We start from the raw sequence: 72089 nt of genomic DNA on the forward strand, positions 1-72089 counted from the left end.
AAAAGACCACCAAACTGAATTTTTTGAAAAAATTCAACTACCCATAACATTTTTTTTTACTTTTATCATCATATTGTACATGCATTCTAGTTAAAATTCCTGAAGTTGCAATAGAATAGACAATTGAATAAAAAAAGTTTCAGAATTTTTATTAGTAAAACTTTATTTGAAAAAAGAAAGCATCACTTTATCTTAAAAGACTTTCTAAAATATATAATCAAAAGAAATTATAGTTTTTTATGCTTCAGAATGGTATCTGGGATATAAATGATTAGATCTAAACCTTGTTTGAGTTCCTTCTCTTGTATATGTGGAAAAAAATTGGCTTTTTGATTGTTATTTTACATTATTTTTTCAATTCTGGTTTGAAAAGTTTTAATATTTAAGAAATATGAAACAATAAAATTCCCCCCAAATCATTTTTTGGCTGCAAGTCAATTCTCTAAATTTAAGCCAAAAGAGAATTTTAACATACACGTTTTCTTATAAAAATACTAGATTTTGAAGTGACCCTATGCTACATTATTGTGTTGCACTCCTGACATCTGATATATGTATTTTATTTAACATTGTTTTAAAAATTATAACACACAACAACCCATTCTTAGTTTGTAAACCAGTTTGTCGTTTTGATACTTTTTATCATTTACGGCAAGTTTTTCATATTTTCAAGACTTCAAAACATTATTATTTGCAATGTGAAATATATATACATTGTATTTGAAAATATGTGTTAAGTGATGAAAACTATTCTCTGATTTGACTGTAAAATGTCTGTAATCAGGGATGGGGTCAATTACATAGGAAAGTAATTAATTAAATTACAATTACTTGTCCAAAACCTTCAATTAAATTACCATTACCATTACAGGGATTTGGAAATGTAACTAATTAAATTACAATTACTTTGCAAATGTAATTAATTAAATTACAAATTACATTTAGAAACTTATTAAAAATATGGTCATGAACTTTCCTTTATATCCATATCAGATTCAGTTACTTTTTTTTTTTACAATGACATTGTTTAAATGTTAATGAAATTCTTAAATATTATGTTCCCTAACCTACATCTATCGGGTTTAAAGATTTTCCTGCCACAATGAAAATATTTTCCACTGGGGCATTTGTGATAGGAATGTATAGATACTAATAGCAAGTTAACTCATGTTTTACCTTAAATTATGTGCTACATTTCTAAGCTTTCTGATATATTTATGCAAAACAATGAATTCATTTTGTCTTAATGTTTCTTTTTTCATCATCCTAAACAATATCTCAAAATTTTGGTATTTGACATATTGTGTGTCAAACTACCATAAATTTAAAGTCAACATGCGTATAAAACTCCCAATAAGTAAAGTCAAAATGGTGTAAAATATCTATTTAGGTTCAGTGTCAATATGTACATGACCTTAGGGCACTAATTAGCACCTTTTAATCACTTCCAACGCAAGCTGTAGATATGGCAAACAAAGGATTAGAAGCCATTGGTATTTTAAGTGTCAATTCATATAAACAACTTAATCAAAATTATTAACTTTATTTGTACATTATACATAGATTAATTTGATTCAAAAGTTTAAAAGAAAATGCAGAAGAGGAAACATCAGTTCACTAAAAATGGGAAATATGTGAATTCCTTTTAAAAAATTATTAAATATTTTGTTCAAAAAGAAAAGTTAACCTTTCTTGAATAATATACTTTAATTCTTTATTAAATAACTTTAAGCCATACGGCCCACTAGTATACACAAAATAAACATAATTATGAATGCATGGCGAGAGTCGGTGAGGGTGGGGTGGGGTGGGTGGACCCCCTAGTGTCCATGTGTATAAGATTGGGAGGGAGGGGGTATTTTTCATTTATTAAATATCAATGTAATTGAATGTTATTGAAAAGAAATTGTGAATTACATGTCTTTTCTTGAAAGTAATTAATTAAATTACAATTTAAATTTGGCCAATTACACATTACTATCAATTACATCAAAATTTGTAATTAATTACTATCAATTATCATTACACATTACCATTACCCCATCCCTGTCTGTAATTAGTTGATAGACTTAATGTTTTAAACATCAAATAGTATCAAGCATTTTTTATCAATTTATTTTTTAGTAAAAATACATGAAGATCATTGATAATTATAAAACAGTTTTGTTGCACTCCTGACTTCAGTAAAATTGAAAATTTAAACCACACAACACACACAAAAAAATTTCATAAAGTGTTGGCAACATCAAGTGGTAACGAAATAGTGCAATACTGATAGTCCAATACTTTACAATTAAAACACATGAAAGTCTTTTCAAATTTTGCTTTATATCTTGAATTATTCCCTATTTATGTAAAAAAAAAAACAAAAAAAAAAAAACAAAACTAGCTAAAATATATATTGAGCAGATAAAATACATTTCATAGTATAGTTTCCTTCACGGGACAAACACTGTAAGCAACTGAGGTCAACCAGAAACATTCTACTCATCAATTTTTTCTTTATATTTATTCATATTTAATCAGCAATAATTCTGACATATTTGTTGCACTCCTGACCAAGAGCATGGGAGTCTTAAAAGTAGAACTGTGAAGCGAAAATTACAAACAGAATTTGTTCTTCTGTTTCAGTGAAGTTGAGGTGGAGCTACCTGAACTTTATAACAACTTTTCGGTGTGTTTATTTTTCACATTCTTAAAAAAATCGAAGAAAAGATAAAATCACATCTGATCATTAATTAGATCACTATTAATTAAAGAACATTTCTTAGCATGAGTAGAAGTCTTTTCATCATACAACTTGAATCTTTAAAAAAAATGTGTTGCACTCCTGACCAGAGAAATATAGATTTGAAACACAGACAAACCCTGTAATTGATAAGTCTATTCGGTAAAAATGTTCTGTATGTCTTTATTTTCCAAAATAAAAATCAGAAAATCATATACTGATAAAAAAAATTTCATGCTGGGGAACAAAACATCAAATGTTGCACTCCTGACATTATTGGGTATGCACAGATACTTGACTCTCATTCATGCTGCTTTTGATTTATATAACATTTCTAAGTTTTTAAAATTTTATATTATGTATTGTTTTACATGTTGAAAATTCTTTTTTGACTTAATTGTCTTTCAGATTTTTAAAATCGATGTTTTTTTGACAACACTACATTTTTTCTGTTGCACTCCTAACATGGTATAACATTTTTTTCAACATCAGCCATGACCACAACTTGGTCAAACAAAAGTTGCTAGTCTACATTTAAAGCTCAATACTTTGAATATTATCAGGAAAGTCTTTATTTCCAACATAAACTAGTATTATTTATTTCACAGATCTTCAAAAAAATATTGAATTTTCTAAATGTCACAAAAAGGTGTTGCGTTCCTGACATTTTTAGCATCATTTTTGGATATAACTTTTTGTGAATTGAGATATCAATGAGATATTTGGCAGGTATTTAGACACTATCTAAAGACATATGCTGAGACATAGAAATTTATTCCCATTGCCTGTACTTTCAGTGCAGGTTGAAGAATATGTGTTTGGTCTTTTTTTAAATTCACCCTTATGTGTTTATAAAAAATACGTCATACCGTCTTTATTGGAAAATTGGATATTACTTAATGTAAATCTATGGTAAATCATGTAAGAATATACATAAAGATAATGAAGACATGATGCTAAAATTGAACAATTTTTTTTTTTTGGGGGGGGGGGGGCGTTTCAAGGGTGTCAATTTTGAAAATTCGGAAATAAACTAAACTGAAGGCTATCGAATCGAGCTGAATTTATCTTGTACGATTTAATTTTTCTTTATGTAAAGAAAAATTCGGATGAAGTGAGTGATATATTTTTTTATAGTGATATATGTAAAGTGTTTTACCTGGTCTTGACGGACAGTAATAACCATTACATGGCCATTCCTCGTGACCATGGTACGGGCATACGGGTATTTCTTGGAATCCTATCCGACATCCTCTATACCTGATATGGACACCAGGACCACAGGCAGAAGAGCAGCCACTCCAAGGCGACCAGAGATGCATTTGGTACAAAGAATCTACAGAAGAATTGAAACGGAGAAGACAAAGGTTTGGACAGTTTGCATAATGAAAAAGATCCGTTTTATTTGAAATGAGTTGAAAATATGAAGTAATCAATTTGTGTAATTTTTATTTAAATATACGATATATTTAGCAGAAATCTTTTTAAAAGCTTTCGAAAGATAAATAGACAAGATGTGTTTGTGAAACACAGATGCCCCCGTATGACAACTTATAGTAAAGGTTAAACTTTCTCAAATGCAAATCAAATATGTTGGTACCCAAAGTAAGGTCTTGTTTCGAGGAATATACCTGTGAAATATGAAAGTCCTAGCAGCAACCATTGAATGGAATGGATATGGAAAAGGTTAAAGTTTTTCAAAAGTAAGTCAAACATCAAGGTCAAGGTCAAAATTAATGATGCCCAAGGAAAGGCCTTCTCAGAAGAAATATAAATGTGAAATATGAAAGCCGTAGCACCAATCGTTCAAAATTTATGGCCAAGATTAATGTTTCTAAAAAGTAGGTCAGACTCCAAGGTCAAGGGATTACAATTGTTGGTATCCAAAAGAAGGTCTTGTCACAAGGAATAGACATGTTAGATTCGAAATGCCTAGCAGCTACTGTTCAAAAGTTAGGTCCAAGGTTAAAGGTTTTTTTTAAAGTAGGTCAAACTCCAAGGTCAAGGTCAGAGGTCAAAGTTGTTTGTATCCAAAGGAAGGTCTTGTCACAAGGATTACATTTGTAAAGTACTATGCTACAGGAAATCAGTAGAACGAAGTATTTGAAGCAGACTATTGCTGGAACTCTTCGGCGTTGGAGGTTTTAACGAATATGTCAGTGCTATGAAAAAATATATGAAAAACTTGATTTTGGTTGGATTTAAACCTTTAAAAGGTAAGAAAAAAAAGTTTATAATGATAGAGAGTTAAAAGGATGTCTAAAGCAAAAAGTTGAAGCGGGCAAGGAATTCATTTCAGCCCGTACTGATCGAAACAAGCGGTCGAAGTCCGGGCAAGATTTTCCCGAGTCACTTTGTGTGACACTAGGCCTAGTCTGAGATTCGTAAGAGACGTCTGTCCAAAATTTTTAGTCTCGATGAATCTCGCTGAGATTACAGTAAACATAACAGAGAGAAAAAACCGTTAAACACACGTTAAATACACTATATTTAATATCATTACATCACCTTTTTAAGAGAATCCAATATTGCAAGACTTATTATAATGCTTATTTACTAGCGATAATAAGTTCGTTCAATTGTGTAAATCGTGCGCTTCATTTCTTTTGTTTCAAATTTACAAAAACAGACAGTTTAAGAAATTACATTCCGTTAAAAACTTACAAAACGAAATTTGCACGTTTCTTACCGCACGATCACGCACGATTAAAACCGCAAACGATTGAGCCTGATACAAGCACGATCTCTCACGTTACACAAACGATCACGCACCTTACACGAACGATTCTACACGATTAGTTTTTCAACATTAACGTTGCAGCCACTGTAGGTCAAACTCCAAGGTCAAAGTTGTTGGTATCCAAGGGAAGGTGTTGTCACAAGGATGGTATATGTGAAGCATGGAAGCCCTAGCACCAACCGTTCAAAAGTTATGTATGGCCAAGGTTAATGTTTTTCAAAAGTAGGTCAAACTCCAAGGTCAAGGTCAATAGATTTCTATTTCTGTTATCCAGCTGAAGGTTTTGTCACAAGGAATAGACATGTTAAATCGGAAAGCCCTAGAACCTACTGTTCAAAATTTATGTCCAGGGTTAAAGTTTTCCAAAAGCAGGTCAAACTCAAAGAACAAGGTCAGAGGGTCAAAGTTGTTGGTATCCAAAGGAAGGTCTTGTCACAAGAATTACATATGTGAAATGTGAAAGCCCTAGCATCAAATGTTCAAAAGTCATGACCAAGATTAAAGTTTTTCAAAAGTAGGTCAAGATACAAGGGTCAATGTTGTTAGGATTTAAAGAAAGGTCTTGTTGGAAGGATTACACATGTGAGGTATGAAAGCCCTAGCACCAACCTTTCAAAAGTTATGGCCAAGGTTAAAGTTCAGTAATATTTTGCAAAACAGGGTCAAACTCCAAGGTAAAGGTCAAATATGATGGTACCCAAAGAAAGGTCTTGTCACAAGGAATAAACATGTGAAATATGAAAACCATAGCTCCAACCAATCAAAAGTTATGGGGAATATTAAAAGTTTTTGCGGACAAACAGACAGACAGACGGACGGGGCAAAAACTATATGCCCCCGAATCTTCGATACGGGGGCATAAAAATATGGAAACTAAAAGTTGCTTACAAAACCGCTTGTGAAATACATCGCCGGCAATCACTAAAATAAGATTTTTAAGAAATGATAGTAAAAGATACTACAATTATAATTTATACTAGCCACAACGATCTCATTAAGATAAATGTACAGTGTATCTCATCGAGTGTGATATAACAATCATGTAGTTAATATAAGATTATTAAGATATTTTGATAAAAATAATCTAGAAATTTATCATGTTGTAGTAATTTTCATCAATAGTACGTTTTTATTTATATTTGAACCTTTCTCATGTCTTAAGTAATGCAGTAAAAAAGCGTAAAGATCTCAATACTAGTTTTAAAAATTCATCTTGCCATGTGTGACTTTTTTTACTACTTCAATAATTTTTTGGTCTTTATTTGCTTTTGGTAATAAATATGCTTTATGTGCCTTTACATTTCTCAGTATACATCTAGGGGCCTCCAGATTATGAATTGAAATGACTTTTTAAAAAAAATTAATAAGATCTTACCAAAAATTTGAAGAAACAGAAAATAAATCAAAATCGAGTAGGCCGCCATGTCATTAACGTGCCTTATCTACAAAACACAGAAGGGCGTTCATGATTATGTTACATTAAGTCATCATTATTTCAGTCATCTTTATTTTTATAGGTCATTTGTGTCGAATTTTCATAATACAGAAACTAATTGCGTTTTGAAATTATGAAGTTTTGATTATAGTCTGTTCCACGACATTCCAAACGATATCGAATAATTTTTGATTTGTTTGCAAAGAAAACATCAGACATGAAAGTTTCATCAATTTTCAAGCCAATTTGAGTTAAGTTGGATAAACAACTTGAAACAATAAGTATGACAGGATTTTTGAAAGTTTATGGAAATTTCGGCCATTACTGTCAATCACTCAGGGAAGCTGATATTTCTAGAGCTTTTCCAAGTGTACTCAATTAATTGATTCCGAACGTGTATTACAATATAACAAAAGAAAATCTGGAATGATAGTTCTAATTCCTAAGTGGCGGTCACATGGGTAAGGTTTGTAATGTTTCAGACTTTGAATTAATATATCAGTTGTACTCGAGGATCATTTCAAAGCAGGAAAATTAAATAAAATGCACATCCCAGTTGGTCGATGACAAGAAATTCCTGAAATAAGTTGGTTGAACTATGCAGGAAAAAAGATTTTATGACTTACAAATAAATCGTAACTGGCGCTATCAAAGTTTACTTCACCTCACATAGTAAGCTATTTAGTAAACAATGAAGTGCATTAATATGCAATGAAGTGCAATGAATGCATTAATATTTGAATGGATATCATCTGTGGTTTTTGTTGGATACTCTAATGTATGTTTATATTAAAGGTCAGGCCTACTTCTTTCTCGGCATAAGGTTGGTTTAAAATTTAAAGTGGAGAGCAAACAAATAGAAGGGCTGAATTAATTATTGCACAATTATATATAACTATATAACTATATGTAGTTAATAATATTAGAAAAAAAAATCACCTATATCTTTCAATCATTGCTTAAAATAAATTGATTTGTTTTGTATGTTCTCATTTTATGTGCGGATCTAGAGAGGGTCAGGGGTGTCTGGACCTCTTCTACTCCCACCAGAATTTTCGGAGATTTTTAATTAACATAAAAAGGAAACCCAAAAATGACCTTGAATCCCTCTAAGAACAAGAAATGTTTGTGAAACACTGATGCCCCCGTATGGCAACTTATAGCAAAGGTTAAACTTTCTCAAATGCAAATCAAATATGTTGGTACCCAAAGTAAGGTCTTATTTCGAGGAATAAACCTGTGAAATATGTAAGCCCTAGCAGCAACCATAGAATAGATATGGAAAAGGTTATTTTTTTCAAAAGTATGTCAAACATCAATGTCAAAGTCAAATGGTCAAAAATTAATGGTGCCCAAGGAAAAGCCTTCTCCCAAGAAATACACAGGTGAAATATGAAAGCCGAAACACCAATCGTTCAAAAGTTATGACCAAGGTTAAAGTTTGTCAAAAGTAGGTCAAACTCAAAGATCAAGGTAAAAGGTTCAAATTTGTTGGTATCCAAAGAAAGGTCTTGTCACAAGGATTACATATGTGAAGTTTGAAAGCCCCAGCACCAATTGTTCAAAAGTTATGGCGAAGGTTAAAGTTTTCTAAAAGTAGGTCAAATCCCAAGTTCAAGGTCAAAGGGTCAAAGTTGTTGGTATCCAAAGGAAGGTCTTGTCACAAGGATTACACATGTGAAATATGAAAGCCCTAGCACCAATTGTTCAAAAGTTATGACGAAGGTTAAAGTTTTTCAAAAGTAGGTCAAACTCCAAGATCAAGTTAAAGGGTCAAAGTTGTTGGTATCCAAAGGAAGGTCTTGTCACAAGGATTACATATGTGAAAAAATGAAAGCCCTAGCACCAACTGTTTAAAAGTTATGGCCAAGGTTAAAGTTGGGTAAAATTTTGTAAAACTGGGTCAAACTCCAAGGTCAAATGTGATGGTACTTGTCACAAACAATACTGTGAAATATTTGTGTTTTGAGACCCCCCCCCCTTTTTCTACATATGTGTACATTTAGTTTGTAATCATTATTTGTACATGCATTCTCTTACAGCAATTATATTTGAACTGTAAACATTACCAAGTGTACTATATAAAACAGTGTTTGGTAATTCCTACTGTTTTATATTTGGTAAGTGACCAAGTTTACCACGGTGTCAAATAAGGACAGCAGATTCATGGATACTTAAAAATATGGACTCATATGATTATACCAGCATTTATTATGTATGTTGATTACATTTAACTTGCAATTCATTGTCTAAATTGATCGTAAATACCGTTTTTCATGTGTGTCTGCCGACCACATTGTTTTCCTTTTTGATCATGTTGATACGGAAGATTCTAATTTAAAAGGGGGGGGGGGGGTTAAGGTTATTGTACTTCGTCCTCGAATGTCATTATTTTATAGCTGTTAATTTATACACAAAATGTATTGTACATTTGTAAGTAATTTACCTTTATTGTTTATTATTCTGTATTTGTTTTACGGTTCGGCGTCACATATTTCGTATTTTTGATGTTGTTAGTATTGTCTGCCATTTTGGTTTATACTTTCGCTTTTGGTTAGGTTAGGTGCACTGCGCATGTCCGGTAGTTTACCTTATATAAACGTCGCCACGGACGCTGGAGTTTCTCTGCAGAGCGCCTGCTAAGTATCTTTAATAGAACTAGTACGTAACCACTGATATTTTTGGTGAATTTACTCCAAATTATTAACGTCTAAGGAGTTTTACTATAACTTTCACTGACCAAATTTTAGTAAGGCTTTCAACAGTTACTATTATACCATATAATATTGTGACGTCCGACCTGACCAACTGTACTATACCTCACCATTGTTTGATTACCTTGCTATCCAGCCATCAATATTACCGGCATATTTATTCCGTTATTAAATTATTGTTGAAACTTAAAATATCTTATGTTGTGCTCTTATTTGCCTCTACAATGAAGTATAATTTACCAACACAGAGATTTACAAGAATTTACTATCATTACAAGGATTTACTATCATTACAAGGATTTACCAAATTACCAGGATATACCATATATTGGTCACACTGAAATATATCTCCTTCGTTGGAGATTTGATCATGCAATTTAGAAGCCTCCTACCCCGTACACATAACAAATACACATGTGAAATATGAAAGCCATAGCTCCAACCAATCAAAAGTTATGGGCAAGGTTAATGTTTTTGCAGACAAACAGACAGGTAGACAGACGGACGGACAAGGCAAAAACTATATACTCCCGAATCTTCGATACGGGGGCATAAAAAAGGACCCCTTAGAAAATGATAAGGAGAGTCATATATATGTAAGAAATTAACTTAGGACAGTGACCCCCCCCCCCCCCAAACAAACTAGCGCACAATCACACAAGAAAAGGGTTTAACTAGTTGTGAGATTTTTAAAAAGAATATCAGAGTGTGATATTTTTAGCTCTACTGGTCAGAGACCAGTGGTTTTTGATTTCAATGAGCGGTGCTGAAAATACAAATTTCTGTGAAATACTTTCAAAACGCTACTCCTTCTGCAGTTTTGGTCTGATTTTAAAATAACTTGGCACACAAGTACCGTATATACTCGCCTATAAGTCGGTCCGCCTATAAGTCGGTTGTAATTTTAAAGATTATTTTGGAAGGATTTGCTACTGACCCGCATATAAGTCGGTACAACTTTTTGCAAGAACCGGCTGACAATTTCAAATCAATGTTTTAATGATGTTTTAACCTGGTTTAAGTAATTTTTTAAGAAATGACGCCAATATTTTTAAATTATAAAAAAAGTATTGCACAGTTAAGATAAAAATAAAATTATTGAAATATGTAAATACTTGTACTTCATACATAATCCTAGAATACAGAAATGATATAATATATCCAGACTTTATTCAACGATAATCGTCGGACACGTTTATAAAATACTACATTTTGCTGCTCAAAATAATGTCAATTTTTTATGGCTCGCCTATAAGTCGGACATAGAGTTTTGGACCAAAATTTAACCCCCCCCCCCAAAAAAAAAACGACTTATAGGCGAGTATATACGGTAGACTACACTAACATAAAGGTAGGATCTCTCATGATTTTTGGTTGGATATGATTTTTTTTTCCATCAAGTTGGATAATCCTTTTTGAGGGGATAAAAACATCCAACGAGTAGGATAAAAAAATCATATCTAATCACAACCCATGGGAGATTCTTTTTATCACATGTTTTACACATAGCCATTTCATGTTTGATATTGTTTTACATATGTAAAAACCACAATTTTGACTTAATCAAATTCATGCAAAAACCATTGTGACGTCACAAACGTAGATATGAAAAGATATCTTATGAGCTATATCCACTGTATAAAGGAGAAAAATTCTGTGAAATGTGGAGAAAACGAACAATATTCAAGCTCAAAGTCCATTTTGACGATGCAAATCGGGAGCAGAGCAAACACGGACCTCCAAAAAAGAAATTGTTCATACGTAGAGAGTGCCCTTGCGTATCGAATCAACAGGGAGACAACAACCCATATGCAGGTGATAAGTTTTATTACATAAATAAGGGAAGTTGACAATTGAAAAATTGAAGTCATTACGTTGATCATAAAACTTTGTTGTCAGGTTACCATTAAGGTCTTTTTTCTAGTAAAATATCCAAATATACAACAGACTCTGTTTTATCTCACTGGGATATACCGAGTAGACATTTGAAGGGAAGTAACTATTGTTTATTGATAATACGTCGTTGATATATCCAAATGTCGAGTTGACGGCCAGGCATGTGTTAACTTCTCATGTAGAAGTTTTTGAATAAATTCTGCTTCACATGAATACAAAAATAGGTCTGCTAATAAGGGGGCGCATTTGGTACCCATGGAAACAGATTTTTGAAAGACCTGATCTCTAAAAACTGCATAGATATTGTCGATCAGAAACAATCATCTTTTTAATATCAACTTCAGAGTACTTGTGTGTATAATCAGAATGATTTTTTAACAAAATAATTTCGCAAATGACCAATGACAAGGTAAGTATATTTACGAGTTCCATTTTTATTGAAAAAGCGGCTGTCTATGATGTCAAAAAGCCTGGACTTAAATTTAAATTTATTGTGGTGAATGGGTATAAAATGTTGAAAAGTCGTACGTTTTGATGTTATTGATTTCGTTAAAATTTTGTAACTTCAGATCTTTTCTAAACGTTCCTTGGATTTTTTAAGTATCCACATCTGATATACATCACTTCTCGAATATAATGTTGTACAGTAATCCTGAAGTTTCTCCTTCAAAGCTGTGAATTAATATATTAGTGAGGAGTAAAGAAAGAGGCTTGATAGAACATGTCGGTTTTTGATGAACGGTGTTGCTATGGTTACTAAAAATAGAAATTTCTGTGAAATACTTTCAAAATATTACTCTTACAGTTTGGCCAGATTTTAATGTGATGTGGCAGGCAAGTAGACTACACTGAGATCAATAATTGTCTTTATCGTTTTTGATTTTGATATTGCCATGGTAACTAAAATCGAAATTTCTGTAATTTTCTTTTAAAAAGCTACTCATCCTACAGTTTTAGTCTGGTTGCATTGAATCATGCCAAAAAAGAGAGTAAACCAAGGATCAGTATTCTATTTTTTGATGTTGCAAAGTTTCAAGTCGAAGTGATACTTTTCTCTTCCTTTGTCATAAGTACAATCTAGTAGAGCCAGTCCCGATAGAGACTTCTGGTTTTGAGTTGGTGTCCCACACACCCCTTTGAAAATATTCTACATCCGTACGTGAATTGTTCATTTCCATATATTAACATTTGCTGTGTTTTTCTACTAAGCCAACTGTGAAACTGATTTGAATGCCATTTTCGTGTATACTCACGCGTAGAAATATGCACGCGCTAAAGTGACGTCACAATGAGCTATAGAGACGTAAATAATAATGTAACGATATAGGGCAGCGAATAATTCAAACATTGAGTATACTTTTAGTGCTTTTGAATATGTAAAATGTAAATATAAGGAATTTCATGAAATATGCCTACGTGACAAGTCTGTGTGATTTACACACCAATAAATCACAAAAATCTTGAAAACATTCCTTAAATGAGACGTCCATTGAAAAATGTTCTGTATCTTATGTCTCGTTCGCAACGTACCAGGTAGTGTCATGATACAACGACAGATCTACTTAAAATATTTTCTGACACCCAAACGGAAAAAGAAAATTGCCATACACTAAACAAGCTAATTCAGAGAAGTGTCCCCCGCTTAAGGAAAAAAGAAGAGCATGTGCGGATCTAGAGCGGGGGCGAGGGGGTGTGACCCCCCCCCCCCCCCCCGAATTTATTAGTTATTATTAAATGTATATATTGAAGCAAATAAAAAATGACTTTGGACATCTCCCTCACCCCTGCCCCCTAGAAAACGTGGACCAATAAGAAGTAGTTTTTTTCCTGGTTGGGAAAGGAATTAAATTTATTTAAATTTTTTATTTATTTATCTATTTATTTATTTATTTATTCATTTTGCCTGTCAAGAAATTTCTGGGTTGGAAATTACTTGACTGGAGCGGAACCTCATACCCTGGAAAAAAATCCTGGATCAGCGCCTGGTAGAGGATGGAAGAAATGGGAAAATTTTGCGATGGAGAAAGAAAAAAGGTCAACATTGACCTTTTAGCTTTTGGCATTAAGGCCACATTTTGCTTAAAAATAGGGGCGGGTAAGCGGATTTTATTTTCTCTTTTTTTATTATTGAAAGGTCCAAAATTTCCAATTGTTAATGCCAATATGGATATACAGATTTGATTGCTTATTCTTCAAAAGGTGTGCAGAAGATTCTTTTTATATAAAACATTTATCACACTGTGATAATGATTTTATGAGAACCTTTGAACCATATGTAATAACTCTCCATATGTTCTTGTGCTAAAAAAAGTGCCACGCGACTTTTAATGCAAACGAGGAGTACCTCAAAAATTTGTCCGTGATCAATGGCAACAAAATTGACCAAAATTAAATTAAAAAGGGCGGGGACTTTGAAAGAGGCGGGCGGGGCCATAGGGAGTTGTGGTATAAAATTTCATTGCAAAAGCTCAAAAGCTTCTTGAGATATCGCCCGGAAACGAAAGTGTTACATACAACCTGAATATACGAATTTATTACCTTGACCTTTGACCTCAAAATCAATAGGTGTCCTCTTTAAGCCAAAGGGAAACTTAATTGCAAAAGCTCAAAGGCTTCTTGAGATATCACCCGGAAACGAAAGTGTTAAATACAGACAGACGACCGACGGAAAGACAGGTCCAAATTAATTTCCCCCACTGTTTTCAAAGAAAGTGGGGGATTAAAATCCACTTTCAGTAAAGTAGTTATGGTGTGTGTGTGTGGAGGGAGGGATGACCCGTGAACTATGTATCTTTTATCTAAGAGAAGGAGAACGGTGTTGCTAAAGTCCTGTTGATTTAACACTGAAATCCATTAAGGGAGAGGGTCTTGACTCTCCTACCCCAGATTCATCCTTGCAATGTATTTTCACATCTTGCATGCCATCACAACCTAATTATCGGATTGGGTGACTTCACCCAGTATTCTGAAATTGTAACACACTACAACTCTTTAGCTACTAAGAATTTTGAATGAAATTTCAGTCGTTCAGGGTACTATTATTACATTTACAAACATTCCAAAGTACTTTCTCAATTATTTATATATGTATAATAATTACTGAACACAATTTTCGAAAAGTTATCTAAGCTCTTTGAATTCTACAATGCAGAGAGATTAAGAGAATAAAATATACACATGTATATACACATGTATGATTACTATGGAGTTACAAGTCTTTCGAGTACAATTTCACTGATATTGTCTAAAATGTATATGAAATATTATTGTATTATGCTTTTAAAAAGGAAAAATCAGTCACTCTTAACAAGGACACGTATTCAATTCATACAAATAAATAAAATTTCACTTCATAGAACAAACCAAATGATTTTTTTTTTGCCTCAACACAACTTATTTTAATTCACGTCCTAAATTAATAATCAAGGTATTTCTACCTTTCAGATTGTTGTGAATTCTATGTATTTCGAAAATTCCCTGAATTCGCTATTAAATGGGGGTTCATCATCTATATTGAAATACCCGGACTTTAATTAGTTGGAAAGGTTTATCTTTCTCGTCATAATTGACTTAATTGAAGCTGAGGACAAATATCTCGAGTATTTTCCACAAGCAGATATTCTCGAGTATTTTCCACAAGCAGATATTCTCCAGATGGAAATAATCTGCAGATATCTTAATGACTTCTTCCTATAGTTTAATTGGTATATTTGGCAAATAACGTAGAACCTTTGAAAATAATGTCAAAATACCAAATGAACAATGCAGATGTGCTTGCAAGCATAGAATACGGTCTGGTATATAATTAAAAAGACAAATTACATGGTTTTTTTTATTATTATCTATTATTGTAACTCTCATTTCAGCTGATATAAAACCAAAAATTGAAGTTAGATTGAAGTTTCTAATGTGAACGTTGTCTTATAATTTATTATATAAACCACGCCCTCATGTTAATTCCTGTGGCCTGTACCTCTCCTTTCAGAAAAAGAATGGAAAGGACATCAAAACAAAGTTCTGTAAATGGAAAAAATGACAATATCTTGTGAACAAAAAGGTGACTAAGGTTTGAATGCTATTTCTCCATATTCTTCAACAAACTGTTAAAAAGACCACCTCAATGTTATTCAACATATTCATTCGCTACTTTTACAACTAAACATCCCCTACAACTGTTTAAATATATTAATACCTCGAAAACATCGAAAATGTAACACCTACAAAAATTAGTGATATCACATTCGTTCTTAGGCTTTAATTGTTACCAACGAAAAATGTCATCTGTCGTAACAATTCGATTCACAATTTTATTTAGCAAAGTGATTATTATTATTTTAATATGATTGAAAAGACAATTTTTTTTTAAAGTTTAAAATATGAAATTACAATAATTGTCAATTTTAAAACAGAATTCGAATTCGGGGGGGGGGGGGGGATAATTGAGACTGCTGAAATATTATTCTGAACTACTACTATTTATTACCAAACAATTAAGATATATTTTATGTTTTTACAGAGTGTGAAGAAGTATTTTTATTTCTAAGGACTAAAGAGAATGAAAACCGACACCACAGGTTTTAAGTTTTCTTTATTTTAAGTACTTATGCTCCACATTAGTTATTAAATTTCAAACAAGACAAAACAAATGAATTCAAACTGAATTCGGTTAAGAACCATCGACAAGATATGTAATAAAGAAGTGCTTGTGTGACGTAGTCCATGAAAGTGTTCTGAGAAGTGCTCTACATCAATTAGAAATGTTCAAAGTACATTCCAATTTGACGAAGTCTAGAATGATCCACTTTATCTTTTATTGCAATTTGCAATAAAAGAAAGAATCGAAAAGATTTATTTCAAAGGACATTACGATCATCAACATGGAAACATTTATTTTCATTATCATCATGTTGTATTTAAAGGACGCTAAAGGTAAGTACTTCACAGTTAAGATGTCAGTAACAAAAATGTACATAGTCTTCTCTTCCTTATACATTTTTAAAGAATATATTGATATACATTTCAGTGAAATGTCTTAATTTGAACCATATTCATTTTCTGCCTCTATACTTCTCTTTATATTCTTTTTGCTACTCGCAATCATCAACTTTGAAGGCATTTCATTCTTGTTTTCAGGCAATACATATAACAGCTGTCGTTCAATTTAACGTAAATATCATGTTATATCTCTTACGACTGTATTTTCTTCTTAAATTGATGAAGAAACTCTCCAAGCTTTAAGATTTTCTGCTTCCGGACATTGAGAGCCTGCAATTAGAAACACGATACTATAAGTTATTAATCGCAGGGTCAGAAAGACTAGCGAAGATAGACTCAAAGAATTTAATAACAGAAATAATACGTTTGTTTATATAAATGTATTTTCAGATTTTATTACTTCTAGATTTCTGAATATCTTATTTTTGCAGAAACTGAAATTTGCGGCGTAGATTTGACGATTGTTTTATTAACTGTATTCAGTATGACCGCAATACTATGCATTTGTAGTAATCTTTAAATGCGTGTTTTCAGAAATACTATTTGTGTTTATATAAAAGAATCTTTAAAAAAGCATCTAATTGATAGTCAGGCTAGTGTGCTTTTAGTGTTCTGATTGATTGATTGTATATCGTTTTACGTCCAATTCGAGAATTTTGCAATCATATAGAGACGTCACCATATGAAGGGCTTCAAATTTAGAACTACACTCGGCATTAGGGCCATTGAGCAGTGATGGTTCTTGATCATGCCAACGCCTACTGTGACACGGGGCCTCAGTTTTTAAGGTCTCATCCGAAAGATCTGTGACTTTCACTTCTAATGCCGGGCGCTTAGCGAAGAAACAGTCACTACCTGTCACTATCTTTGTTTACGTCTTAGGATCGAACTCCGGCCTCCCGATCACGGAGCAAACGTCCTACCACTACGTTACCGTGGTAATAACGGAAAATGATAAAAAGATAACAACTGAAGAAAATAAGGAATTGAGCAGTTCTTTTATTTCTATAACCTTTAAATTTGTGTGTAACACCTTATGTTCTGTCCTACATGGGAGCTTCCATACATACTATTAGGGCATAATTCTTCAAAGGTCTACGAAAATTTATAATATTAATTCATAAGCTTTTGTCATCAAGCGAGTTGGGGACCTAGCTAGCAAAAATCAACAAATAGTAATGGATACCTATCTGAAATGGCAGCCATTTTTGTAATCTAAGTACCCCTTCTCATTTTATTTGCCACTGTATAAAAGCACACTCGAATTCTAATGATGGTTTCCAAGCAGAAAGCTTGGGGGAAATATATTTCACCGATCGAATTTAGTTTGAAAGCCTAGATATTTAATATGTGGTTTAAGATTTATTGCAAAACTTAGATTGGAACAGACTGACTTGACAATTAATCTTAATTTTGATTAATTTTGAAACATGCTAAAATATAGGCGTTGGCTTAAAAATTGTTGCAGCAGTTTTTCACTTAAGAAAAGGAGATTAAAAAGGACACTTGTATGTAGCAAATCTTATAGGTATTTTTTTTTAAATTATATGTTACCACAGAAGCACTACTTTTCAGGAAAAAAATTAAAGCAACCATTGAATCATATTTTTTTTGGTAGCTGAAGGAGTGACTTCTCAAAACATCACGAGGAATAATGTGACCAAGCAGGAGGGTGAAAGCGCAATATTTGTCTGTAACCTAACAGGAAATAATTTTACTAATTACAAATGGTTTAAAAATGAAAAAGAAATTTTAAAGGAAGATAGGCGCCTCACTATATCACAGACTGAACAAGGTGGAAAGTAAGTCAAAGAGAAAATAAGTTTGGTTTGAAGAATGCAAACAAATAATAAATTCTGTAGATTTTGAAATCGCTTTTGTATTAAACAAGGTCAGAATGTTTTGAGTAAATGAAATGGTTTTCTTTATTTCTTTTGTTTGTAGACTATTCATCGAGCGCCTAAAATTGCAAGACATCGGCTGGTATGCATGTGAAGGAGACACGGAAAATCAAGCAAAATGGTTTCTTCTGGTCCAGACAGGTATGTTTTCAATTTTTATGCTATGATGAGAATATACCTTTAATATGTATTTAGCTATAGATAGTTATTCTGTTGCATAAAGTAAAACCTATAAAATCGCAGGATGGCATACCATGTCTTTTATTAGTCCCCTACCGGTGAAACCGGAGGGGACTATACTCAGGTTTCCTCCTCGTCTGTCCGTCCGCCTGTCTATCCCTCCGTCTGTCAGTCTGTCCCACGTGGTTTTCCACACTTTTATCGGCGGATTTCACGGCTTTCTTTTAATCCCAATTACTTCTCGCTGTGTTCCATTAAATTGTGTATTTATATATAATGTTTTATCCTAGGTAACAAAAATTAATAGCTGTATATGGATTTCAAATTGATCAATCTATAATTAAAGTTGTTGCTGATGTTAGTTGGTTTACAGTGTGATCTCAATTTCAGTTAATCTGCCAAAGCCATCTGCATTACTGTGGTTTCCAACCAAAAATTATATTTATGCATGCTTAAGATCCTTTTTCATACTAAATAACTGAAATAACGTGTTTTAGCATTCGAATTAACCAAATATGTTTTAACTCTGATTTCTAAATGTCACGCATAAATTTCCTTAGATATCAATAAAATCGATTCAAACTCTGACATTTTAACTTCCTGTCAGTTTGGTATTAGTTATAACATAAATGACAAATAATTCAACATGGAATACTCTGAATAGGAGGATGAATTGTTTTATTTCGTGATATCAATGCATTTTTTCTAGATTGAATAGATAGCATACAATAATTAAACCGTCTTTTTCAGATGACTGCTATAGGAATACACTAGGGCGATTTTATATTGGCAAAGTGAACGTGACTATCTCAGGTCGTATTTGTCAGCCCTGGGGGTCACAGGTTCCTCACAAACACAGGTTTGGCTGGCTATATACTGAGGAGAACTACTGTCGTAATCCTGACGACGAATCAGCGGGACCATGGTGCTACACAATGGACAAAGATAAGCGGTGGGAAAGTTGCGGCATTCAGTCATGCAGTAAATATTTATTTCCATACATTCTTCTGTCCGCTTAATTTCTACAAATTATTTCAAATCAGATTTTTTTAAATTTATATATTAACAGCGAGCTCAATAGACTAACGTGTAAGAACAGAGAAAATTCGGAATGAAATCTGTACATACGTCAGGCAAAATTTTCTGGTGCAACATTTCCGGAATTCCTTCGCTACCAGGGTTCCATGCGAAATTCTTACAAAACATACAAAAGACCAAGAATAATTATTCATTACCGAGAGATACGTTTACTTTTCTTTCTTTGCAGAGAGCTTAAAAGAAACAAAAAATAATTACATCTACTTTAAGACGTATTTCATTTATTATTGCACAAGATCATTATTCTCGTTCAACCAGACGCTCGGCTGTCTCCGTAAATTCCGATCTTGTGACGTCACAGTCTAGACTGTGTCTCGTGCGGTTTGACGTTTGAAGAGGCGGATCAACGTTAGAAGTGCAAGCTGCTATAGCTTTTTGATGGTACAACTGCGCTCGCCCCAACGGTCACACCGTAAAACATATTATTTAAACTGATACTTTTTAAATCTTGGGTGACGTTTTGCTGTCTGTTTCTGTCAGTTGTCTACTGCCTTACTAAGCCCAGTGTACATCGTTTGTCACTTGCAAATTTTGGAACATTTCCAAAATTTCAACGAATATGATATAATTGCATTTACGACTAAGTAGAAGAGAACACATTTCATGGGATCAATCCTCTCCTCTTTTATTAGGTCTGACAAAATGGGGTCAAAAACATCCAAATTATACCAATATTTAAAAATGTTCTTCGTTACTTTTGCAAATACATGTATACACAATGAAACAGAGCGAAATACCGACTTTTAGATATTTTTCAGAGTACTGTATACATGTAGTTTGTCGTCTTTTTAACTGGAGTTAGTCTTTGAAAGCTTTCTATATTAAATTGTACCACTTACTTTTTCTGATTATAAAGGCCCTGCCAAAATTATTTAAACCTCACCTGTATTTGAGAAATGCATTTTTGTAATTTGTTCTTCTTTGCTTCTGACAATCTTGCATGAAAACTAACATGAATTTGCCTTCTTTTAAAAGTATATAATATCTAACACTTTTCAGACTAAAGGTTCACTCCTTGATCTGACAATTAAGTACGCACAAAGGGACTAAATATGCTCCATCTTTTAAGCATAGGATTGACTAACACCCACAAAGTAAATAAAAATATATGGGATAGTTCTTATATGTTTAAGGTGACAAATTCGATCCATGTTCCTCCACGCCATGTCAAAATGGCGGAGAATGCAACAGTAACAAAACAGGAACATATATCTGCACATGTCGACAAGGCTGGACTGGGGAAACCTGCAAAGAAAGAGGTATGCATTCTTTCAAAGACTGTGATCATTCTTATATTTCACAGTTATACCTATTGTAAATTCCGTTTTGAATTTATATATCATGAGAAAGAATGTTTTTTATTGATTTATCCAACAGTTCCTTGGTCATCCTGCAATTCCTCGCCTTGTAAAAATGGGGGGACGTGTATAGAGAGCGAGAAAAGCTTTACCTGTCAATGTTCCTCAGCATATATTGGTCCCTTGTGTGCAATAAACTGTGAGATTTTGTTCTCATTATATTTACCTATGGAATAAAATTAAGAATACATTATTTATACTTAGTTATATCATTTGGTAATATTTTACGTTATTCTCTTTCACTGTATGGTTATTATACTAATAATGTAATACATTTTTAGTGAAAACGGATCTGTGCGATGTTTCAAATTTCTGGAATCACTATGGAACTCGTTGCTATAAAGTTTTCGATACCAGCCTACCTTGGGAAGATGCTGTGTAAGTTTTTATTCGATTGCAAATACATTGCATATTGCAATTTTTCACTAAATTCATGAAACAACTTTCTCACTAATTTTGGGATCAATGTTAAATATAAAATATTGTATACTAAGACTACTGTGATATTTTACTATTAAAATCGCTTGAGCAAGAACCTCCTTATCTTATAAATTATTTCTTGTTAAATTGTATTATCAAACATCAAAATAAAGAATATTGTTGTTAATGTTGTTAACATCGTAAAATATGTTGTATTATTTATATTGTGTATGTTATGTTATATTATTAGTCCCCTACCGGTGAAACCGGAGGGGACTATAGGTTTCCTCTGAGTCTGTCCGTCCGTCTGTCTGTCTGTCTGTCTCTCTGTCCCTCTGTCTGTCTGTCAGTCTGTCCCACTTGTTTCCTAAACGCTTGCAGATATTGAGCTGATTTTTGGTATGTGAGTGTATCTTGATGAGTTACAGATCAAGTTTGTATTTCGTTCTGCTTCATTGATTTTTGATGGAATTACGGTCTTTTCAAGTTTGTATTTCGTTCCGCTTCATTGATTTTTGATGGAATTACGGCCTTTTCAATTTTTACGGGTTTTCCGCAATTTTCTTCTAAACGCTCGTAGATATTGAGCTGATTTTTGGTATGTGGCTTTACCTTGATTAGTTATAGATCAAGTTTGCATTTCGTCCCGCTTCACTAATTTTTGACGGAATTTTGGCATTTTCAATTCTTAACGGGAACCAGATTACACTTGCCGGTAGGGGACTTGTATTGCTAATGCAATACTCTCAGAATGCTTGTTTAATTCAATATCAAATTGCCCATTAAGCATGAATAATGATTGACAGATTTGATGTTACCTCACAGAATTACAAATTTGTCAAATATTCAGAAATATATGTCGATTTATGGATGCTGAATTACCCGTTGTGACAGAGGAAAACATTCAGCAAGCGCTGACAAATATATCGTCTGCTGTGGAGGCAGACTTGTGGACAGGGATATCATCATATGAAGGGGTAAGATTTGTACAATTTAATAGGAAAACATTTGTAAAAATATGATACATTTGTGAAAATATGATATTGAGAGCATGTGGAAGAGTTTCTGTTAGACTATTTTGTCAGAATAACAAACACTACAAAAGGCGTAATATTTCATTTAACATTTTTGTACAGTTATGTCCTGTTCAATGCAAATGTCGTAAGCTGTTTACCATTAGTTATACAAGTTATCTCATCTAATACATGTTAAACAGTCTCATCATCCCAGCTTTACAGTTATCTCATCTAATACATGTTAAACAGTCTCATCATCCCAGCTTTACAGTTTTGAGGTGTTTTATCTTTCTTTTCATCACAGGTTTGGTTTGACCAACTATACAACAAGGTGAACTTAACAAAGGTTTACTGGAGTATAGGAGCATCCATAAGGTTGGGTGATTATGCAACAAATATACATGGAACTTTCACTTTTCTACAGAATATAGGCTTAGTTTGTCATCCAGTTTCTGAAAATTGCTTGAAACGTATTTTTCTTTGTACATACTTTTAAAGTTGCCATGTGGAACTTATTTTTCTTGTTCTGTAGTCCAACAAACAAGAGCTGCATTGTTGTTAAAGATAAGAAAAGCATCTTGAACTGGGTCACTCAGGACTGCAAAGTGGAAAACTTTTTCGCTTGTTCAAGACCTGAGGGTAACATATATATTTATATTTTCTTTTTTCATACATATAGAAATTGAATTATGAATAAGTTAAAATATTGTTCTAATATCAACAGCGTAAGACATTGTATAACTATTTATTAAAGTACTGCACAAATACTCTTCCAGTTAATTATAAATCACTGACTACCATCAATATGTAAAAGGTAAAGATAACGAACAATGATCGATCTCAAAAATCCATAAACAATACAAATATGTGAAGAGGGCATAAAAACGGACCCCTGGAAATTCCAGAGGTGCGATCAGGTCTCTAGGAGGAGTAAGCATCCCCTGTTGACCGGTCACACCAGAAGTGAGCCTTATGTATTGATCATGTAGACGGAACTATCCGTAGTCAATTCAGTATAAAAACAAAGGCCTAACAATTGTAATGAAACAAGTCAGCCAAAATACGACCCAATGATAGGTTATATTTGATAACAAGTTCGTTATAAAGGTTACGAAATGCTGACTTTAAACGAGGCTGTTGAAATCCCTGTAACATCAACTTATCAGTGAGTAGTCTGCCTCGCTTTAAAAATTGATCATACTCAGAGCAAGTCCTTCAGTAGCGAATAAGTTGGGAGACATAAACACTATAATCAGGCGACAGTGGAATACTAGTATTACTATATAAATAAGAAAGTTGACGATTGGAAAGCTAAAGTCATCTCGTTTGTCATACAATTTAGTTGTTAATTGGACTTTATCGTCTATAGTCAGTAAAACATCTAAATGTGAAACAGATGTTGTGTTTTATTTCAAGTTCACTGGGATATATAGAGTCGACATACGAATGAAAATAACTATTGTTAATTGAAAAAACAGCGTCGATATATCTGAATGTCGAATTGAGAGCCACAGCTAGTGTTTTCCTATTCTCATGTAGAAATTTTTGAAGAATATTCTTCAGAATATAAAAAAAAGGTCAGCTAATAAATGAGTACAATTAGTGCCCATCGGAATTCCAAAAGTTTGTAGGAAAAAGTGGTCTCCGAAGACTACATAAATGATAAACTTTTGAAAAAGTTTCTAAAAGTTCTTTGGAGTTTTTGAGGATCCACATCTGACTTACACCACTTATAGAGTAAGATGTACATGTAGCACAGAACGACTGAAGTTTATCCTTTACAGCAGTTAATATTTTGTAAGGAGTAAAGATAAGGGCCTGGTAGAGCATTTGCTGGACCCAGCAATGTATCTTTGTAAGGATTTTTATGAAGCTTCGGAATGTATGTCATATATGAATTTACATGTAATAGTGCATATACATATGTTATAGGAACGTGTCCATCTGGATGGATATTCCATCAGCGCTACTGCTACAGGTATATCAACACTTTGCAGACCTCGTGGTATAATGCCAAGGAATATTGCCAAAATTTGGACTCGACTCTACTAGATATTCAAGAGTAAATATTTTTAATTTTTTTAAATAAATCTCATTGTTTCAAGCTTCTAAACGAATTATCTGAACTTACGTTCTTGAAAAATAAATAGAGGATATCCAATGTTTTGTGGTTGGATATGGAATTTATTTCACGAGTGGGACAGGATTTTTTGATATTTTCACGAGTGCAATGCACGAGTGAAAATATCAAAATGTTCTTTTCACAAATGAAATAAATTCCATATCCAACTACAAAATATTTTCTGTTTATTACATTTTCTTTGATTTTCCATTTGCCTCTGTCTTTTCTAAACACAGTGCCATAAGCTGTGACGTCATAGATGAGCAGTTGAGACGTCATAGTTTAGCAATTGCATTGTTACATGGATTTTTGAAATATATTTGGGAAGAAATTGGCAGTTTTAGTCTCTAACAAGAGGGTTTAATTACTGTCTCTATCTCATGACAGGCCAGAAATTATTTTTTACTTGCTTTGATATACTTTCACACTGTGAGAGAATATCACTTTGGTATCCTTTCACACTGTGAGATAATATCACTTTTATTCAAGAAATAAATCACAGTATTTCGCTGTTGAAAACGTAATAAAGTATGTATTTTAAATGACATCTTACTTTTTTGCGTTAAACTTTGCTACACCTTATGTTTGTTGTTTGTATCAGATCATATTTTCATCTTTTTTTTTTTTTTAATAAAAAAAAAGGTATACATGTACGTATCTAAAACTATTAATATGCAGTAAGGTTTTATGTATTTTTTTTAACATTGAAATTATTGTGTTCCAGTTTCGATAGACAAATATTTATCCACAACTTTGTTCAAAGACAAGAGGCAGGCATTGAGAATGACAACCGACTTTGGCTTGATCTTAAAAGTATGTTTTCGCATTCGGCATTGTTGATCAATCATAAAGTTTTGAAAACTGTATTATTAGAAATATTGATGAGTACATTTATTTAACATATTGTAAGCATAAAGAAACATATTTTGTGGTTTCTTTATCATTCTCAGAGGACCAAATTGTAATACATTGTCAATGTTTAATACCAGGAGTGCTAATCGAGACAGATTGTTATAATCAAACCTTAATATTTTAGTTTTAAACAAATATCAAATTTGACTGTATACAATCTACGCATTAAATTGTTTATTGCCTTGCGAACAGCGCTCCTTTTCAATACTAGTAATAATCGCATACTAGTATGTTGGCTAACTTTTTCAGTGACTTTTATTTAATACTTCCGGTGACTCTTTTATAGTGTTTTACTTTTATCTTTACCTTACCAGACTCTTAATATATATTTGGTGACCACCATTTGATGCAGACTCAGATATTTACGATTTTTAAAAAAAAAAATCAGACACTTGTGTGTATATTATTGATGGAAAAAAATCTTTAAGAACAACTTCATTACATTCAGTGCTGCACTAACAATATACGGATGCAAATAGTTTAGACCAGAAAAACGAATGATGCATTTTATTTAAAAAATTAAGACATTAATCAATGTAACAATTAATGTAACAATTACTTGAAAAATTATTTTTTGTCCTGTTTACCCTGTAATAAATACGTTCCAGAAAATTCTAATGGCCAGTGGATATGGGACTCGCTGAATAAACAACCTGTGTATACCAACTGGGCGAATGATACTGAACATTTCAGCTTTGACTGTGCTTACATAGATGCTGGTACAGAACGTTTTTGTATTAAGACTTCAAGTCTGCATATTTGATCCAAACAGGCAAAATGAACAAAGTTAAAGAATTTGCTTTTATCTTTGTAACGATGAAGAATGAGAAAATAATTTTCTGTTAAACGTTTTCCATTGTAATTACATAAAAAGAGAGAAATGGTAAATGGTTTAATTCACCATGTACAACATCACTCAGTACCATGTGCTATATGGAAGTTGGCTCATCGAACTGGAGGAAAAATGTGATGAGAGATGAAACCCAAGGTACACTATATACAAATAAAATGAATAGATATAACTATATAAGTAACTCAGGTACACTATTTAAGGAATGAATTTAATAGCAACCCATTTTATACGGTATAAATTGGGTTGGGGCAGTTTACGCTTTATAAACCGCGAAGCGGTTTATAAAAAGCGTAAACTGTTCCAACCCAGTTTATACCGTATAAATTGGGTAGCTATTAAATTCATTCCTTATAATTTAATTTTTGTTCATTTGGTGTAAGAAAAAAAGATGATTTTCCTTAAAAATGACTTCAATTTGTACGAATGTAACGTCAGGCGGATCGATACGTTTTTGACGCAAGTCATTGTGATGTAGGCAACCCATTTTATACGATATAAAGTAATTTTTTTTATCCAATCAAATACAGCGTTACAACCAGAATTAAATTATATACAACTAAAATAAGTAAATATAACTGTGTAAATAACTCAAGTACACTATTTAAGGAATGAATTTAATAAAATTCAAATTTTTATCCAATCAAATGGCGTGTTACAATCAGAATTAAATTATATACAAATAAAATAAGTAAATATAACTGTATAAATAACTCAGGTACACTATATACAAATAAGTAAATTTGACTATATAACTCGGAGGGTAAGTGACTCGTATTATTGATTTTGTGTTTGGCATAGCTACTTTTTTGAGAGATCGGTTGCCAAATTCTGCATTTGAGATTGATAAAAATCACTGTAAACATTCAACTCTTCAGGAGGCCTCAATAGTCGGAGAGAATTCGCAATGATCTTCTGACGTCATAAGCGTCACTGAATCCTTGATGACAATTGCAATTTTTATCAAATAACTCTTAACCATATAACTCTAATAACTCTTTAGATAATCAAGCCTTATATTTGTTTTATTAGCTTCTTTTGACACTAGCTATCAGTTAGCAAAGCCACCCTACATTTTTAAATTACATTTTTGTCTACAACTTCGAGCTCCACGCAAGTGGGTGTTCAGTCAAACTTCATTCTGTGGTAATAAAGTTCTTTTTATAATATGGTGAATTATTTATATATCTAATAATGAATTTAAACTGCTTACTGAACTGATCACTGATTTTGCATGATATTGGTAACTGCTTACTGATTCAATAGTGGAACCAAAAAAAGAAAAAGAGTTCCAGAAAGAAATAAACCAATATTTCTTTACACTTAATTATATTTAGGTAAGAGTAAAATATGAAGAAAATTTTGATTTCTTTGTCTAGATGTAACAAGAGTAAAATGAACAAGAAATCTTTCCAAAGATATTATCCTACTGCTTGTTAGTCCCCTACCGGTGTAGCCGGAGGTGACTATAGTTATCCTCTGAGTCTGTCCGTCCGGCCGTCTATCTGTCTGTCTTTTTGTCCGTCTGTCTGTCAGTTCTGTCCCACTTGGTTTTCCGCACTTTTGTTCTGAACGCTTGCAGATATTGAGCTGATTTTTGGTATGCGAGTGCATCTTGATGAGTTACAGATCGAATTTGCATTTCGTTCCGCTTCAATGATTTTTGACGGAGTTCCAACCTTTTCAATTTTTAACGGGAACCAGGAGGTCTAGTATTGCTAATGCAGGAGTCTAGTATTGCTAATGCAATACTCTCGGAATGCTTGTTTAACTACAGGTGGTACATTTGTATCAGAGTGCGGAGATGGATGGAGGGACACACCAAACAGTGATTCTTGTTATATGTTTAAAAAGGAAATGATCACCTGGTCAGCGGCGGAGGACACATGTGTCAAAATGGGTGCTCATTTAATCAGTATTGATAATGCCCATGAACAAGGATACATCACAGGTAGAATTTCATTTTAAACTTCCTTTTTTCAGCATATAGTTAATGTTTGTTTCTTTCTCAAGGAAAATAACATTATTGAAGCTAAATTGCATTTTCCCCTTACTTTATTTATGATCTAAGCTCAATTTTAAAACACAGGGAAAAATGTATGCTTATTTTGGTTCATGTGAAATAACAAATATTTTATTCAGGAGATTTGATTAAAAAAACAAAAACAGATTAACAATATAGTTTTATCCTAATATAATGATACTTTCTTAATTTTGAACTATAGGATTTCTTCAGTCCTCCGTGGTATACAACACGGTGTGGATTGGAGCAAACACTCGCTCTCGACATAATGGATTCCGCTGGAGCAGTGGTTCCCCCTTTGTCTTCTACAACTGGTTTCCTGGTCAATTTACAACCATCTTTTATATCTTTATTTCGTTTTCTTTATTATATTACTTATGTATCAACGTTAGATAAATGCAAATTGAGAAGAAAAAAAGAAATGTGTTTCATTTTCAGGGCAACCTGATGGACAGAGTTCTGGATCAGAGGAATGTGTTTCTATGTTTTCTATAAATGGAAAATGGTCAGATGTTTCTTGTGGCCAAAAGCATTACTTCATCTGCGAGAAAATACGTATGCACTCTCTTTGCCTGATGAAAATTTCCTCTACGGTTACCGTACATTCTTTGCCTTATCTGTTCTCTTCCAAATGAAAACAGTTTCTGTTTTGAGTTAAGGATAATTATCGGCATATGATATTTCTTAATTGCAAATAAATCTATTTTCTTGGAGTCTTTGAGTATGATTATTATCTTATTTAAAACGTCGAACATGCCGTAGGCACCAGGGGGTCGTAACATAAAGGGTACTTAAGTCTAAGACCATGCTTAAGTAGGACTTAAGTACAGTTTTAAACTTAAGACCGTAACTAGAAACATGCTAAGATTTGACAATCTTAGCAAAACTTAGGCGGCCTGTAGAGGTGACTTAAGTCTGTCTTAACTTTCTTAAACATATATTTAGTACTATTTAAGATTGACTTACTATGTTTAAACATTCCTCTAGTTATATTATGCATTAAAAAATAATTTTCTCTATTTAATATACTGGTATAAGAATTTTAGTTTTTCGTCGGGGGGGGGGAGGGAGGTATTCATCACTTATTCCAATATTATCTAAATGACATACGTGTAAATGCAAAATACTATTTTTGGATACATTTGAAATATTATAGTGGGACCTAGGTTATAAACAGTAATTATTTTAAGCAACTTGTATACAGTAATCCTGGATTTGTTTGTTTACTGTGAAAAAATGAGATGAAATGATTTTAAAAGTTGTAGGTGAATTAAAGGATGATGACTAGAAAACTAATAAAGATTTTCTGTAAATTAGATTGAATGTAGAACGCAACAAGCAAGGATTCAGACAGGGTTCACTACCGTTAACGTACGAGAGAGAGAGAGAGAGAGAGTTGTTGTTACATGTAAGTTGGAGATATACGAAAAATTGTTTTCTGAAAACAATTCTTTTCCATCCTTCATTAAATTGTAAATAAGTATATCATAAAACGTCTGCAGTCTCTGCTTCCTGATATGGGAGGAACAAAATTCAAATATCCCTATTTTTTTTTTTTAATTAAGCGTTTCAATTTCAAGTACATATGCTCGGTTATCGTGCCATGTCTGCGAGAAAGACAATTTGAAAGCAAGTGAACATTTGTCAAACGAAGGAGTAACAACAAACGGTAAACTGAAAACATCGCAGTCTCGAGTGATTAACAATATTCACGCATTTACAATGAACCACTAGTGCCACTTTGTAAGCGTGCAATATTTGTTTTCAAATATTCAGAATTATTTAAACAGAATTAATTTTAATTAATTACGAAATCCAATCTAACCTAGCTAAAACCGATAGGTATACATCAACTTTAGTTTACATGTGATAAAAACGTAACTAAATCATATGTACAAATACATATATAAATAAGTTGAAAAACTAGGATGATTCATGAAAATATTTTGAGCATAAGTTTGACTTAGCTAAGACCTAGCTAAGTCCGTTTTATGTTACGGTTTAAGACACACTTAAGTAGTACTTAGGCAGGTCTTAAGATTGCACCTAAAACATACTTATGACCCTACTTAAGTCAAAAACTTAGCAAGCTTTATGTTACGACCCCCTGTTTTTTAAAGTCGTAGGTAAGCGTGTCTATTATTGAAGAAAGCTTTTTAAGGAGTATTATTTTTATATGTTTTGTCTAGGTCCATCGAGAATTAGCACAACTCCTACCATTCCTACAACTGATGGTACATTTTCTTCGTTTTCAAATTGCTTAAGATTACTGTGTTTCTACTTAGTTTTTATAAATTTTGTTGAGATATTAAGCTAATAAGAAGATATTTTATCTCTCAAGGATATAGAAAAATTTGTCCAGATGGTTGGAAGTCATATAGGGATCATTGTTTCTTGATTGAAAGAAAGAAAATGTCCTGGGGTGAGGCAAGCCAGTTCTGTAGAAGCAAAGACAGTTACCTGGCAACCATTGCTGACCAAGACGAGCAAAATTTCTTATTTAGTCAACTACCTTCTGGTATGAGAGAGCATCATTAATATGATAGCACTATAGAGAATAATACTTTTAGGTTTTTTTTTTTTTTTTTTTTTTTTTTTTTTTTTTTTTTTTTTTTTTTTTTTAACATATGGTGGCATGCAAAGTATTTCTTATTTGGAATCAGCTTTATATAGTTTAATAGATATACAATGGAGCTGTTTTATTCGAAAGTTAGACCATTTAATAAGTCTTTATGTTATTTTTGATATAATTTAAAAGTAAGATCTATGTTTTTCAGAGTATTGTTTTAATTTTCACCCTAACGATACGCACTGCTCAGAGATGGCAGCTATGGGTAAATGTACAGATGACTTGTTATACATGGTAAAACAATGTCCTGCCGCATGCAAGCAATGCAGCAAGAACTGTTCTGATTCATTCAATACTGAACACTGCCAATCCTATGCAGCCATAAATGGCTGTGAAAATAATCCAGAATGGATGTTAAAACACTGTAGAAAAACGTGTGGAGGTTGTAATGCAGGTAAATATAAATAAAATGTGAAAACCTTGGAGTCTTAGAGTTTCACATTCATATGCAGATAAATATAAATTAATATGTGAAGAGTCATTGATATAAAAATGTCTCATGCGGTAGGACAGTCATAATTGTTTGTTTGGTTCTTTTTTCCTGATTATGTATCTTTATCAAAATAATTATACCTATTTAGTTATTTTCGAAAAAAAAACACCTTTTATAGAAAATAAATTTTACATAAAAGCTGATTTGCAGAGCAAATGCCGAGGTAGAAGGTAATTTGATTGAGTCGTTGATTCATAAGGTTTAGAACAACCACCTGAAATAGCACATCTAAATAATAGATTATTATTGCAATTTCCTGCTTTTATACAAACCAACCCCAAATGAAGCAAGAATAAAGCCAAACTAATGGTGTCTGAAAAAAGTATCACACAATTATATAAATATATTCAAAGCTATAAATGTTTTGGTTTGCCTAAAAAAGAACACGATGTCAAGTCAAACATAGTAAGACTAAATTGTCTGTTAAATAATATTGTTTACCACTCACTTAAAGTATCTTAGGAATCTTTCTCCCAAGATCTTAAGTTTGGCAAACCTTGAGGTGAACCCTAAAAAGACAGTTGAATTATAATCAGACTGAGAAAGAATACTTTCATCGTATATTTAACAGTTATTCACAGAGGATTCTGGATTGGTCTTAAAGACGCAAAAGGTTATCTGTTCGCATGGGAAAACCATGAAAAGGTTTCCTTTACACTGTGGAAAAAATCAGAACCCCAGGGATATCTTAACTATCACGAAGGTTGCACTGCGATGACCTACAATGTATGTGTACTTAATCATTTTTCAAGATATGTTCAGTTGTACATTATTTGTATTTAATGTCTTAGGTACTTTAAATAATACTCCATTTTTATTTGTTTTTATTTTTTACCACGTAATGACTTTGACTTTGTACAATTCAATACATATACAATATTCATCTTTTTTTTCTTAAGGATGGATTATGGTTTGATCAGAAATGCAACATGATAATGCCAGGTTTGATTTGTAAAGCTCCAAAACAAAAGGAGGGAATTACAGTGTCTACCGGTTGTGATAGGGTATTGAGAAGTATTCTGGCATGGAATGTTTAATTATTTTTTTTTTGGTCTTGTTTTGTTTGTTTGTTGTTGAAATTTTTTAAAATCATTTTTAAGGTCTTAAAATTTTTCCTTAAATATCTCTTTTTGCCCTTCTTCAGAGTATGCAAAACATATTTACAATTATCATTTTCTTTTGATTCTTTTGATTTGTAAAATCTTTTTAAAAAGTCCAGAAAAAATTTACCATTTTATAGAAAGTATCTTCCTCTGGGATCCTGCAAAAATGCCTTGTTACATGTATGTACCTCATTTTTTGAGAGGAAACTTAAAGTAGCAATATTTTAAAGATGAAAAAGGTAATAATAACAAACATTTCTCAAAAACGTGTAAACAATACAAATCTGAATAGAGCATAGGATTCCCGGAAATTTCAGAGTTGGGGTTATGTGCCTAGTAGGAAGAGTAAGAATCCCCTGTCGACCGGTCACCCGCCCTGAACCCTATATATTGATCAGATAGACCAAATAATATGTTGAAAAGTATCGTAAAAATATGCACAGATTTAACTTGTTTCCTCTTTTATTCCAATACTTCTCTTTCAATGGTTATCTTCTTTCTTAATTTTTTCAAATTTTGTTAGTTTTAATTATTCATATATTGATATTTTTACCAGTCATCAGTCACCCGCGTAGAGGAGAGGTTAGAACGTTTGCTCTAGAGAATTGATCCTTACGTTGCGGGTTCGAATCCCACTGTGGGAAGTAAAGACCGGTTCTTCGGATGAGACCCTTGAAACGGGGGTCCCGTATCGCAGTAGATGTTGGCACAAAAAATATCCCTCACTTCTCAAAGATCCTTTGTGTCGATTACAGGTCTAAATTTGAAGCCCTCCACTGGCAAGTGGTGGCATCTCAATGTGAGTGAAAAATTCTCGAGGGGATGTTAACAAAGAAAAAAATAGACAGACATCAGATTTTCTCAACATTTTAAAATTATTCTCATTCTTATCATTATTATTGTGGAACAATTCAGTTTGAGCTAACAGCATGATGGCAATGAATTGCATGCTTGTATATCATATTAGGAGACATGATATGAAAAACAATTTATTATATCTCAGTAATGGTGTTCCTTTTATCTAATTTGTAAAGATTGTATTTTAAATCTTTAAATTCTTATTATCATACTGGCCTAAAACAGATCCATTTTCGTAATGTTAAATAGTCAAACAAAGTCATTTTGTAATAGAAATCTCTACAACAGTGCTCTTTTTATTTTAGAATTATGTGAGCTACACGTCCATGTGTTACAAATTCAGCAGTGAAAAATTCACATGGAGTGAAGCCCAGTCAAAATGTCAAGGAGAAAATGGACATCTAGCCACTGTTAGTAATGTGTAAGTATATCTAAACTGTGTCCTGTTCGAAACGCACTCATACCATAGAAAGAAATTAAAAGTAGTTACTAGTATTGTGTAAACGTATGAGAGGAAAATTAATGATGGAATATTATAATTCGTAGATATGTTCAAGCATTTCTCTCAAGTCAGCTGATTAGAAAGACTGGCAACTTTTGGATAGGATATAAGGAGACAAGGTCTAATGATACCTTTATGATGTGGAATAGCGGTCAGCTTATCAAATTTCGGTTTGGGGATAAACTTGGTAAGAAAAATGTCTTACAGAAATTATAATGGTTTATTTAAACATTTTAATTATGTAAAGGCTATACAATTATAGTTATATAATAATATAGTTATATAATAATAGTTATGAATTTCTAGCATTTACAGAAACAGTTTTTAAAAAGAAAGAAAGAGAGAATGAGGGGAACGGTTTTACTTCGTCAGTTCTTCAAATCCCTCAATATCTACTACTTTTTTAGGTCACCTGAGTCACTCAGGTGACCTATTGCTATCTGTTTTCGTCCGTCGTCCGTCGTGTGTTAACATTTGAACATTTTCAGCTTCTTTTCTGAAACCGCTGAACCAATTTCAGCCAATTTTAGCATATGACATCTATGTGTAAAGGGGAACAAAATTGGTGAATATCATGGTCCCTGCCCCCCTGGGGCCCGAGGGGTAGGGCTAAAACCACCAAAATTAATGCAATCTTTAAAAATCTTCTTCTTTACTCCAGGACATCAAGCAGTCAAACTGTTGGCATTATTGTAATTAGCATTGAGCCCTCTACCAAAATTGTGAAATTCATGGCCCCAGGGTCAGGGGTTCTGGTGCTAGGGTGGGGCTATATAGATCATATAGTGAAAGTGCATTATTTCTTTGAAAATCTTCTCCTCTACTCCTGGGTATTGTTGAAACAAATTAAATACATAGTTATGATAAGCAAGAGTGACTCTAACAAAATTGTGAAATTCATAGCCCCAGGGTCAGGGGTTCTGTTGCTGGGGGGGGGGGAGGGCTATATAGATCATATATTGAAAGTGCATTATTTCTTTGGAAATCTTCTTCTCTATTCCTGGGTATTATTGAAACAAATTGAATACACAGTTATGATAAGCAAGGTTGACTCTACCAAAATTGTGAAATTCATGGTCCCAGGATCAGGGATTCTTCTGCTAGGGCAGGGCTACACAGATCATATAGTGAAAGTGCATTATTTCTCTGAAAATCTTCTCTACTCCTGGGTATTATTGAAACAAATTAAATACATAGTGATGATAAGCAAGGGTGACTCTAACAAAATTGTAAAATTCATAGCCTCGGGGTCAGGGGTTCTGTTGCTGGGGGGGGGGGGGGGGCTATATAGATCATATAGTGAAAGTGCATTATTTCTTTGTAAATCTTCTCCTCTACTCCTGGGTATTGTTGAAACAAATTGAATACATAGTTATGATAAGCAAGAGTGACTCTAACAAAATTGTGCAATTCATAGCCCCAGGGTCAGGGGTTCTGTTGCTGGGGGGGGGGGGGGGAGGGCTATATAGATCATATATTGAAAGTGCATTATTTCTTTGGAAATCTTCTTCTCTATTCCTGGGTATTATTGAAACAAATTGAATACATAGTTATAATAAGCAAGGTTGACTCTACCAAAATTGTGAAAATCATGGCCCCAGGGTCAGGGATTCTTCTGCTAGAGCAGGGCTACACAGATCATATAGTGAAAGTGCATTATTTCTCTGAAAATCTTCTCTACTCCTGGGTATTATTGAAACAAATTAAATACATAGTTATGATAAGCAAGGGTGACTCTAACAAAATTGTAAAATTCATAGCCTCGGGGCAGGGGTTCTGTTGCTGGGGTGGGGTGGGGGGTGGGGGGGCTATATAGAACATATAGTGAAAGTGCATTATTTCTTTGAAAATCTTCTTCTCTACTCCTGGGTATTATTGAAACAAATTAAATACATAGTTATGATAAGCAAGAGTGACTCTACCAAAATTGAGAAACTCAGGGTCAGGAGTTCTGTTGCTGGGGGGGGGGGGGGGGGGCTATATAGATCATATAGTGAAAGTGCATTATTTCTTTGAAAATCTTCTTCTCTACTCCTGGGTATTATTGAAACAAATTGAATACAAAGTTATGATAAGCAAGGGTGACTCTACCAAAATTGTGAAATTCATAGCCCCAGGGTCAAGGGTTCTGGTGCTAGGGCGGGGCTATACAGATCATATAGTGAAAGTGCATTATTTCTTTGAAAATCTTCTTCTCTACTCCTGGGTATTATTGAAACAAATTAAATACATAGTTATGATAAGCAAGGGTGACTCTACCAAAATTGTGATGTTCATGGCCCTAGGGTTGGTGTTCTGGTGCTAGGGAGGGGCTATATAGATCATATAGTGAAAGTGCATTATTTCTTTGAAAATCTTCTTCTCTACTCCTGGGTATTATTTAAACCAATTAAATACATAGTTATGATAAGCAAGGGTGGTGAATTTCATGACCCCTGGGTCAGGGGTTCTGATGTTAGGGCCAGGCTCTATTTATTATATAGTGAAAATGCATTAATGCTTTAAAAATCTTCTCTGCTCCTGGGTATTTTTGAAACAAACTAGTAAGTACATTGTTATGATAAGACATGATGCCTCTTCCAAAATTGTGAAATTCATGGCCCCAGGGTCAGGGGTTCTGGTTCTAGGGTGGGGCTATATAGATCCTATAGTGAAGGTGAATTTTTTCTTTGAAAATCTTCTTCTCTGCCCCTTGGTACTATTTAAACAAACTGAGTACATTGTTATGATACTCAAGGATCCCTCTTCCAAAATTGTGAATTTCATGGCCCCAGGGTCAAGTGAAAAGTTGGGGGGGGGGGCTCTATTAATTATGTAGTGAAAAAGCAAAATTTCTTTGAAAATATTCTTTTCTGCTTCTGGTTAAAAAGCAAAGAAGCTAAGTATATAGTTATGATGAGCAAGAGTGCTTCTTCCAGAGTAGTGAATTGCATGACCCCGGGTCAGATGTGCTGGTGTAAGGGTGGGGCTGTTGATAATATATTGAAAATGCATTAATTCTATTAAATAATTCTGTCTGCTCGTTAGTTTTAAGCAGATAAACAAAGTGATTACTTATGATGAGCAAACTTCTGGTCCCAGGGTGAGAGATTCTAGTGTTTCTCAGTGGGGAGGGGGGGGGGGGGGGCTCTATTGATGATACAGTGAATCTGTAGTAAAAATGCATTATTCCTTTAAAAACTTTTCACTTGGGCATATCAGAGGCAAAAAGATTAAAAGTTTTAATAAGGAAGGGTATTTTTACCAGATTTTTGAACATCTGGACCATTTGGTCAAGTGTTCTGGTCCTGGCCAGGACTCTATTAATTTGTATTCTACTGAGAGGAGTTATTCCCCTTTGCCGTTTACTTTTGATAATTAATCACTGTAAACAATGTAGTTGAAAGGTTAATAGAATAAGAGAATTATGCAAGAATTTTTATTGTATAATACAAAAAGTATTTTCATAGTTTTTATGATCAGGTAGACTTGTAAGTAATAGATAAATAAAAATGGAACAAAAATAACTTGTCTTATTAAATGTTCATCAAAGACCAAGAGAGGCCAATGTAAGAGATTTCAACAAGGAATTAAAATAGTACAGAAGCGCTGATAGTTTCTTTTTAATATACTGTATAGTGATAAATGGGGAACAGATTAGAACCTTATTTATAAACTGTCAATGAATACTAGATTAATTATTTTGTTGATCCTGATCACCCTATTCTTCTTGCTTTTGGGCAACAAAGCTTCACCTTTCAGTTCATTTTATACTCTATGGATCCTCTAAATTGTTGTATTATACTCAGGTGACCGTTAAGGCCCTTGGGCCTCTTGTTTTTTTTTTTACAGATTTCTCTTCCATTGAATTGTCAGAAGCATGTGCCACAATGACGACATCAGTGCCTGCTGGGATATGGTCGTTTAAAAACTGCACTACAAGACATAATTTCATATGCGAGAAACTCCGAGATGGATACACAACGACTACACTTTCCATACCAACAACTCCTCCACTCAAGTGCCAAAACGGCTGGTCAACTATTAAAAATTTTTGTTATAAGGTATATCAAAGGTTTTGACACAAGTATCAATCAGCACAATTTTCCATAAAATACATGCACACATTCAAAAATTTGAAGAAGAAAACCAATACTCGTATTCTTTATTATTATTATATTTTGGACAAAAACTTGTTACAGAGGAAATAATTGTTTTCCTTGAATCGCGCGCTCTCTTGTGTTGGAGTGAAAAAACTATTATACATGTAGCTGCTAAGGCAAGACCCCTGTATATAGAAATACTGCTGACTTTCGACGTTAATTAAAATGCATGTATTTGACGTGACTAGTTTTTCCATTGTCAACTTCTGTTTTTAGCTCACCTGAGCTGAAAGCTCAAGTGAACTTTTCTGATCACCCGTTGTCCGTCGTCCGTCCGTCTGTCTGTCCGTCTGTAAACTTTTCACATTTTCAACTTCTTCTCAAGAATTACTGGGCCAATTTTAACCAAACTTGGTACAAAACATCCTTGAGTAAAGGGAGTTAAAATGAAGGGCCAAGCCCCCTTCCAAGGGGAGATAAGAAAAGACGAAAATAGGATGGTGTAATTAAAAAATCTTCTTCTCAAGAAAAACTGGGCCAGAAAAGCTGAAACTTATGTGGAAGCATCCTGGGGTAGTGTAGATTCTAAATTTGTTCAAATCATGACCCCCGTGGGTAGGGCGGGGCCACAAAAGGGAATCCAAGTTTTACTTTGAGATATGTAGAAAAAAATCTTTAAAAATCTTCTTCTCAAAAACCACTGGGCCAGAAAAGCTGAAACTAATGTGGAAGCATCATGTAGTAGTGTTGATTCTAATTTATTCAAATCATGACCCCGGGGTAGGGCGGGGCCCCAAAAGGGAATCCAAGAAAAGTTGAAACCTACGTGGAAGCATCCTGGGGTAGCATAGATTCTAAATTGTTCAAATCGTGTGTTTTTTAAACGTATGTTCAAGGAGAATACTGATCTATTTTTAAAAAATTGTTCCAAATTATTTAGGTTATTCAAGACAAATCCAGCTGGACACAAGCAAGATCATACTGTCAAGGAATAGGGGCGGATCTAGCGAGTATTCATTCCGATACTGAATCCCGTCAACTTCATTCACTTATTAGATGGTAAACAGCGGTTTTTTATATACTGAAAGAGAAAAAAAGCATGGTAAATTTTAAAGTGATTTTATGTTTTTTTAATTCATTGTTCCGTGTTGTTATATTACATCTTTTTTGTTCAGTGTTGTTATATTACATCAAATTTTAATTTGATTTGACTGATAATTTATGAATTATTAAAATCCATATGACGGTGCTCCAAAAGTGAAAATAAAAATTCTCATTCCCTATCTTCCTCGCATATCTGTCACAGCCTTGAATCTCCTCTGCATGGAGTTCATCATTGCCTTCATCTTGTTCATAGGAATATTATTCAACCCTTCCGACAGGTCAGCTCTTGGTTGGTCGAGAGTAGCCAGGGCATTGAGAAGCTCGTAAACCTTTCCGTCATGTTAGTAGCACAGATGTTCGATCGGAGGAAAGAGAGACTTTATAGAGGCCATTCGATCTGGTTAGTGTGAATGTTTGCGAGAAAGACTTTACAAACTCTGGCTACATTTTGCTGGTTGTGAACATGCTGAAAAAATAGGCATACGACGCACACGAGCGCAAGTGAGAGTAACACTGACGTTAAGTTCACGAGCCCACAAATCAAAATAGAGTAATCGGTTTCTTTCAGTTTTGGGTTGATTGTAACGATTATGATTGCCTACTGTATTAATATAGGTTTCAATAGCAATGACGTCAAGATTACACAGATGGAGAGATGAAAAGTCCAATCTAGAAGTGACGTTAAAACGCGCCAACGCCACCGTCACGGTTGGTAGAAAACCATTCCAGTTCCTCTATGACAACAGATGAAATATTCTGTAGGCAATTCAATTACTAGACCCATTGGAACTTCCATCAGCCTAAGCATAATTGCAAGATTTCATATTGACTGTAAATATTGAAAAACAATGTGTATACCTCCGGTGCATTAAGTTATACTACAAAATGTGTTGGCGAACCTGTCATCATTAATATGTACGGGTCTTTTGGCTTTTTATCACTTCCCTACGTGACGCCTTACATTTCACGGTTGAGTAATTTTAAATACCGATTTTAGTGACCAAGATCAGAGACATACGCAGCTAGGTTAAGGACGCCCATGAAATATACGCCTTTATATATTCAGGGAAAATGAATACAATTTTAATATTTTTCTAACAGCAGTAGTTTTGATAAATGTGAATTGTGGTGATTGCATTTGTATATATCGGGTCTCTGCTGAGCTCGGCCAAAGTGACATCGCTTACATCAGCTGTTTGTCACGTGACAGGTTTAAAATTGGACCATATATGTACTACTACAAAGATCGTAAAAGTTCAACGATATACGGGCATTCTTACGCTATAAAATTTATTTTGTTTTCTTTGAGACAAATTCCTTAACCCGAAAAGTGCTGGGAGCAACTTCCTCATGCTTGAGAATTGTTTAAAATTTAGCCGTCTTTCTATAAACTCAGGACAAAAATGTAATACGCATTGGAATAATGTTAGATTACGGAATAAATAAACGATGTACAACCAGCTCCCAGCACTTTTCAGAATAGTAGGAATAATGGCTACACGTGTTTAAAAATTCAGAATTTATAGTGAAACGGATATCGTTGAACTTTTGATATTTTCGAGGGGCTGGACCCCTCATTCTAGCACGTTACTGTACAAATGTGCTCCCTACGGCTATATATAAAGTCTACACATTATCAATTTAGTTTGACAATAAAATGTGGATTAATATATTTCAGAATATGTCTCTCTTTTTGTCAGACTACGCATGTTTCGTATTTATTTTCATTTTTACAAGCCACGATTAAAGTTTGATCCACGCCTCAAATACAGAGAAACTGCGTGTCAAACTAAGAAATGACGTCATCTCAGTAAGTACAGCGAGATCAATCTGGCTTTCATTCTGCATACGCTAAGTGCTATTATGGCAAGATAAGTTGCACATCGATTTATTTTTATAACATTTATGAGAAACGAAAGTATTTCATATGTTTTAAAAAGAACATTATAGTATTTATTCATCGAGATTCATTTGTATTGTTTTAACGTGACGTCATAATAGCTCTCCCAAACCTCTGCATAGGCTGACGTAGATATGGGAGTCCTTAACCTAGCTGCGTATAAAACCATATGTCTCTGCCAAGATACATCTCTGACTAGTTTTTCATAATTTTTGCAGTCAAAAATATTTCCCCTGCGTTTATATATATTTGTGATATTTTTATCTTTCTTATCACTTATTCGATTTATTTTACAATATGAATTTAAATACCTGTACCTATAATGAAAATAAGTAAGGGATATAAAATATTTAGCATTTCTTTCAAACAGAATGTTTTTTATTTCACTACATTATTTTTTAATGTACACTAAGATATTAAAAATAATAATAATAGCAAAAAGAACATCCCATACACTAAGATATTAAAAAAAAAATAATAATAGCAAAAAGACCATCCCTTGATTTATGCACATGGAAACGTACTGAAAGTTATCCTATATTATCATCATTTTGTATCAGGATTTCTTTCGTAAGGAACTCCAGGAGGAGAAAGACCCGTACCACTTCGCTACATTTACCTGACAGTTCTAAATCTCCCATAATGACATTAACATTGATGGATGAAATATTTTATTACTACTTTTCTGTCATATTGGGATGAAGCAAATGGATATCTACCGCGTTATTATAATCTATTTTGTAAATAATTCTAAAAAAAATTCAATGCAACCAGGTTGTTTGAAAAGGGTTTGTTTATGAGGTTTTCCGCGGGGGAAAGTGACATAGTGAATATGGCGGGTGGGCAGTTACCAAAAAGGTGTATAATTTATCCAGTTAACTCCTCCTTCAATTTTCATAAGCCACAATGGGCGATCAAAGTTTTACATAGGAATACATAGGAGAAAATCCTCTTCTCAAGAACAGCAAAGCCATGATTAAACATACATGTATTTATATGAAAACCACCTCAGGTAGTGTAGATTCAAATTGTTCAAGTCATGACCCCTCAGGGTAGGGTGGGTCCACAATGGGTGATCAAAGTTTAACATAGGAATACATAGGGGAAAATCTTTAAAATTCTTCACAAGAACAACAAAGCCATGATTGGTCATAAATATATAAAAGCATCCAAAAAGGTAATGTAGATTTAAATTTGTTCAAATCATGACCCCCCCCCCCTCCGAAGAATAGATGGACCATAAAGGGGATCATAGTTATACAAAGGAATATAAATGATATATTAATAAGAATTTTCATCTTACAAACAGCAAAGCCATTATCTGTCATATTTAAGCTTGTTCAAATCAGACCCCCTCCCAACAAAGCCATGATTAGTCATAAATATATAAAAGCATCGAAAAGGGTAATGTGGATTTAAATTTTTTCCAATCATGGCCCCCTCCGGAGAATAAAGGGACCATAACAGGGAATCATAGTTATACAAAGGAATATGAAGGATATATATCAATAAAAATTTCCATCTTAAAAACAGCAAAGCCATTATGTGTCATATTTATGCTTATTCAATTCATACCCCACCCCCCTCCCGAACCACTTTCATATCTAAACTTTTCAATACTGAACTGATTTCTGCTTTTCCATGCCAAATTGCTCAGGTGAGCCATGTGGCCCCTGGGCCTCTTGTTGATTACTTATGAGGAAAAAATTCAGCTGTTTAGCGTTGTCTGTTGCAAAATATTGCATAAAGGATACATGATTTGTTCAGATACCACTCCTACAGATGCCAAGATAAAGACAAAAAGTCTTATTTTGCAGTTCAATTGTACATTTATAAGAGATGTGCATTTTACATGAATTCCATTTTTTTTACTCATTACTAGGGGAAAATAATTTCTTGAACTTAGTTACTTCTATGCCAAAAATACGCTGATAGGGTATAATACTTTTGCTGGGAAGTCACCTCAGTTAAATAATTAAAAATATGAACAAAAATTGTGGACATGTCTCTCTCTCTCTCTCTCTCTATATATATATATATAAAGCATGAACTCGTAACAGCTTCATGTGTAGATGCAACGGAATTTTAAGATGTCTCTTAAGAACAAGCTTGTTCTTTACAGGTCAACGTCGCAAGATTTTTGGATTGGACTAAATGACAGAGAAAAAGAGGGAGGTATATGTATATATTTTAAGAATTGAGTCCTAAATTAATTTTTTTTCATTCAAACTTTTTCTGTTAAAAAATTGTTAACAAACATTCTTTTTATAACCCATAAATACCTTTGTAATACTAGCATTACCTTCCGCATTGTTTTTTTTTTTTTTTTAGATTGGCAATGGTCAGATGGAACACCTTTAGATTACACAAAATGGCTGACGTCTCAACCAGATAATTGGCAGGGGAAGGAGAACTGCGCCACATACCGACGTTATAACAGAGGATTTAACGATCTCGTTTGTTCATCTAGACTTCCATTCATATGCAAAGTAGAAAAAGGTATGCATTTTCAATTTTTAAAGCCGAGCATAGGTATAAATTTGCAGCCCTCCACCGGCAAGTGATGAGTGAAAAATTCCCGAGAGGGGCGTTAAACAACAATCAAATAAACAAACAAACAATTTTTAAAGTTGTTGGGATAATGTTCTAATTCTCCCAGCGTCTGCCTCACAAATACGCGTACTATTAAACTTTTGAACTGTTTTACAGTTGACTTTGTACCTCGCATAGGTCAATGATGTTGTATCAGAGGTCAAAAGTTAAATACAAGTTAAATACCATAATAAGTAATCAGTATAGCAAAAACATTGCTTAATCATCCTTCCTGATGAGATATTGTCCAGGTATGTTTGAATTTAATTCACAATATCATGCATCAATATTGCTATGTAATATATAATTTTGCCAATTAAATATCTGCCTTCAGATACAAGTTGCGGGTCTTTCGGATGAGACTTTAAAAACCCTGGTCTCGAGTCGGATTTGAATAATTTAGTATTACCTTAGTTTTGGGAGTGTTAATCAATTTCATGATTACGAAATCTGCAATATTGGAGGGGAGGGTGACAATAACAATGTACCTGCTTGATTTTGAAATTTTTCAATAAAATCTGGATTAACAAGGTTTTTCTTTTATTTCCGTGTCCAAATATTATGGTAATTAAGTCTTTTGGTCTGAAATTCTTCATCTTTCTAAGCATCAATCTTCATGAGGTAATCTGTCGCAGTTAAAGAGGGTCCTGTAGAAGGTACACTCATCAAAGCTCTTTAAATCATATTATTCTTGCAGGTGTTTTGGTAAGGGGTCATTTTCAGCCTCCGCCTTTGGGTAAGTCTATTTACGCTTATGGTATTAGGTTTACTTGTATGCATGATCTTCATAAATAAAATAACATGTAAATAATGAATATTTACATTTGCCAATGTGTTTCTTTATATGACAATGCTAACGACATTGGACTTTTCTGCATATGAAAAGCAAATCGCAAGAGTCATTTGAAAGGTCTATACTGTGATATTGAAGTATGTATGTTAGTTGCATTTCCATAACGGAGTCTAAAAAGTGTCATTTTTCTTGGTAACAAAAATTAAAAAAAACCCATAAACATAAGAAATAAAATATCCTTTTTAAGAGTTTCATTGGGATATAACATGCAGAGGGTACTTGATCAAATCAACTATGACACTCTTTGGGCGTTTTAGGATTTGATCAAGTGACTAACTTTATATCATATCCCCATGTAACTCTAAAAATGATATCTTATTTCTTAAAGAAATAGTTCTGGTGACTTTAAATTTATAATATTGAATCTGAGGACTATTAGCTTGCATGTCAATTCAGTTCAGTATGAAAACTGTTGATGATGTGTAGGTTGTGAGAATATAAAAGTAGGTTTTGCTTCACAGAGAAATGCGATGATGAGGAATTCGTACGGTTGAATCACTCCTGTTTCAACGTAACAGAAGTTCAATCAAATTTTCATGAGGCACAGCGTATCTGTCGAGAAAAGGGTGCAGAATTAGCAAGTATTCACAGCGAAGATGAAAACAGTTTTATATCTGACGTAAGTTAATAGATCTGGTACATGACTTTCTTGCTTCTTAATATTTTCTTTTTGTGTGCAATTGATTTCATGTGTAATTTCATGTGTAATTTAAAAAAAAGATTTGTTGCAGTAATAGATATACTCAAATGGAATTAAATTTACGTTTAAATTTACGTTAATTAAACTGGAATTTTAATTAACAAAATCCCTTCAAATCTTTTAATGATCTATAAACCTATCAGTTTCAGTTGATTCAGTTTTGAATCATCAAATAACCTTCTCCAAACCATCATCAAACGATTTTCTTCAAGAAAACTTTAACCATCATATAGTTTTAACTGAAAATAATTGTGTATTTCATGAAAATATTTCTACAGCAAATATAGATGAATCTGAAACATATATATTTACAAACTACACTACACTCATGTGTTCTATAAATCACATACAAGACAGATCTTTTGGAATTCCTCTTGTGTGCATTCTTTTGCAGATTTCGTCCAAAGACTTGTGGATAGGCTTGGTCCTATCATCGAACGCTCAGTAGGTCTACAATATATAGCGAAAGAAGTAGTAAAAAGACATCGAAATGCCATATTCAGATTTAACAGATTAATAAATAGGGCACATAATTTTAAAATGCTTCAATACCAAAATATGCTGGTTATGAATGAAAATTTCTTGAAGATTTGCATGGACCGATGGAACACCACTCGATTTCACATTTTGGGCTAAAGATGAACCTAACAATTACCTTGACATGGAAGCCTGCTCTCATTTGAAATTAGGTGAGGGTCTTTCAAATGCTTGGGATGTTTCAAAAGGAAAAAAAAGTGAGACTAAGCATATATAACGAATGAGAATCTTCAAAGCACAGCGTTAGAATATACTTGTAATTGTAAGGTATGTCTCAGGGCACGCAACCAATTTTTGTACCAAAAATACATGTAACTAGGATAAGAAGTAACTAACAAATATTTTTATCCAGTCCGTTGCTTTGTAATGGAGAGAATTTAGAAATTCGTACTTGCCAAGATAGCTTATGATCAGATGACGTCTCACGACCTTTTACTAAAGATTAATACCAATATTAAAATTCTAGTTGTTCAACTTAATTAGGGCAAAATTGACCTATAATTTAGGGAATTCGTATTTCGCAAACACAACTCTTTTTAGCTCATCTGAGCTGAAAGCTCAAGTGAGCATTTCTGATTACCCTTTTTCCGGAGTTCGTCCGACTGTCTGTCTGTCTAGCTGTCCGTCCGTCTGTAAACTTTTCACATTTTCAACTTCTTCTGAAGAACCACGGGGCCAATTTTAACCGAAGTTATTACAAATCATCTCTCGGTGAATAAAATTCCAGATTATTAAAATGTAGGACCGAGCCCCCTTCCAAGGGGAGATAATCAAGAAAAGGCAAATAAAAAATGATGGGCTCATTAAAAAATCTTCTTCTCAAGAACCACTGGACCAGAAAAGATGAAACTTATCTTAGCAGGAAGCTTTCTTAGGTAGTGTAGATTCTAAATTGTTCAAATCAAGGCCCCGGGGGGTAGGGTGGGGCCATAATAGGAAATCGGTTTTACTTTGAAATATAGAGGAAAAGTCTTTAAAAATATTCTTCTCAAGATCCATCGGACTAGAGAATCTGAATGATGTGTAGAAGCTTTCTGAGGTAGTGTAGATTCTGAATTCTTCAAATTATGGCCCCAGGGGGTTCAGGTGGGAACACAATAGGGAATCAAAGTTTCATATAAAAATATACAGGAAAAAATCTTCTCAAACACCACTGGACCAGGAAAGCTGAAACTTATGTGGAAGCTTCCTGAGTTAGTGTAGATTCTGAATTGTCCAAAACATGACCCCCGGAGGTAGGTTGGGGCCATAATAGGGAATGCATACCTGAAATATATTGGACATTTTTTTTTTTTAAATCTTCTTGTCAAGAACTACTGGACCAGAAAAGCTGAATCAGAAGTGGAAGCTTCCCGAGGTAGTGTAGATTCTAATTTGTTCAAGTCATACCCCGGGAGTCGGGTTGGGCCACAATAGGGATTATTTAGGGGAAACGCAGCACAGTTAAGGCTGCAATAAGGAGGCGGAGCCTAATTTTTACGGGAAATGCTTACTATGACATCACACAAAAATATATGTTCTTCAAATTACCACAAAATGATATGATTTGCTATTTTAAACTGTTGGATAGTTTAAACTACATCAATATTTACTATTGCATGTATTTTTGTTGTTGGTTAAATCCCACACAGCAATATATAAAGAATTCACTGATCGAAATGCATTTGTCAATGTGACGTCATATCGCAAACTTTGACGCAGATTGTATGCAGTGAGAGGCGGATCAAGGTATATTTTATACAATGAAAAATGTATTTTGTAATTAAATAAAATATATTTGCAGATATATAAGAGGCCATTAACTTGGATGCGATGTCTATTTTATGATTTTATTCATATACTTCCAGTACATTTACTAGATAAGCGATTCTGCCGTATATTTGTATGCAGATTCATTGAAGGGTAATAGAAGGGTCATAATAAATCGATATATTGCAAGGGCATACCCTCAATGAATTATGACAAGCTTTTACACATAAACTCAAGAGGTATCAAGATATTTGAAAAGTGCTGCGAACCTGATGAAATCTTGCAAATGAATTAATTATATCAATATTTAATGTACTTGACCAGCAAAAAATTCAACATAAGGTCTAACAAATGTAATTTTAGCAATTATATAGTAGAATCTATATAGGTTCGCAGCACTTTTCACAAACTGCAAAGAGTGCTGAAAATAATTATAAATTAAACTTAGATTTTTAACGTGGTTATGCCCTTGCAATATTGGAATTTATAGATGACCTCAATACTGCAGGTAAATTTGCTAAAACCATGTGACTGCCACATTACGTCACAAGTCTAGATAAGAAATTTAATCATCCTCAACATGTAGTTCTCAACCACATTACATTTGTCCGATAATAGTGAAGTCCTAAAAAGAATCGCCCATCGTTGTAAAGAATGTAATTTCTATTTAAAAAATTCGCCGATATTTCCATTTGTAACCTTAACTGTACTGCGAAGTCTTTTAAATTCCTGAAGAGCAAATATACGATGAATCATATTAATGTGAAAGCTTCCTGAGGTAGTGTAGATCCATTTTTGTTCAAATTACATGTACAGCCGCTCCTTTGTATAGAGTGGAGCCACAAAAGGCGATCAAAAATACAGAAAAATACATGTATTTTTTAGCCTATTGTTTTAATTTTATTTTCAAATAGTAGATAAACACAACTGTCAAACATTTTCTTAGTGGGCTTTTGAATATTCAAAATATAAAATGTTCTGCAGTATTAGTATTCAAGATATGAATTCTACTTAATCAAATGATTAACTCTTCCTAGCTAGTTTTTTTTCAGCATATTTTGCGTTGTTGTAATGCAATTTTGTTTTATTTTTATAAGTTTCTTTATTTAATTTCTAAGAGCATGGAATTTTTTCAGAGAATGATTAATTAATTACTCTGAAGAAAATTTTGATGAAGGAATAAATGTCTTTTTTGTGTTTTTATGATGTGATCAATCAGTTTGATCATCATCACAACCCCCTCCCCCTTTGCTTTTAATCAATTCTGAAAAATTCTATCTGGTAAAGGAAATTGTTTTTCATCTTTATTATTATTATTATTATTTTTACAAAATTCCTAATGATTAAATGCATCTTTCCACCACAGCATTTATTGATATTCTTAGTATTTAAATTGCTAGTCCCCATAGCCCTCATTGCAATCTCCATTTATTAATTACTGTGTAGGTACTTTGAAAAATTATCTTGGTAAAACCTATTCTACTCAAAAATGCTCTGAATTAACATCAGAATTTTTTCTTAATGATGGATATTTAGATCCTTATATGGGATACCCTAATTTGTATTTTTATCTCGGACAAAATATTGCTGCACTGCATACCTGAAAGAAATCTTACACAAATATTGATATATATGTACAATAATCTATATATAGAAATATATTTTTTTTTCAATACGAATTTCAAAATTGAAATATCACTTAGAAATGAGGACTGTCTTGAGTTGGTGTTATCCACTTATTCTGTCATCTTTGATATCAATTAATACCACAATTCTTATTTATTTTCTGTACTTGATAAATATTCATATTATTTCAGGTGGGGTTTGGAATGATAACAATTGTGGAAACACCTTAGCAGGATTTGTTTGTAAAAAACGAAATAAGGGCAAATCTAGTCAAGTTTCTACTTCAGTTATAAAAGGTGGATGCCCTAAACAATTCGTTCCATCTCCATACGGTAGGTTCGTTTGTTCAATAATGATTTGAACATACTTAGATTATATAATTTTTTATGACAATTCATTTTACATTGTGCATAAAAAAATATTTTAAAGCAATTTAGTTTATACTAACATTATATTATTCATATGCAGGGAGTAAATGTTATAAATTGGTGGATGTCCCCAAAACATGGTCAAATGCAAAATCTGATTGCAGCGGAACAAAAGGAGCGTCCTTATTATCAATCAGAGACCAGAAAGAACAGGGTTTGTCTTACTATATTTACATTTTAAAATATTTCTTTAAGATTCTTTGCAAATTAAAAAAAAGTTCATGTTATCATGAACTACCGGGGGATGATTAAGAATATTTCCATTGTGACCTAATTGAAGTCAAAAAATAGTGCAAAGGTTTTTTTTTTAAAGACGATCGTTGAATGACAAAAATAATTGGCAAATCATCAGAAAAATAACGCGCTTCATGAAATATGCAGGCGTGAAGCGTCGTAGTTCATGTTCCTCATGAATTCTCAAAAATTAAGTTCATTTCTTAAATAATTTTCTTGGAATATTTTGTCGCTAAAGTCAGAAATTGCAATTAAAATGTAGATGCAAACAATGCAAAACGTATGTGCAAAAACACAAGACAGTAGTCCGATTTCGAAAGAAAGAGAGAGATTTAAGAGAATGTATATGCAAGATAGAGAACTTCGTGTGAAACAAAATAGACGAATGCATGGCATTTTCTCCGTCTTTGTTCATTTCACTTCCTTTGCTTTCTTGTAATATGAAACATTACAGTCCTTCCTTTCTCATTATTCTTGCATATTCGGATATTCCATTATATTTAAGATGAAATGGAGATGTAAATAATCTAGATAACATTATTCAACGTTATAATTTAAATTTCACTATTAATGAATACTGTAAATTAACACACTCAAGATGAAATGGAGATGTAAATAATCTAGATAACATTATTCAACGTTATAATTTAAATTTCACTATTAATGAATACTGTAAATTAACACACTCAAGACTTAGCGCAATTTCCCGCCAGCGAGAACATGAATTAGTGGTCAAGAAGCACCGGGAAAACATTAAAATATTATTACCCCTAAAATAAGTACGTTAACAGTATTACATTGTTGAGAAATAGCAATTAATGAAAAATATGAGCCTGCTATATGCCATTTTCTGTTAATTAAATAAAACTATAAAACAATTTAACGACTTATCATATTTTAGAATTGATTTTTTTAATTCCAGATTTTGTCATTGGTCTGCTGAAGGAGACAAAACAGACGTTATGGATTGGACTGAGGAGGTTCGGTAACAAATATCTCTGGGAAAATAATCAAGAAGTAACCTATACAAACTGGGATCTCAGAGAACCAACACAATCGGTAAAATAGAATCCGACTGAATTTTTTGTAATATTTGGCGTATTTCTATACTTGGTATATAGCGAAGGGACCCGACTGCATCTGTGAGAAAGTAAATGGCAAAAATGCTCATTTAGTTAATAGTTACCAGATCAAAATCGTGAACTCCAGTGGGTGCGACCAGGGGATGCTTCCTCCTAGGCTCTTGATCCCACTGTTGTGTCCAGGGAAGCATGTTTGTATCCTGTTCACTATTCATATTGCTCATCTTTATATGATTTAGAAAACTGATATTCTCATCATATGTCAACTGAATGCTATCCTTCCGCCTCTAAGTAGCATCTCCTGCCACATCAAACTCTGGTTTATTCTTAATATAATATTGCATGGATAAAAACATTCGATGGTTTTTACCACAACCCACACCCTTCTAAAAGTTATTACCGTTCACGGTAGCTCAGTCAGTAGAGTCCTCGCTCCGTGATCGGGAGGTCGTGAATTCGAATCTCTGCCGCGACTGACCTAAGTCGATAAAAAATGGGTAGCAACTGTTCATTCGCCATGCGCTCGGCACTTCGAAGTGAAAGTTGCGGGTCCTTCGGATGAGACCTTAAAAACCGAGGCCCCGTTTCACGGCAGGCGTTGGCACGATAAAGATCCCTCACTGCTCATTGGCCCTGAGTGCCGAGTAAAGGTCAAAATTTAAAGCCCTTCAGCGGTACATTTATATGGTGAGTCTCTATATGAGTGAAAATTCTCGAATGGGACGTAAAGCAATATACAAACAATCTAAAAATTTATTATTTATTATTTTTCAAATCCTGACATAACTATTTCCACTGTATTTGAAGCTTCATGAAAATATAATTCTTCGTATGAACTGAACTTTTAGAATTTTTTTTTAGGCGTATAATATTTTCAGTATCTACAATTCTAAGAATTCCATGATATTTCAAGAAAAGGTATTACGTAAATGCCCTTTTTGTATTTTGGCTCTACTTGTCAAATATCACGAGAGCTCATCCGATGATAAAGTGTCTGTCGTCTGTATGTTTGTCCATAAAAATCATAACACTACTCTTTCAGTTTTGTCTGATTTAAATACACTGTACAACCTTGTGCACAAGTGGACGAAATATACCAAAACTCATACTTTTCTTAATTGTTCAAGATTTTTTCTTGGCTGTTTAAAAAATGATCTGTAAAACCATTTCTGAATGCTATTCCTTCTACAGATTATGTTTAATTTTATTTTTATTTTGGTACAAGCTTAGAAATCATCTGGGTTTATCATTCTGCATAATAGTATATAAAACTTTAAAAAATCTAGTTCAGGTGCAACTATACAAGTATAAACAAACAGAGCTACAGTATCATCAGAGACTTCTGAATTATGGTGGACATTTTTAAAATGGTGGGATGAAAAAGATGGTTGGAGTGAAGCCAATACGCCTCTTTTCTGCACGAACTCCGTTATCATTCTGACTTCTGTCTTGGACAATTTATTGTAGCAAAGAAACTCTCTTCAATGTATTGCCTGGATACCAGTTGTTTAAATTTTCAAAGCCCTGATATTTGAACTTAATGTGTTTGTTTCTTGGTTTTCTTTAATGAGAGTCCGTCTCTTACATGTATATGTTAAAGAATGTTATTCCTGAAATATTTTTGCTTTGACATCGTTTGACATCCACCAGTTGATTTCGGTGTTTAGTTAGTCATTTTGGACATTCCTAAACAAATAAACACGTAATAATTGGAAATGCATGCGTCGCTTACGACATAAAATTATTCGATTTTATTTTCATATCGCTGAAATACATGTGAAAAACACTTGATCCACAGTCCAGTCGCAAAGATTCCAAGTTGCGTCCTATTTGAGATTTGTCTTCTAGCTTCCCTCCTTTTGTTCCTCTGTATATTAAGAATCAGTATTTAGGAGGGGCTCACGCTGCATTCTTTCGGAATACAATGGTCTGATTTCAATATACAAAATTATGATTGTGTGATGTTAGCAATACATAATGGATTGTTTACTTAAATTTCTTTTTTTCAGAGATCATGTGTCGAAATGCAGAGTCAATATGGGCTAAATGTAGGAAAGTGGAAAACGGTACATTGTTCGCAATATAAAGGTTATATCTGTGAAGCGCTAAAAGGTACTAGTGAGTACTAAGATATATTGTAACTATAATAGTAACTGAAATATATGTGACTGTATATTTTTTATAGTAAATTGGTGTTCTTATTTGAGCAAATATCTTTCATTTATTTTTACATTGTTTTTAAAATGTTAAAATATATACTGGTATGCATTGGTATTATTAAGCTTTTCAAAGAACGGCAATAAAAGTGTCATCAGAAGACTTGTAATTTAATTTTGTGACCTTGAATAACTTACAAATACGATTAAGTATGTCATTTCTGACATGAGTTTCATCAATAATTTTTTGAAAAGTATATATATATATATATATATATATATATATATATATATATATATATATATATATATATATATATATATATATATAACTACTCATTCAGCAAGACTCAAAATCGCAAAGAAAATTGGGGGTCAGTGTGAATCTTACGAAGCAACGATACAATGAACGTGAATTTTTTTTGCACTTAAATTGTTACTTTTAGGTTTATAACTTTAACCTTAATCATACTTTACCAGATTTAATCATGGCAATTAATATAATTTTATTTTATGTAAAATAGTTTTAATAAGATTTATTGAAAAAATCCTGCAAATTAATGCGCATAAATATTGTGTGAAATTTTTGTTCTAAAAAAAGAATCATATTTGGGGTATTAAAAATATAAATAGGCAATAAAATATTTTCCCTTATCAAGCTTTTTATGACTTTAGTGCTAACTGATTAGAATTATCGTGTAGTTTAAAATAATGAACTTTAAGATATTTGTTAAAAGATGTGATTTCAGGCAAAAAAAAACCTGTGAATTTTGTCTTGATTTCTTTAATATATTTTTAAAGTCTTTTGAGTGAATGTGTAAAATTTGTTCTAAAACTATCAATTTAACTTATATTTAATATTCATAGCGTTTAATAACGAAAAAATAAATCTCTGAGTATAGATATGTAGGGTTAGAATTCCAAGATATTAAATTTAACAAATTTGTAGATATGAAGAATTTTCTTCTAAATATCCTATTTTATACTTTGCATTGTTCAAATATGCTGTAAAAATTGAATTGTAATAAATAGTTTTGAAGTTAGAAGTTATGACAAAACTTCCTAAAAGCTGACGATTGATATAACTTAAGATGTATAAAAAAAATCAAAACAAATGTTTCATGTTCTTCCCCAAGATCCCTCCATTGCGACACATGTTACGTCACAGTGCCCGCCAAACTACGTACAGAACAGACAAAGTTGTTATCGGTTCTTCAATGACATCAGACTGGACTGGGAATCAGCTGATCATCATTGTAGACTCGAGAATGGAACACTTGCTGCTATTTCCACTGTTTATGAATTTGGCTACATTCAAGCCATTGCACTACAATTTAATATGACGACATTTTGGATTGGATTAAGGAAATCAAATGTATGTTTATGATCAGATCCCTTTCATTTCAGAGATCAAATTTATTTTTTTTTTATACACACTTAACTTATTGTCACTGCACGGTTATTTTCTACATTTAGGCTTCAAACCTTTATCAATGGAGCAATGGCCTGCCATACCTTTATTCTAATTGGAATCAGTCGGAACCATCACAGAGACCAGGAGAGGATTGTGTCTTATCGCATAACAACAAATGGCAAGACCGTTCCTGTAAAATTAATCTTCCTTATTTGTGTGAAAAGAATTTAGGTAGCTTTATTTCATTATTATGTAAAACATTATGTTAGCCAAGCCATTTCTTTTTCAAGGAATAAATTTCTCGTCAATATCCTTTTTATTAATGCCATTGCAAATACGAATTAATTTGTAATTAAGTAATTAAATACCAGATAAAGTTTGTTAAGATACATTCATCAGTTTGTTTGAAAACACTGATCAAAGTGCCATAGACTAGGAAATTACATATTTTCGTGGGGTCAAGTTTTCGTGGTTTAACAAAAAATAAATGGTTCTTTGGGATTAAATATAGTGGTTGAAGAAGTGTTAGTATTTCAAATTTTACACGTGCCGGGGAACACAAAATCGTGGATCTCTTCATACCACGAAAATTGACCCCCACGAAAATGTTTTAAGTGATTTTATTGAATACCCATTTTACAGTATCCTTTTTATATTTCAATAAAACTACGCAATAGGGCTACATAAAAATACAAAAAATTATAAATTTTTAAAATTTCTATGAACGATGTTTTAGGCACATGAAATATAGAACATTTCAAGGTACTATTCTCTTTTAGTTTTTGTCTGATTTATTAGCAGAGGTCAAAAGGGAATATTTTTTGTTATCGTTAAAATATATATTATGAAATATTGCTACATTTTAATGTTTTTATTTTATTTCAATGAAACGTAGTTCATATGTGTAGATTATATCAAGATGCGTATATCAATGCCTTCTGATTTCCAAGAACAACTAATGTTGGCCGTTACTAAACAGGGAAAAAAGCATTTCTTGATAGAGTTCAGTTTTCGGATGATAAGAATAAAATCTGGAACAAATGAAGACTTCATCAAGATTTAATTGTAAACTTTTAGGTATCAGCGCACTTAGTATACCAAATGGCATATCAGGCCCGTAGGAAGCAAATTCACCTTGAGGGGGCACAACCATACATTTTCAGTTGAAAGGGGCACTATCAACTACCAAAATTTCTTGACAAGCAAAAAAAAAAAAAAAAAAAAAAAAAAAAAAAAGTCATCAGACGTTATTATTGAGGGGGCACAGGCATATAGTAGATAAGTTTTCTACAGTATTCTATATATCGGCAAAATTATTGGGGGGGGGCACACCCCCACCCCCCCGTGACCCCCGGTTCCTACGGCCATGCATATACAATATAGCGCATTTACAAACATTCAAAATATTCCATTGTTTTACGATATCAAATAAATCTACCTGTAAACAAATACAAATTATACTAATACCTGGCAAAAATAGTCCGAATTATCTCAAACAAGATTAATGAAATTTACAGAATTTCTATGGGATATATGGAGAAATATCAAGTGAACATTTAAAAACTTGAAATTTATGTATTTGAACCAACTTAAACCAGAGACATTTTGAAGGGGCTGTGTTCTTTTGATATCATAGTGTACTGTTATATGCAAAATCTTTTTTGGTTTAACTTGGTCTTCATATTAAAAATTGATAATATACGTCAGTTATCCTGTTTTCCTAAAGACTCTAACTCGGGGTTATATATACATAAAAGACGCATGATTAGCTAAAAGTCTGCGTAGCGTAGTGGTTTACGCTGAACTCTCTATATGTTTGAGGTCTCCGGCTCAAGCCCCCCAAAATTCCAGTTTTTTTTTTTATTTTGCATTAATGATAGTTGCTAGTACAAATTTAATTTCTTTTTTTTTCTTTTTACTTAAACTTAATTTTTTTAATCATCATATTTTTCACAAATCTGAAACTAATATTATTATTCAAGCCTTTCTGCTTACCATATACATATGAATTTAAACGTTACCTGACTTAATATAACATGGAATTTTCGACTATTTTGGAAAGAAGATATACATAAAGATAACGTGGATTGATGACGATGTACTTACGGTGCAGCAGTAGTTCCCGAAACGAACAGTGATGTAGACCTTTCATGATAACAAAAATCTTGAAAACAGTCGAGAAATAATCTTGATACATAATTCTGTAAAACGTCAAACAAATCAAAAATATTATATTATAAATAATATTTGATTTCTGAAGCACGGCACCGCCGGAGGGCCGGATAAAAAAAAAATACTTATTTGTTCGGAAGAATTAGATTTTTGTTCGGACGAATTAGAAATCCGTTCGGACAATTAGTTAATTGGACGGAAAAATTAGAAATTCGTTCGGACGAATTGATATTTGTTCGGACGAATTAGAAATTCGTTCGGACAAATTAGATATTTGTATTGACGAATTAGATATTCGTTCGGACAAATTAGTTGTTTGTTCGGACAAACTAGTTTTTTGTTCGGACAAATTAGATAGATATTTGTCCGGACAAATAAGAAATTTGTTTGGACGAATAACTCAATTTTTCGGACAAATTAGATATTTGCACAGATTATCTATCTTTATACCTTCTTTATACATGAGGATTCATCCCCTGATATATAAATTAAAGATAAGGTTAAACCTATATTTTGTTTTAAATTATAAATAAATGGCTGTTTGGATCAATGAAATATCACCGTTGAAACAAGCCGCGATATTAAAGTCGATTTCGAATATTTGTTAACGGGTTTAGTTCTTCAAAAACGATGAACCAGGTTTTAATATGCACATGAAATGAGATTTCTCTCTCTCTCTCTCTCTCTCTCTCTCTCTCTCTCTCACACCCTTTAAATATGCTTCGAAAATTTTGCATAAGAAAGTATTTCTTTTATTTAGGAAAGCTACCACTGTCAGCGCCTCTTGAGTGTCCAAAAACAGGCATGGCTTTCAATGGTGCATGTTATTACATAGAAATGAAGCAAAAAGGGACATGGACAGACGCCCAGCATATTTGCCAAAATCTTGGCATGACTCTGGCCTCTATCCATTCAGCCGTCGAGATGGAACACGTCAGAGAATTTGCAATCCGACAGGGTGCGACAAGTTCCTTTTGGATCGGACTTTCAAGAAGAAGATTGCCATTAGATCCAATCGGAGAAGGTAAATCGTGGCTACAATTATCAAAAAAGCTATTTGCAATTAATTTATAAGTTATGTTCTTGTTCAAAAATATCTACTCAATACAATTATTTAGCTGAGGGTTCAAGTTGAGCATTCCATAATCTATATATATATATATATATATATATATATATATATATATATATATATATATATATATATATATATATTCCACCAATATATCAATATGTCTTAAGTTGAAAGCTAAATGAGCTAGCTCATGTGGTCATATTGTGAGTATCATACATGCCTACTCTACACCGTTTCTTATTTCTGAAATAAAAAAGTCATGTTACAGATTTAATTACAGATGTAAAATACGTTGCAAACGGCATTACCATTTTCATATCACCAATTTGTGAACAGATAAAAAGCATATATATCTGCGATGATGGCTTATACCCCTAATGTCTCGATTTTCTTTTCAGTAAACTTCTACTGGTCAGACAAAAGCACCGTGGATTATACTAACTGGAATACCAATGAACCTAGTGACAGTCTCTTTAGCCAAAACGAAGAGTGTGTGGAAATGGCTACTACCGGTACTTGGAATGATGTTTCTTGTAGGCAGAGTCGAGGATTTGTTTGTAGAGATGAAGGTAATAACTGAAAAAACAAAGGTTTCTTATAGGCAGAGTCGAGAATTTGTTTGTAGAGATGAAGGAAAAAATTTGATCGGCTAAACAAAGGTTTCTTGTAGGCAGAGTCGAGGATTTGTTTGTAGAGATGAAGGTAATAATTTGACAGGCAAAACAAAGGTTTATAATGAATACAGTTCACTAGCTTTTATTTGTACTTTATCAGTATTTTTTATTTTTATTATCATTTTATCATGTTAATTTGTTTATCTTGCTAAAAATGAAGAAATTTCATTTTGACCCGGGATAGAACCTTAAAAATAGTGAATATTTTGTATATATGTTAAAAGTAACATACTTCATAGTATCAAAACATGAACGTGTATTTATATCTTGTGCAGAGATAAAACTTGTTGTCTTAATTTATATATATATTGAATTTTGAGCCACAGTAACAACTACATTATATTGAAAATAAATTTTACGCGTACAATGTTTTTTCTAGTTTCATCTGGGGAAGAAGTTACAACTAGTGCAACAACTGCGGTATATTTCCCGTCTACATCAGCAGATGTTGATAATAGTTCAAGTTCTGACAATAGCACTTTCTCTTCAACCATTGCTGGTATCATGCAATCGTCTCAGATTAAAAGCAAAACAGGTAAAAATAAAATTCAGAGATCGGAAGCTATTAGCATGTAAAAGTTCAGTTCTGGTCAACTCGGTACGTTTATTCTGAGAAGATACAGAAGTTCTCTTTCTCTATCTCTTAAAAATGTTCGAAGAGGTAAATTAACTGGAATTAAAATCTTGTCACAGTAAAATGACTTTAAAACTGTATCTCCGAAATTATTGTTTAAGATTATACAATTATTTTTGCAATAAAGAGAACGTACAAATGAACATATTTTTAATATATTCTCTTATTTTTAAATTTTCCAAAAACTGTTAAAATGATTAACTTATTAAGAAATGTATTAGTGTCAATGAATTTTGCAGAAATACCTAAATTCACGTTTGCCATAATTGGTGTTGTTGTGGGACTTCTGCTTCTGGCTTTTGCTGTGGTAGCTATCGCCTTCGTCTTCAAGAAACAAAAGCTTTCCACTCCACCTCCAGCAGAAATAACATCTGGTTTTGAAAATGCTATGTATCGTAAGGACTCTGGTAATATTTACATCAGAGAATCATAAGAAACTTTTTTCTCCGAAAGTACAGAATGTTTAATCCGGTGTTAAATGGGCTACCACGAATAAAGGTTGCACAAGTTGAAGTGACAAATTGGATGAAATAATGATTTTTAAAACAATTTTCAGAAGGATTCTAAGGGACTCCAGTATTTGTTTTACTTTTTTTAATGATAAAGAGTACATTTTTTGGAATCATGTCTAATTGTCCATATAATCATGTAAAATTACATTTGTAGTACAATGTTGGTATTACACGATACTCTATTATTTGTAATCACAATTCAAAGCAAATGAAAACACTATTGCCTATATCATTATTAAATTCTTGAGCAAAGAAAGTTTAGATGAAAAAATATATAATATTATGTCTGCTTTATACTGATGCATGTGTATGACAATAGAATTAAAATTCATGTATTCTGTATAACAGAGTAAAAACAATATGTTTCCAAACTTCGTTTGGGGAAGATAATAAGGGAAGTTGACGATAGAAAAGTTTAAATCATCATAAAGTTCTGTTTGTTGTATTACCATTAACGTCTTTTTGTAATAAAATATCCAAATATCAAACGGTGTGCAATATATAAATTTCTGACCTTGGACTTTCACCTTTTACTGTCTGTAACAACAAAATTTCTTATCCACACTTTTCAAGGAGCCCACTATAACTACCGGATCATACATTTAAGCATTTAAGTGTTCAAGTTGTTAATAGGAATTTTGTATTTTCCAGGAACTGAGTACATGTACTTCCATTTACAATAACATGTATATGCTACTACTCTTTCGATTCTGGAAGACCGATATGCAAGTAAACAAGATAATTAAATTTCACTAAATGTGTTTAATTTTACCATGCGTGCGTATGTACTAATGAAGAAATGGAGAATATGACAATGATAAGCTTGGAGTCTTACATGTATTTGTACTTTATATAAAGGGACATGTAATTGACACTTTTCATGAAACATTCTTGATATTTGTATCCTTTATATGTGTATCCTTTGTATCTCCAAGATTTTGCCAACTTCCTATCATTGACCTCTCTGATTCGCCTAGTTTGCAATTAATAATCAATATTTATTTTTTCTTTAAATCATACAACCATATAAAATTAAATTATATTGATATTTATTTATCTTTTCATCGAAATATACAACCATTGAAGAGTTATTGCTGGGACCTTCACGTACTTCAGTGAATAAACATGTTGATGACGGAGTTGCGAATCATATTTATGTATCTGTTGAAAGTAATAGGGGAAATTAAAAAGAATGTCAAACAATTCTGTAAAAATGTATTATTTATGAAGACATACTCGGTATATAACAAAATTCTATAGTATTCTTGAAAAATATTAGACTTTCAATCAAACTTGGTCTTCTGCATAAATATGAGACTTTCTTCTGCTTTCAAACTAAACTTGTCTAAATATCTACGCTGCAGCTATGCCTGTATCATAAAAAGATGAAAATAACGAACAGAGATCGATCTCAAAAAAAGTACAGAAATACAAATTTGAACAGGGTAAAAAACAATGACCCCCCCCCCCCCTTCCGGAAATTTCAGAGGTGGGATGTAACGGTACATATTGTCGTTCTGTACATATTGTCGTCCTCGACAATATGTACCTACCCTCAAGGCACATACTTTCGCCCAATGGTACATATTATCACGGAAGACAATATGTGCTGAGACGAGCCTCTTTTTTTCCTGCATAGTGGACGACAAAATGTACAGTCACGCATCGGCACATATTGTCGTCGGCGACAATACGTACTGTAATCATTTACACATTTTTTCGCCGATATATTTTGTTGAAGAATAAGCCAATTCTTTTTTTCGTTATATATATATATATATATATATATATATATATATATATATATATATATATATATATATATATATATATATATATATATATATATATATTTATTTATATATGACTTTTTAATTGATTATGAATATAGTAAAAGCAATTTTTGTGGACTGCCAAAGATTCATAAATCTAGAAAAATAAAATATGCCATCAAATCCAAGTGCTCGGAATACATAACCTGTCCTTATCCAGACGATCTCACTTTCTGACCAATAGTAGGAGGACCATCAGCACCAACGCAAAGACTTAGTAATCTACTAGACATTCTTCTAAAACCATTATGTTCTCGAGTCAAAAGTTATGTACAAGAAGACTTTGATTTTCTCCGTCATTTACCAGAGAAAGTTGATATAAACAGCAAGCTCGTTACGTTGGATGTATAAGCTTGTACAGTAATATATCAAGTTCCCTAGGACTGGAAGCCGTGGAATACTGGATCAGTAAGAATCCTAAAAAAAATCAACGGCAGATTTTCAAGAGACTTTATTTTGGAAGCAACAGAAATAGTGCTGACAAATAATACTTTCACGTTTAATGGAAAACATTTTTAACAAATAAAAGGCACGGCTATGGGCACAAAAATGGCTTCGACATATGTCACCTTAACATTAGGATACTTAGAAGAAAAAAATGTATCAAAAATTAAGTGGGAGAACAATTCAACGAAGATGTAAAAAAAATATATTACTAACTACTGGAAAAGATATCTGGACGATTGTTTTATTGTATGGAAATTCAGCGACAACGAATTGTCTACCTTTAAAACATTACTGAAAGAACTTAATCCTGATATAAGCGGAAGAAAGTACGGATAGAATTCCATTTCTGGATATTTTGTTAATTAAGGAAAACGACGTCATTTTGACAGATATCTATTACAAACCTACAGATACGCATCAGTATCTTCATTTTAATTCATGCCATCCACGACATACGAAAAGAGCTATACCTTATAATTTAGCGAGGAGAATATGCACCATCGTTAATAATGAATCAATCAGAATATAAAGACTACAAGAACTTAGAGAATATCTACGGAAACAAAGCTATCCAGATAAAATTACTGGTGATGCTTTTAAAAAAGCCACAGAATTAGAAAGAAAGGACCCCTCAACCCTGTGCAACAAAACAGGACAAATTCCAAGATCCTACCATTAATAACGACACACAATCCCCAAAATAAAAACGTTGCACCAGTTGTTTATCACCTAAACGACGTTTTGAAAACCGATGAAACTATGTATAAAATATTTAAAAATCGAAAGTTCATAAACAGTAGGAGGCAGCCGAAGAATCTTAGACGAATTCTCACTAAGTCCTATTTTAAAGAAACGACAGAATTTCATGTGACCAAATGCCAGGATCCGCGTTGTACATACAACAAAGACAACATTTTTATTTTAGTGGAAAACAGTTTACAGTTTATAATAACATGTCATGCCAAACTAGAAACGTCATATACGTTATAACATGTTCTGGTTGCGGTGAATTATATATCGGAGAGACGGGAAGTACCTTGCGGGAGAGGATCCGAGTCCATAAACAACAAATTAACGTGCCGGAATACCGTAAACTTAAAGTTAGTGAACACCTAGACTTATGCGGAAATAAAACTTTCACTGTCTTTCCATTTTATAAATTGTACAACTCCTATGAAATTGAAAGACGAGATAAAAAAAAATTTATAAGGACTTTCAAACCTAAATTAAATAGTTTAACGTAAAAGAATTGTATTTTATACATGTAGAATAGTTTACTGAGTCACATTTATTTCTTTGTTACTGTATTATTTTGTGCTTTACGTTTTATTTTTATGTTTTACTCGTTCTGTTTTTAAATGTTTGAATATTTTTCATATATATGTTTGAATATTTTTCATATATATATATATATATATATATATATATATATATATATATATATATATATATATATATATATATATATATTGGAGATTGAACGTTAAATTTTTGACTATCTGGTAAATATTTTTCGTTATTCTTATACATGTGCCGATATGATTGTGGTTGGGGTCGACATTTTTAGCTAGTTTGTTCAAATCATGACCCCAGGGCTAGGTTAGGGCCACGATGGGCGATCAAAGTTTTACATATATAGGAAATTCTTGAAAAATCTTCTCAAGAACAGCGAAACAATGATTAGTCATTAGTCATGCAACATATATGTATACCGATGGACGACAATATGTACAAGTACACATTGCCGCCGGCGACGATATGAACAGGACGACAATATGTAGCGTCACAGTCGCGCTGCGTGAAATAACATACGAGACACCACGTCAGTGTGATTAACAACGATTACATTCACAAAACTACAAAAAAAATTTAAGCAACAGTATCTCAGCCGGCGACAATATGTATTGATGGAAGACAAAATGTGCAGTGAGGGTATGTACATGTCGTCGATGACAATATGTACAGAACGACAATATGAACCGTCACATGGGACTAGGTGCCAAGGAGGAGTAAGCACCCCTGTTGACCATTCACACCCGCCGGTGAGACCTATGTATTGATCAGGTAGACGGAACATTCCTTAGTCAAATTTAGTATAAAAACAAAGGCATTATAATTGGTATGAAACACATCAGCCAAATACGAATCAAATGTTAACTTGGTCATTATAACCACCATAGAATCTACAAAATGCTGACTTTAAACGAGGTTGTTGAAATCTCTGTAACATCAGCTTATCTGTCAATAGCATGCCTCGGTTTAAAAATTTATCGTATGAGTATGGAATAAGTTGGGAGATGTAAACACCATATGCAGGTGAAATCATAATATTACTACGTAAATAAGGAAAGTTGACAATTGTAAAACTGAAGCAATATCGTTTTTCATGCAGTTAAGTTGTTAGTAGGCCCTTATCATCTGTAGTCAGAAAAACATCCAAATGTAAAGCACATGTTGCAGATCCTGTGGTGTCAAGTTCGCTGGGATATGTCGAGAATGAATGGAAATAAATAATGTTAATTGATAAAAGGTCGTTGATATATTTGAATGTCGAGAAAAAATGCCCAGCATATGTTTTCTTCTTCTCCTGTAGAAGTTTGAAGTGATGAATTCTGCTTTAGGAATATAAAAACAGGTCGGCTAATAAAGGAGCACAGTTAGGGTCCATCGGTGTTCAAAGAGCTTATTGGAAGACCTGATCTTAGAAGACTACATAAATGTCAATAAGGTACTCAAGCATCCTTTTATTATCAATTTCAGAGTATTGTTGTGTAGAATCAGAGTTGTTTTTAACAAAGTAATTACATGTATGTTGATGACCAATTGCAATTTCAAGAAACGAAAATTTCCATGTTTCATTTCATTAAAGAAGCAGTTGTCTATGATATCAAAAAGCCTACAGTTTTTAATTTATCGTGAGGAATGGTTGTATAAAGTGTATATACAAGAATATGCTGTAGCACAGAACTCCGGCACATTTGTTGACTGGAATGATAAAGTATTAAACACTGAGAATTCCATCAGTAGAAAGTGAAAGTGAAGGGTATCAGTTGGACTTCCAGACGTAGAATTAAAACCAAATAATTTCTTCTAAAACACAGTTATAATAATGAGCCTTACATACAAAGACGATATTGTTACAAGCAGTGTCTGCCTGGACCATAACATAATGTCATGTAGTCTTAAATTTTTAATTCCTAATCACCTCCGATTTCGTGAAAACGGAAGTATAGATGTTTCGCATATTGCCTTTTAACTTTCTAATACGGTTATTTAATAAACTAAAACACATAATCCATTCTTACCACGTGTTCAGGTCTTCCCTTTCATAGTTAGCCCATCTTCTGGCATAATCTTTGACATAATTCATAATACAAATGAAGTTTTCGCCAGTTGAAAGATCGGGGCTCCCTGTAATTAGGATCTTTTAAGATGATTGATTTCTGGTCTTTATTTTCAACTATTTTAACGTCATCTGTTTTGACGTGTCCAGCGGGACTGTAGCTGAAGAAGAGCAAGAACACTTTAGAGTATTTTGCTTCAGATGTTCAGTATCTAGGCAATGTAAGGATTATTTATAATTGAAAAGTTTGGAAGCAACAGTTTAGGAATATACGTAGGAAATTCAGGATGTAGAATTCAACTTGAAATATTTCCATTTCTATTTGTTTTCTCTGTGATATCTCTTTGAAAGTTAGTTGACTTGATTTCTTGATCATTCTACTGGAATGCAAATTTCGCCAAGCGATAGACCAGAGGCCTGTTCAACAGCGCTCGCGCTCGCAAACATTTCTGTTGGAGGTATAAGGAATTTTGGCGAGCACTCGCGAACGTTTGCTCTGTTGAACAGGCCTCAGGAGCTAAGAAGGCTTAATATGCATGTAAATCTCGTGCGTATGTCTCACCGTCCGACGCTAAGTAGGCCTAATATGCATGTAAATCTCGTGCGGCTGTTTTTGTGTTTGACGTCACTGAGCGGGGACTATTAAATTGACATGGGAGACCTCGTGTAATTTAAGTCTATTAGTCTACATTTTTAAAATCTAAATTTACAATCTTATTTCACAATGCAATGGAAATATAAGGAATCGCTGTCTAGTTAGTAGAGTATGCCAGGGACATCAACGATAGTTGGAAACGTGGGATAATTTATGCATAACGGGCTTCGCCCGTTATGCAAATTATCCCATGTTTCCAACTATCGTTGATGCCCTGGCATACTCTACTAACTAGACAGTGATTCCTTAAATATACGATGGAATGCAAGACTGAACTTTTCTATGATTATGAATGTTAAAAATGTTTACAGCATTTATTCCTTTTTTAGCTAATTTGAGTTTAAGGAACCGTCAGGTTGTGTCAGAATTATCATCCGACACACGTGTTGACTAAGAGAATCTGTGTTTGGAAACATCGATAATCACAAACACTAGTTTGTATTCTGCAGTTGAAGAATTTAATTATAGATTTGCTTTAACCTCTTCAAATACTTTATTCAAACCATTCAAGGGAACCGAGTTAAATTTAAGCGCGAATGTGAAGACCTAACTGTTCACTGACTTCAGGCAAAAGTGAATCAAAAGAGACATTATGTATATTTATTTGATCTATTGTATGATCGATGTCCATGACTACGCCTACGTCTAGGTTTTTCGTTAAAAAAAAAAAACATTATATTCACTTTGACACAATGTGGGCTTGAAAGATTCCCTATTTATTTATGTGGTCGTTGCAACCATACGGAAAGACCGTGCCTAGTTTCCTGATCCAGTATTCGGAATGGCGTACTTAAAGTGGGACTATTATTATAGTTGGATGATATATTGTTTTTCCAAATTTCTAACCTTCAAAGAAAGAATAAAGTGGTCAGGCGAATTGAAATGTTTATAAAGATGTTGATGGCCCCCATTATTTATTTTATAATATATGCCCCGACATACCCAACTACAAAATATTGAGTTTTCTGTTTATTACATTTTCCTTTGCCTCTGTCTTTTCTTAGCAGTGTCATAGGCTGTGACGTCATAGTTGAGCGATTGAGACGTCAGAGCTTAGCGATTGTCAGAATATTGTATACAACATACATGTATTTGGAAAAAAGTTTAGCAGTTTTAGTTTCTGTCAGGATGGTTTATTTACTCTCTCTAATCTTATAACAGACCAGGGAGTACATTTTACAACACTCTCGTGAAGGGAAGGAAAATCTCGAGTTTGATCGGACTTCAGATATTCTGTCACACAGTGACAAAATATCACTTCGATAATCTTTCACAGTGACAAAATATCCTCTTATTCAATAAATAAATTACAGTATTTCACTGTTGAAAATGTAATAAAAAGAATCACTGTGTGGTTTGTATGGTTGGGTATGTCAGGTCATTAACTACAGATGGAAACGTGAGATAATTTTATGCCAAGTCCCAAGAACATAAACAGAGAATGTCGAATTAGTATCATCCATTCATTGAAATTATTTTTGAAAATGAATTGTTTTTTAAACATTTTTCCTAAAAGAAAGTCAAGATATCAAAAATTAAATTTTGACTTTAGTCTATTCTCAGTTTATGGTGTTGGGGCCAGGATGTTTCAAACTGTCGTTAATGACCTAGCTTGTGCAGTGTGCACCCAAATAAACTAGACATTGATTGCTTAAATGTAAGAACATACCAAATGAGTATCATTTCCCTCTTTGTAATTGCTGGACAGAATTAAAAGTTGATATACAAAAAATTAACTTAATAATTAAAAGGCATATTTTTAGTTGTAATACATTTCAAATGTCAAAAGGACAAGTTCACATTAATTGAATAACAGAAGAAACTTTATAGCATTTCTTTATTGGCATGTTAGGGTGATGCTCAAGCACACAAGGAAAAAAAAACAATGAATAGTTGCTAGTAAATTTCCACTGTCCAAAAAGAAAAAAAAAACTCATGTGGGTAGGATGGATATTTTAAGCACACCAGAAAGAAAAAATAAACAATGTTTACAGCTAGGAACTGCTTATCTGTTCATATGCCATAATCATTTCATTGACAAACTTTTTCAAAAAATTAAAAAGACTTTCTTCATAAACTGAGTAACCTATTATAGTGTATAGACTGACAAAAAATAGGTGAGACCTATAAAATAGATTTATATGTTCTCTACAACATTGTACAAAAATCATAATTTCTCTTCCAGTGAAAACAAAGGTTTTAGACATCAGAGAAGAATCATATGTTTATGTACCAGTAGTTCAGGTAGCATGTAGCATTAAGTACTAATTTGTGGATGGACAGTGTCTACTAGCAACTATGTCTTACAACAACAGTATTTTACCTTCATTTTCACAAATCCAACTATCAAAAAGATTTAAAGTATACATTTCTGACAGTGCTGCTGAAAAGAATCAAAAAAACATTTCTGGGTAAACAGAACACTGTATCATGCTGGTACGGGGGTACAAAAAGCAACAAAATTAATCCTATTGCAGGAACAGCCCAACATGCACTGACTACTCTAATATTATCACAGAATGCAAGTTTCACCATATTGGAACATAAAAAACTGTATTACAATCCATAATTAGAGTGGAAATCTGTACAGACTAATGGATTTACACACTTTTATACTGGAAATTCATGCATATCATAAATACATGTATACAACTGGAAGTAAAATTTTTCACTTGTTTAAACATTCAATATCATTGTATCAAAACTTGGAAATTTATCCCCAACAAAACTTACTTATAATAAATTTATTAAAAATGATTCATTTTCTGCAAACACACCTTTCTAAAACAATATGGCGTAAACACTGTTAGTCTTATCATACTAAAGAGCAAACAGTGCTTTTCCTAGTAAACTGTTCCAAATCTGTCCTTACTGAAACAATCTTTTCCATCACCCATTATCGAAATGTAAAATGGGAAACTTAAAAAGAAATATATAAGCTGAACTCAACATTAACCCTCACTTCAAAATTTGCAGAATCCTTTGTCAGAATTCTTTATCAAAAGTTTACTTTGATGGTGCACATTCCCCATCCCTTTTTTGAGATAAACTTGAATATATATTAAACAAGTCTTAAATGTTGCAAAGAAGGAAATGACTTACAAATTAATCATTTTTCTGATTGTATGATTTGATTTCATCTATATCCTCAAAACATGAAACAAGAAGCCCATGGGCCACAACACTCACCTGAGTGACTTTCACCATTCTTTTCTTCATTTGCAGATTTCTTCCTTAAATATTAGTATGTAAAACTTTGATCTCTTACTGCAACCCTCCATACCTCCTGTGGGGTCATGATTTGAAAAAAAATGAATCTATACAACATGGGGATGCTATATGACAAATCATGGCTACTCTTGAGAAGAAGATTTTAAAGATTTTTCTTAAATATTCCTAGTATGTAAAACATTCAACACCCATCGTTGCCCCTCCCTTCCCCAACGGATCATGATTTGAACAAACTACCCTTCCCCTGAGGGTCATGATTTGAATGAACTTGAAATTACACAAAAGACTATGTCAGAAACCTTTCAGATAAGTTTCATCTTTTCTGACTCAGTGGTTCTTGATTAAAAGATTTTCAAATAACTCCACCCAATTTTCAGTATTTTTTTTAATTATCTTCCCTTAAAAAGAGGGCACTCCCCTTCATTTGAAGAAATATGAATTCCTTCACCCAAGAATACTCTTTGCCAAGTTTGGTTGAAATTGGCTAAGTGGTTCTGGAGAAGAAGATGAAAATGTGAAAAGTGTATGATGATGACAACACCAACAACAAAGACAGACAATGGACAAATTTTGATCAGAAAAGCCTTTGGCTCAGGTGAGCTAAAAATATGTCAAAGTTGACTGGCATACAGAGAGTGATGGTGACTTCTAACATCAAAATCACTCAAAATGTTGATAATCACAAATTTGGTTTGTTTAAAAGAAAAAGAGCACTTGTTTTCATTTTTATATTTTCCTCTAATAAAGCATTCCTGTCAGCATAGTCAAATTTCTAGTATTCTGACATCCACTATAGATTTAATTAATTCTTCAACAATAAATCTTTCACAATCCAACACAAACTTTCCAATCAGTACACAAATTCTTACTTTTATCAGCACTTCATGTTGAAAACATTCTTGTTAAATGGGTAGACATTTTTAGCAATAATTTGAATTTTCATACAATGCTGTGAAACTTCAAAATTAACATAGCATTGCCTTTTGATGATAGACATGCTCACACTGAATAAACTCCATGGAATTAAAATTACTTTTCAAATGCTGAAACAGTATATCTATTATACAAGTCTTTGACAGGTTGACTCTACACAATTTTGTCACTGCTTTAAGAAAATCCATATTCTCAGTGAAATTGTCTACAAATGTCTGACTAACACAGCATCACAAATAAATAACGGTACCTTAAACCTATTACATACATTTTGATTTTTCTTCAACAAACAAACTAAAAAATCAAATAAACAGAGGACATTCAAAACCAAAACAAGAGGCCCAGGGGCCACATCGCTCACCTGAGCACTATGGCTAGGAAAAAGCAGAAATCACTTCAATCTTGAAAGGTTGAAAAGTTTAAATATAAAAGTGGTTGGGGGGGGGGGGGGGAGGGGGGTGTCATGAATTGAAAAAATTTGAATCTACATTATCTGAGGATGCTTCCATTTAAATATGACCAATCATGGCTTTGCTGTTCTTGAGTAGAAGATTTTTAAAGATTTAACCTATGTATTCCTATGTAAAACTTTGATCACCCATTGTGGCCCCACCCGACCCCCAGGGGTCATGTTTGAACAAACTTGAATGTACACTATCTAAGAATGCTTCCATATAAATATGACCAATCATGGCTTTGCTATTCTTAACAAATAATTTTTTTTTAAAGATTTTTACTATGTGTTCCAATGTAAAACTTTGATCGCCCATTGTGGCCCCACCCGACCCCCGGGGGTCATGATTCGAACAAATTTGTATGTACACTATCTGAGGATGCTACCATATAAATATGACCAATCATGGCTTTGCTATTCTTAACAAATCGTTTTTTTTTTTTTTTTTTTTAGAATTTTTACTATATGTGTTCCTATGTAAAACTTTGATCGCCCATTGTGGCCCCACCCGACCCCCGGCGGTCATGATTTGTACAAACTTGAATCTACACTACCTGAGGATGCTTTCATGTAAATATGACCAATTATGACTTTGCTGTTCTTGAGAAGAAGATTTTTAAAGATTTTTCCTATATATTCCTATGTAAAACTTTGATCGCCCATTGTGGCCCCACCCTACCCTCGGGGGTCATGACTTGAACAAATTTGAATCTACACTACCTGAGGATGCTTCCAAGTAAATATGACCAATCATGGCTTTGCTGTTCTTGAGAAGAAGATTTTTGAAGATTTTTCCTATATATTCCTATGTAAAACTTTGATCGCCCATTGTGGCCCCACCCGACCCCCGGCGGTCATGATTTGAACAAACTTGAATCTACACTATCTGAGAATGCTACCATATAAATATGACCAATTATGGCTTTGCTGTTCTTGAGAAGAAGATTTTTAAAGATTTTTCCTGTATATTTCCTATGTAAAACTTTGATCGCCCATTGCGGCCCCACCCTACCCCCGGGGGTCACGATTTGAACAAATTTGAATCTACACTACCTGAGGATGCTTCCACATAAGTTTCATGTTTTCAAGCACAGTGGTTATTGAGAAGAAGATCTTTTAATGATGCCATTAATTTTTCACGAATTCTTAATTATCTCCCCTTGGAAGAAGGCGTGGCCCTTTATTTGCACAAACTTGAATCCCCTTTACCCAAGGATACTTTGTGGCAAGTTTGGTTGAAATTGGCCCAATGGTTCTTGAGAAGAAGTCGAAAATGTGAAAAGTTTACAGACGGACAGACGGACTACAGACAAAATGTGATCAGAAAAGCTCACTTGAGCCTTCGGCTCAGGTGAGCTAAAAAGGTGTATTGCTACAGTTCATGCATCCAAATGGAATGATTTTGTATAGTTTTGATTCTAAAATAAAGCACATATTAACAAATGTAAATCAAGAAATCAATTCAAATTTAATCGGTTTTGGGTTTTTTGGTTTTTTAAAAGGTTAAATTTACAAGTTGTTAAAATCCTAGATATGCCGAAAAAAGGATTACCTAAAAATAAATTATTTATACCAAATGTACTCCATATATTGTAATTAAATAGTATTTTAGACCATAATAAGAACATACAGAATGATAAGCATTCTTTCTTTAATATCTCTGTATAATTCTGTGTTTTATCCAAATATATGAAATT

The 72089-nt window shown here is 33.1% G+C and overlaps 1 protein-coding gene across 2 annotated transcripts; it reads left to right on the forward strand.

The window, feature by feature from the left end:
• The first annotated feature begins 16375 nt into the window (after positions 1 to 16375).
• Positions 16376 to 59985, forward strand: LOC133182116 (macrophage mannose receptor 1-like). Of its 2 annotated transcripts, XM_061316841.1 has the most exons (43): positions 16376 to 16442; positions 18127 to 18310; positions 18453 to 18550; positions 19340 to 19570; positions 20821 to 20946; positions 21065 to 21184; positions 21327 to 21423; positions 22316 to 22442; positions 22786 to 22856; positions 23014 to 23120; positions 24414 to 24543; positions 25328 to 25416; positions 26124 to 26234; positions 26390 to 26503; positions 28143 to 28316; positions 28591 to 28710; positions 28827 to 28943; positions 30578 to 30622; positions 30730 to 30906; positions 31166 to 31411; positions 32082 to 32236; positions 32410 to 32514; positions 33777 to 33892; positions 34018 to 34160; positions 37805 to 38016; positions 38996 to 39114; positions 39413 to 39559; positions 43182 to 43234; positions 43391 to 43558; positions 44349 to 44387; positions 44966 to 45123; positions 45599 to 45648; positions 45793 to 45893; positions 49308 to 49448; positions 49585 to 49698; positions 50701 to 50837; positions 52870 to 52972; positions 54153 to 54391; positions 54493 to 54661; positions 57363 to 57626; positions 58076 to 58246; positions 58731 to 58886; positions 59225 to 59985. In XM_061316841.1, exons 1-43 carry the CDS (start codon positions 16391 to 16393, stop codon positions 59416 to 59418), a joined length of 5790 nt encoding a protein of 1929 aa, XP_061172825.1. In that variant the 5' UTR covers positions 16376 to 16390; the 3' UTR covers positions 59419 to 59985. The 2 variants fall into 2 exon arrangements, with proteins under 2 accessions (XP_061172825.1, XP_061172826.1); XM_061316842.1 differs by lacking the exon at positions 39413 to 39559.
• Positions 59986 to 72089: the final 12104 nt, after the last annotated feature.

Source organism: Saccostrea echinata, unplaced genomic scaffold (assembly GCF_033153115.1).
Source record: "Saccostrea echinata isolate AGI-Se365-2 ecotype Australia unplaced genomic scaffold, CSIRO_AGI_Sech_v1 ptg000009l, whole genome shotgun sequence".
NCBI lineage: Eukaryota > Metazoa > Mollusca > Bivalvia > Ostreida > Ostreidae > Saccostrea > Saccostrea echinata.

Excerpts from the sequence above, each read along its gene's own strand:
- LOC133182116 (XM_061316841.1), top strand. The coding sequence starts at position 16,391 with ATGGAAACATTTATTTTCATTATCATCATGTTGTATTTAAAGGACGCT. Across the intron at positions 44,388-44,965 it reads TTTTCAGCCTCCGCCTTTGG|AGAAATGCGATGATGAGGAA; the intron begins GTAAGTCTATTT and ends TTTGCTTCACAG. Across the intron at positions 57,627-58,075 it reads ATTAGATCCAATCGGAGAAG|TAAACTTCTACTGGTCAGAC; the intron begins GTAAATCGTGGC and ends TTTTCTTTTCAG.